Source organism: Trachypithecus francoisi, unplaced genomic scaffold (assembly GCF_009764315.1).
Source record: "Trachypithecus francoisi isolate TF-2019V2 unplaced genomic scaffold, Tfra_2.0 Lachesis_group15, whole genome shotgun sequence".
Classification (NCBI taxonomy): Eukaryota; Metazoa; Chordata; class Mammalia; order Primates; family Cercopithecidae; genus Trachypithecus; species Trachypithecus francoisi.
In genome coordinates this window covers 4,664,953-4,737,041 of record NW_022681460.1, presented here as the reverse complement: position 1 = coordinate 4,737,041, position 72,089 = coordinate 4,664,953, and positions in this window count along the sequence as shown.

Sequence of the window (72,089 nt, the reverse complement as noted above, 5' to 3'; positions counted from 1 at the left end):
GGGTGACAGGAGGTCCCAGTACAACAAGTGTGTGACAGGTGTGCAACAGTGTAGCCCGGGCGGATGGTAGGAGAGATGCTCCAGGTGAAAGGTTGTGGAGCTGATAGCACGCTTTAAAACATGTTTGGAATACAGTTGGAAACTCTACTGTCAGTTCTGGGACAGATGTGTGAGAGCATTTGGAAAAAATTAGGTATAACTAAAAAACTAAGCACATGAAGAAACAAGACGAATATTAATTGCAGGGAAATAAACAAGTTGTACAAGAGAAAAAAATGGAATCCAAGTACGCTGTTTGGTTCAGACTTGAGAGATATGTACAGAGACCAAACAATGAATGCCACAGCTTTAGCCAATAATCATGACCACATCACACAGAGTCCACAAGGGCGTGCAAAACGTGAGGATCGGGGAGGAACTGCTGCGAGAACTGGATTCACTGGTCCGTAACAGGCGCTTAATAGCCAACGTCTAAAGAAACAAAGTAATGATCCCAAAATAGTGATGTACGATCTAGGAAAAAGAAAATGAATTTCTGAAACGGCAGAAATAAGAGGCTTGGAAGTGGTTGTTTTGTGTGGAAATCAGAGGGATGCGGAGAGGGGGAGAGAGGGTGTTCCTGTATTTTGTTTTATGCATTTCGGTACCGTTTATTTTTTTAATGGTCATATCTTCCTTTGAGGTATTTTTGAGGTTTATCAATACTTTTCTGAATTACAGCATGCCCTGCTATCAGGGTCACTGATAGTTTATAAAAGCCCCGATGTACACATCAGGGAAAGGCAGAAGCAACCCCAGGCCAGCAGAGGGTTTGCTGAGAGCGGAATGGGCTGCACTTCAATCCTGCTTGACTCTTACACAGAGTACAACTGGCAACTGTGCACAGCTGCCCTGCTCGAAAACCTAAAGAATAAAAAATCCAGAAAGAAAAAAATCGGACAGAAAAACCTGTCTGAAATTCTCCTAAGATCAAGTCTTATATCATCAAATGTCCCTTGATGCAGGTATTTTTGAACTTCTGGTTTGGATGTGAACACCTGTTGGCTGAAATTAGCACCCATCAATCTACCACCCTGAGAAGCATCCTTGAATGATACCCGGATAAGTGCATATCCTTATGAGAGAAGGCTGGCCACGCGTTTTAGGTGTTTCAGTCTGGTGTGAACTAGTGTAATGTGATTGCTAGGAGGAGGGTTCTCTCAAACAAGTTTAGGATGAATAGACAAAGACCAGTCTCCAGGAATGGAAGGTGGTCTCCACTCTACGTGGCTCTGGCCAGGCCATATATGGGGTATTGTTCTCAACTCAGAGGTCCTGAGGGTCTAAGGAGGTCCACTGACCGTGTCCAAGAGGGACTCTGCAATGTTCATGGATTTGGAAGTCACTTCAAATAAGAAGGAATGTTGAGGACGTATGGAAAGTTATGTGTAAATAGTGTTAGACATTAAGAACGTCACACGGAACAGTAACATACTGGACCTTTTTCAGGGTTAAGGAGTTAGGTGGAGAAAAAGATCAACTCAGGATGAAGAAGGATTTATGAATTCCAGTTGTGGTATTTGAAGATAAAATGTGTTGTCTTGCAGTGTGGGGAGTAAAACCAGGCCATGGGGTGTGGCACAGGGTTTTCTTGACCTGGCTGAGAGCAACTTTCAGTGTGAAGTGTTTACAATTTAATGCATTTATCCCTGCCCCTGAACCTTGAGCTGTGAAATTACATTTCAAAAAATACTGGATTTTGGTGTTTGATAAGGAATGATCGTCAATCCAATTCATTACTTCTTAACTTGCAAAGTCTGTATTGTTTCTTATTTGCTTCAAGGTAAATGGGTATTTTGAGGTATGAATAAAGACCCAAGAGAATTTCCTGAGAACTGTGCAGGAGACACTTTTTGTCATTCTTATTTCCTGTCCATGCTCTAAGTGCCACTTACAGACCATGAGGCCGTAAGTGGTTCCAGATTCCATCAGTGGTCTACAATGAATGAAAAGGCAATCGAATCCAGATGCTTTTTCTGGTAAACAGTTCCTGTGTAGGAAAAACCAACAGAACAAGAAGGATATTCATTGATTTCCCCTTAGACACTCATTCCCATTTGAGACAGATCTTCATGCCTCTGCACCCAGTAAGTGCTCAGTCTCCGTTTGTAGATTCACTATCTGTGCGAATATCACCTGTCTCATATCATCTTTTAATTACTTAATTGATTATAATGTTTTAAATGACATAAAAATATATAGTCTAATAAAAAGTATACTGATATATAAATTAAGAGAAGCTAAGACAGACGAGGTTCCTAAAGTTGCTAATTTTCCTCTGAGAACTACTTATTATAGTCTTGCCACATCTAGCTACAAATCATTGGTGCAGAAATGAAACATTTCATGGAATTACACTACTTTCAAAAGCTAAGGATTCCAAGGTGATTTCTTAAATACACAGCCACAAATTTGTATATTTACTCAAAAATGTATTTTTGCAAAACTTTTCAAGTGGTACAGAATTATTTAGGTGATGATGTCAGGTACTTCTGCCTAATCTCATCTTAATGTTAGATTAATTTCATGGAAATCTATGTGCAAAGCATGTCCAGTGCTGTGATATAAGTCAAATACGATGCAGTTTCTTGGCTGCCTTCACCATTATCCATGGAGCACAGAAGGCAGCCTCCTTCCTAACACTGCTCCATGTGTTTATAATGCCAGCCCAAGTTTAGAAGGTTAATTTCTACTCATATTCATGCTAGAACAATACCAGGTAAGAAAAGATACAGTAGTTCCCACTTATCCACATAGGATATGTGCCAAGACACCCAACGGATGCCTGACACCAAGGATAGCAACAAATCCTGTGTATGCTTGCCTATGATCAAGTTTAATTTATAAATTAGGCACAATAGGAGATTAACAACAATAACTCATAATAAAATAGAACAATTATAACAACACACTGTCATAAAAGTTATGTGAGTGTGCTATCTCTCTCAAAATACCTTAATATTTTCAGACCATAGGTGCCCAGGGGTCACTGAAACCATGGAAAGTGAAACCTTGGATAAGGTGGGAGATGGGGGCTACTGTACTTGTGAAGTCTAGTAAAGACATGTACATAAGTTATGTGAAGTAGTTACTTCTACTGAACTGCTAAAACATCAGAGTGAACATTTTACCTTTTCAGATAAAGCAACAAGAGATCCTACTGATCTTATGAATCCTGAAATAAAATGTGTTTATATATATATATATATATATATATATATATATATATATATATATATATATATATCACCCAGAATCTTAATTTGAACTATGTTTTTGTTTGGATTGAATATAATAGAAGTCCCACTCCATTCAGTGTAACCAAAATATGAACACACCATGCCAGCATCCTGAGCCTCACAGAACACAGGGAATGCCTAGGCCTTGCCTGCTGATCTCCAGTGACTCACAATCTGGTTGTGACATGAGACAAACACACCGCTGATCATTTTACTGAGAACCATGGTCATAGCCACACAGCCGCATGCATTGGAGGCACGAGGTGGGGAGTCTCCCAGACAGGCAAAGCCGTGGAAGTCTCAACTGGAGCAAAATCCAATTTCTGAGCTTTGCTCTTGACAGTCCCTGGTGATTTGCTATCTCTCCTTTGACCAGTTCCCTCTTTGCTTCCTCAGCCCTTTATTTTCTCAGTTGACTGGAAAGAGTGCTTGCCATAAATATAGAAAGATCTCCGAGTCCTTTATGTTTACAACGTGACTGCACTGCAAAAAATAGTGCGGTTTCCTTGTCCTCGTTCACATGAAACCCTGCATGTTACACCCAGTAGTGGAATTTGCTCCTGACGGCACAGGCAGGTTGAGCTGGAATTCCAACTCGTGTCTGCCATGCTCCCCGGCTTCTGCTGGGCTGTGTGAATTCTGCATTCACCATGCTCAAAATAGAGCATGTTTTGCCATAGCTGCTACCAATTCTATGCTTCAGTTCTGTACTTTAGAAATAGTAGGGAAATGAATAACCCCCAGCCTTTTCCAGAGAAGTAAGGTAGGACATGAATTTTAACTATCTCATTTTTAGCTCTGTTTATGACACGAATTCTGTTTCTGACCAGTTGCCTCCAACTGGATACCTAAACATTTTAAAGCCATTTGGGAGGTGTGGGAACAAACAAGAAATAAGATAAAGTTTTTTTTTCCCCTTGGGGGTCAGTCTACAAATTTTATTCAGATAATAAAAATTCCTCTGAGAGATGCTGAAAAAATAAAAAGCTGATTTCACTGAGAAGTGTGTGTCACAGGTTATGTAAGCGATTCCAGAATCAGGGCTACTCCAGATTTCCAGTGTGCACTACAGGCTTCTAGTTAGTAGCATGCAATCCATCAAAATTAAGACAAGAGGACTGAATATTAGTCAGCGAATCACCGCATATAAATTACCCCATTTGTGTGCACAGACAGGGCACATACTGGACATGTTTTATGCTTGACGTCTTTGCCCTTTACTTACTAGATAAAATTGGAAAGTTTATTTAAACTCATAGAATCACAGATGATAGATTTGGAAAAGACAGTAGAAGTTAACCAGTATAATCCCCTGGAGGCTGAGATTTCTTACCTATAGCATGAGGTCATCACATGCTTCCTGCTCTTTAGGGCCTTTTTGAGACTAAGAAGAGGACCACAGATGTGAAAGCGTGTGGAGAAAATTCAGAGAGCAATGCAAGTGCAAAATTCAATGATCACTTCTCTTTTCACCATTATGATAGGCCTCCATACAGGTGGATAACTGGCTAGCTGGGCTCTCTGGAAAAGGCGAGCTGAAATCAGGCTCGCCCCCATGGCTTCACCACCTCCAAATTATTAGAGCTCCCTTTTGATATCCTTGTGGGCTTTGTCCCGTCACTGAGACTTCGAATATGTCAAGTGCAATTTTGAAGTTTCTTTTATCAGGTCTACCAGGTCCTTATAATTCTTCTAAGATAGGCTTACAAAAATAACTAATGGAAATTTACCCAAAGTTTCTCATTTTCCTAGAAATGGCTGTAATCCAATGAGGTTTACTTACATGATCAGTCATAAGGTAGAAGGAAATACATCCTGAACATCGCATGGAAGCAGTGAAGAGGTGAAACGTTTAGGAGTCAGGAGACTCCTGACCATTTACGGCAACAGCAGTGGCTTCCAATGTGTCTTTCTCACTACAGCAGAGGCAGGCTCCCCGGTCAGGGATGAGGACAGAGACATAGCGGTGATATGGATGGGACGGGGGCTCGGAAGTGCTGGGTAGAGAAAGGCGGGGTCCCTGGCAAAGGCTCCACCCTCCCGCCTGTGCCCATGGATCTAGATGAGAACAGGCGTTTCTGTTTTCAGAAGACGTGGAGGCCGAGGGAAATTCGGCCGAGGGTGGTCAAAGGACAGCCCGGCTGCTGAGCAGCCTGACTCCAGGGGAAGACCACCTTTCCACTCCAGCCCCCTTCTGGCTCCCATCCATCTGCTGAGAGCCACCTCCACCACTCAATAAAACCTTGCGCTCCTTCTCCAAGCCCATGTGTGATCCGATTTTTCTGGTACGCTAAGGCAGGAACCCGAAGTACAGAAAGGCCTCTGTCCCTGCAATAAGGCAGAGGTTCTAACTGAGCTGACTATCACAAGCCACTGCAGATGGCAAAACAAAAAAGAGCGTCCTGTAACTCACGCCCACTGGGGCTTGGGAAGCTGTAAACACTCAACCCTAGAGGGTGCCATGGGGCTGGAAGGCAAACACCCTCCCCACAAGCTGCCTGTCTGCATGCTCCCTCTAGGGGTATGAGCAGCGGGGCACCGTAGGAGCCAGCCACAACACCATCACACACCTTGCAAAGGGGATAAAGGAACTTTTCCTGTTTCAGTGGGTCATGCTTTAGCCGTAGGTTCCTGGCAGTGAGCACTTCTCAGAATAGGGGAGTCCTGAGGAGTCGGAGGTGAGAAACTGGATGTACTGAACCTAGAAGTTTCTGGCTATCTCCTGATGCTCATTCGTCATAAAGTTGCCTTGCCTTATGTTCTTACCAGAAAAATCAACCATTTCTACTTATTCCTCCCTGGCAGTCTTGACCTGGAAGTCACCTTTGCTTCCCTTTCCATTCTCCCCCCTGCTTCTGTTTCTATCTGTAAAGACACATTCTTTCTGTTCCTAGCAAGCGCAAGACGTATCCAGCTCGTCCCCCCAGCTCCATGCCATCCTCTGCAGACTTTCAATGTGGCAGTTTCTTTTTGTACCAGGTGGAGGAGCCCGCTGTGAGTTCCGCGGTTTTGAAGGATTCTGTCCATTTGGTGCAGTGCGGGACAGAAACGGAGTTCAATTGGCACTGCCTATGTTCTTCAGAGGCCTACGCTCATTACTAAGAGAGTATGGTCTTAGAAATAAAAGCTCTTCTTCCACCTGATTTAATACAGACAAGAACGTAATATGTTGTATTCCTGCGCACAGGCAAGGCAGGGAAAGGCAGAGCCGCGGAGCTGTGTAGTGATGTTGGAGAGAGTTAAGGAGTTTCAGGAAGCAAGAGCTGATCCCACCAGAACGTTGTTTCGTGCAACGTCCTAGCTCTTGGAGGAACCAAGGGAAGATCCAGCAGTTCTCCATTCTCTAAAGCAAGCAAATAAACGCATTGACAAACATTTTACAGAAATTGGAAAGTATCAATGATGGGCAAAAATATACCCAGGAGACATTTAAAAATATTTTCCTGAGGAAAAGAATTATCCTCAACAGTTATATAAATAACTTTAAAATTTTACGTTAATCAGCATATCTGGTTTTACAAGTAAGCAAAATAAATGATTGCCTGGATGGAATTCAAGCTCTGCCAGTAAAACCCAATGAGGTGAGCACAGGTGCCTAGCACAGTGGAGAGAGGAGAGCCGCGATGCCCGCTCCCTCCCGTGGTCCACACCTCCTGACAGACACCGCCTTTCAATGGGCCTGGGCCCGCATCTTCCTCTGTTCCTTTGTCGAGCAGGGAGGGTGACCCATGGTTAGACCCCACCCAGTACTGAGAACTGACTTCCTTGGGCAGACCCGGCCCTCCCTGGCCATCTGCGGGCACCAGTAAGACAGGCCAGGAAGACAGGGAGAACCTCTGCGGTTCTCCCTCACAGGATCGAACCCTCAGTACAGCGTTTTAGCAGCGCAGTTGCCGACCACAGGAAAACAAGCACAGATCTCCCTTTGCGAAGTCTCCACTTCACTTGTGACCAAACTAAAGACGACAGAGAAGCTCAAATGTGTCCCAAACCAGCACAGAAAACAGCATAAAGGAAGATGGATGGGCCAAGCCAGGCCACCACAGAAACACCCGTGTGTCCACCCTCCTCAGGTGGGGTGTTCCCCTGGGACTGAGCACACGGGGGTTCTCCTGCCCTGCACCCAGGCGGCTTCCTCCGCCCAGAATCTGTGCGTGGGCTGGTTCCCCACGGTTCGTTTACTCAGCTGTGATGACCACACGGGAGACACCGCCATGGGCCCGCTGAGGGCTGGCTTCAGACAGTAGCACCGACCACATGGGCTCAGTGACTCAGGACCGAGGCGACTCCTTGAGAATGCACACCATTTTCCTCCTTAGAATCACGTGTATAAAGACAGGCTCCAGATCTCCCTCCACTTGGGGTCACGCTTCTGGCTCAGGAGCTTATGTGAGAGAGCCCAGTGTGCAGAGTTTGTGAGACAAATCCAGCCACCATTCCCTGCACGGTGTGGAAGCTGTTGGCAGAGGGAGAGAGAGGAGGCTTTCCAGGAGCCCGGGGCCTTTTCAGAAGACAAGGCTGGATGCCTATTCCTCCCCCTTCCTCTCTCGGAACCGTGTTCTGAGGCCAGGAGGGAATCACTAAAAGAAAATCTACCCGGAATGACACAGAGCCCAGGAGAGGCCTCAGGGAGTGCACCAGCTCACAAGTTCCTTCCCTAAGGCTGAAGCCCCCAGTGCTCTCTAGAATTCAAGATGCCTATGGAAATTTGGAGGGAGTAGACAGGAGGAAGACGGCCAGGAGATCAAAAGTGATTTAAAAATGAATAAGTCATTGGCCTTCTTGTCCAATCACTTGATTCATTGCAAGAAAAAAATCCTGGTATATGTTTACTTAAAGAAACATAACTTGGATAATCGTGTTTCCAAAGAACAATGAAGATATTTTACTTTGTCTAGCTACTTTTCATCTTATGCTGCTGAAATAGATAAAAATCTAAGGTTGCTTTGTAAGTTTGCAAAAGTGAGCATCAGGAGGAAAGGAAAAAGAGAAAGGAGTTTAAATTGTTGGTTGTGTTTTTGTTTTTTTTGGTTTTTTTTTTCCTTAAGAAAGACAAGTGGGTCTTGGTCTTTAGTAGAAAACTAGGAAAAAATCCAATAGTCCAAGCCAGTAGCCACCCACTCCCAACACACACACCCTTTTCAGACTATGTTAGAGTGATGATATTGGGCAGCAGGCAGAATTCTACTTGAGCACAGTATTTTCTGATGTCCTTCTCCCAGAAGCGAAATGTGTCTCTGACAGCCCTGACAGAGCAGGTAGGGCTCCTAGTCATGCTGCCCTTGGGTAAACATTGGGACTCTAACTTATACAGCTGCTTTTCTATGCACCTTCAGAGCAGCTTCTGATGCAAAACCAGAAACGTGCAAGTCTTCACCATCGTGCTGGAGTGAGGGCACACATTTCAATGGATTCATAACACTCAATTCTCTCCCTTCAGTAGGGACATGCTGGTTCATGGCACTGATTCAATTCAAAGACTGGCTTTCCTGCTTCCATTTGGAGCTTGCCAGAAATAATACACATTTTGAAAAATGTGATGGTTTGAGAAAAAGAATCTGTTTGCAATTCCAACTTCCCAATTATCACCATGCAAAAAACTACCACGCAAGATGATAATATGAGAATGACTGCAAAATCATCAGAAGAATTGACGGAGTGAAAAAGAAGCATGTCAGAATAGTGACACGTTTTAGGCAAAAATGCATTTTTAAACCATTCAAAACGTAGATAAGATACACAAAAGTGTAGAATATTCTGGTATAAAGTACCAAGAAAGGTGGCCTCAGCCTCAGGGAGATTATGACCATACCCAAAGGCACAGGTATCTTCAAATACAACTTAAACCACTTTCTGAGCCATACAAGACTTGTCTATGGGGCTTGAGATGACCTCTGATTCTCAGTTTTTGAGACTTTGCTTTACTGCCTAATTTATGTCAGAGTTATATACACTTAATTAAAAAGAGGAAAAGTTGTCACTTAGAATGAAATTAAGAAGTAGGAAGCCATGGTGGGAGGATTGCTTGAGCCCAGGAGCTCAAGACTAGCCCGGGCAACATGGTGAGACCCTATCTCTACAAAATGCAACAAAAAATACTAGCCTGGAGTGCTGACATATTCCTGTGGTCCCAGCTACTTGGGAGGCTGAGGCAGGAGGATCTCTTGAGCTCAGGATGTTGAGGCTGCAATGAGCCATGATCATACTACTGCACTCCAGCCTGGGTGACAGAGGGAGGCTCCGTCCCAAAAAAAATATATAGTAGAGGTTTAATTTTTTTCTGCCCAATTATATCCTGTAACCTAAATATGTAAAGAGATTAAACATTTTCTGAATAAAAATATTTGGATAAATTACTTGAAGCAATCTTCTTAGACATGGAGAGCTAGAAATCTATTTTTTAAAAGATTATGTTGGAAGATACTAAGGACAGTAGTGAAATAATAAATAAGCACTACCTGCTCCTACCACTGGGGGGCAGCAACCCAAAACTCACCCAATTTGGGCACTTGGATGGGTGACCCTGGGCCCCAACCGTAGGGATCCACAGTTCTGGTGGATTATTGCATTAATGGAAATCATTGTCTTCCTAAATCTTCTTTATAGATACTATAAAGCCATATGCTTGGGGAGGCCCACAATACTAATTAATTTGCAGGTGAGCCTTTTAAACAATTATAAAAGAGCAAGCTTTGAAAGTCCTTGTATCTATTTGTGATCAAATATTTCCTACAGTGGCTATCGATTACTAGGCAGAAAAAAAATCCAACCCAGATTATTTTAAAGGGCAGAACCAGACTAGCTTCAGACTTTCAGATAACATTGCAATTTGGAAGAGAATGGAGAAATTTCTGTTGTTTTTGATAGAAAAATGATCTATGCAGCCAGCCAAGCTATCTTTTGACTACAACGTAAAGACTTTCATATATTTATATAAATATATACCGCCAAGAAATATGTCACCTGTATATCGATCTTGAAAAAGATATACAGGAGATATCTTGGAGATATATATGCATATTAATACATATGTTTATCTATCTTGTATATCTATCTTTAAAAAGATATTCAAGTGATACATTTCTTGGAGATATATATGTATGTGAATATATGAAAAGATGATTCCCCCTTCAAAAAAAAGCCACCAAAAACAGAGGACTGGGTATAAAAACATGGTAGAGAGTTCTGAGACTAAGTGAAAACAGAGCTAAGTGAAAATAGTTCCTTCACAGTATTTCCTCTGTCGTTTCTACTGAGAGTTCAACTTATTCTAACAGGTTGAATGTAAAAGTCATGTTTTCTCTGAAATCATTCCTTATCCTCAGTTTCCCACGTCAAAGAAATCACTTCCCCCACCCCAGAGCATTTTCTGTTATCCTGAACCATAGCATGCATACACAAATGCAAGCGTATGTCCAATTTTAAAAGATGACAAGGCCGGGAGAGGTGACTCACTCCTGTAATCCCAGCACTTTGGGAGGTAGAGGTGGTTGGATGACTTGAGGTCAGGAGTTGGAGACCAGCCTGGCCAACATGGTGAAACGCAGTCTCCACTAAAAATACGAAAAATTAACTGGGCGTGCTAGAGAACGCCTCTAATCCCAGCTGCTCAGGAGGCTGAGGTAGGGGAATCACTTGAACCTGGGAGGTGGAGGTTCCAGTGAGCCGAGATCATGCCACTGCACTCCAGCCTGGGCAATAGAGTGAGATTTCATCAAAAAAAAAAAAAAAAAAAAGTCCGGACCCAGTGGCTCACGCCTGTAATCCCAACACTTTGGGAGGCCAAGGCGGGTGGATCACAAAGTCAGGAGTTCAAGACCAACCTGGCCAAAATAGTGAAACCCCATCTCTACTAAAAATACAAAAAAAAAATTAGCCGGCGTGGTGGCAGGGGCCTGTAGTCCCAGCTACTTGGGAGGCTGAGGCAGGAGAATCGCTTGAACCGGGGAGGCGGAGGGTGCAGTGAGCCGAGATCTTGCCACTACACTCCAGCCTGGGCGACAGAGTGAGACTCCATCTCAAAAACAAAAAACAACAACAAAAAACGGACAATTGTTCAGAACCCACGCCCCACGCCAGATCGCAGAACCCTGCCGCATCCCAGAGCTGTCCGAGCTCCCTGTCCCTGGGGCCTTGTGGTCCCTGGAGAGAAGCACCACCTTGTGGCTACTGCAGACTCGATAGAGAACACGAGGGGTAAAAGTGAGAGACAAGGAATCAGGAAACTCATAAGTCAAACACACTGTGCCCTGTACGGGGCAAGTGCCTGTATCAGGAAAGTGCTATAGACAAACGCGTGTAGGGGAGGGAGGTCGGAGCTCCAGGGGCAGGTTCAGGGCGGCCTGGGTGGAGAAGACAACCATTGAACCTGAAGGAAACGAGGAGGAGGTCCTGTGAAAGTTTGCAGAGGGAGTTCCAGGCAGAAGCGCCCAGGAGAAAGGCCCGAGCTGCCTGCACCTTGGAAGAACAAGAGGTGCACCTGTGGCTGGAGCCGAATAGCAAGAGAAGAAGAATGAGGAAGAGGCAGCTTTCCAAGCTTGATTGATCCAGAAAATACTGCAGAGCCATTACACACTCAACTTCTGAGTGGCCACGGGCTAGATAGATTGTTTTCGCTTTCTGTGCTTCTGGGTTCTTATTTGCAGAAGGGAGACATTCCATAGGGTTGCCATGAGGCCTATGAGTTGAGGTATTAAAACACTTAGACTGATACCTAGGACTTAGTGAGTGCTCCAGAAGAGTTAGTGACTGTCCTGATATTAGGTCAGCAGAAAGCTCAGCATTTCATATTACATTTTCGATTGCCAACAAGAATCAAGGTAAGAAGTAGGCAAATAAAAAGGCCTCTACATTTTTGGTAAAACTGCTAATAAAGACATGCCCATGTAGTTCAGTTCCCTTTTAGTGAAACTCACAAAATTAAGTTTTCTAAATTTACTTTTGGCAGAGAATATTAGTGTTCTTTTATGAGAAAATTACGAATGTACCCAGCCCTGTCACTGGATGCACCACTAAGTAAGCGCCCTTTCATTCGGAATGAATTAACATGTACTGTTTTCTTTTTGGCCATGACCATCAGGAAGCTGAAGAGAGAATCCTTTATTCAGCTGAAGCGAATGGATCTAAACTGGTTTTCTCTCAAGAACTACCTGCCTCTCCCTTTTATTATTTCATGCTTTGTTTCAATGCTTCACCACACAGGATTTTTATGATTTAGCTAACTCAAAATGATAACCTGGCTGTCTTGCACCTATTTTGCCACCTCTCTTTCAGGATTCTGATGGTGTAGGAAGAAGTCAAGGCTGGAAGCTGACCTGCCCTAGAGGTGGGGCAGACCCTGGGGACAGGTGGCCCAGCCACACAGATGTGCTGACTTCTAGAACCATCAGTGAGCACTGCGTGGACACAAACCTTTTCCTTCACCCAAGCCGTCTAAGAGTTGTGGCGGCACACACTCGCAGCTGGGTGACCCCACAGGAGAGACACAGGCTAGACTGGAGCTTGACCAGTCACCACACAAAATCCAGCTCATCACGTCCATCCTATTGACTGAGCAGGCCAGTCCATCTCTAACCATGTCATTAACACGAGTGAGCCCATTGCTGAAGTCACACTCTTTGCACTTTGCAAATTTCCAGATGAGGCAACTTGGATGGAACTGAGAAAACAGACAATGTTATTCCCTATTTGGTCCCAGCTTCAGATCTCAACTCTCCCAACAGTAGCTCTGGAGTCTCTACCTGGCAGATGAGCGCTGTCTCAGTTCTGACTCCAGTTCTTCCCCGTTAGGATCTCCCCAGGGCTCCTCAGCCCCATCCTAGTGAGTGGCATCTGTCCGCTGGCCATCAAGCACAGCTGGCCTCCGCAGAGCCAGGGCTCTCCTTCACGTGCTGGTTTCTTTCCCAGGATGTGGACTGTAGCCTGGTTCCTAGTGACAGTTCTCTGGGATGCCAGTTGCCTGTCTGGATGAATAACTACCACCTGTCCCAAATTCCAAAGGTTCTCATTGCCAACAGAGCCTGCGTTGTTCCAGAAACGGCGTGTGTTTACATGCCAAATGCATTTCCAGTCAGCACTGTGGCTCCATTCGCTTCCCAGCAGCTTTCTGGCTACGATGATCCTAGTAACCCTGTCCTCAACCTGCGGAGAATCTCCCTAGCCATGTTCCACCCAGACCTGTCCTCAGCCTGCGGAGAACCTCCCTAGCTATATGCCACCCAGACCTGAGATACAACAAATATTCCAGCATGGACCTATTGTATTAAAGGTATTCCCTGAAGAATATCTGCAGCAGGATTTACTTTTCTTGTATATCATTTTCGATTAGAAACAACCTACTTGTGCTGGGAGAAGCGGGGAAGCCCCTTCCTATTTTCTGCTGCCCTTGTGTAAACCAGTGATTTGTGGTGTGATCTGATACTGTTTTCAGTGCTGCCACGCTTGAGCTGCCTGGTCTTCATTTTCCATGAAACAGACTTTTCTACTAAGAAAGTAGCTAGCTACCACAGTATGCAAAGGTGTTGTAAGGATAAATGGCAATGTCTATAAAGTGCTTGGAGTTCTCTGAATAAAAAGCACAGTAGAAGAATAGAGCATTAGCACGTTATTATTCTCATAAAGAGTGGGTGGAATTGCAAAGAGAAATCACGTCAAAGATGTAAGGGAACTTAAAAGTCTGAGACTTTAAAAGGCTGGGATTATTAAAACACCCAGTTGTTTGACAGGAGAAAATTAAACTGTTCTCTTGTCTCAAAAGACATAATGCCACTTTCTCATTACTTAATGCACCCTACAATCTCTTCTTTCTGCATCAAGCTTCCACTGAAGTCAGGAAAGCTCTATCTATAAAGTTATTGTATAGAGACACTGTAAAGTGACAATCTGGTCTAGGAAGAAAAAAACTGGGCCTTTTGGTCAATATCAGCACCTCTAGTTATGGTTACACCTGAGATCCAAAATGCGACATCCCTATGCTCAGGCAGTTTAAAATTTCTGCTTATAGAAATGGCATTAGGCTTCGTGTGTGTGCGCGACAGGGACAGGGAGCTGAGCAGCTGCCTGGAACCAGGACTCCAGAAGGGCTCCATTCCCCAGGAAAAATGAAAATAGAAGGACCCATCTGCTGGAAGAGAGAGACTGCAAAGGACCGTCTCTCCTCCTGGTCTCCTGGTTAAATAAAAAGTGTTGATAAAAACACAATCCTCACACCTAACACGGATCTGAATCCCAAACTCATACAGTATCTTCACAGTGTGAGAACCCACACCGGGTGGGCTTCAGGGAGGCAACATGCCTGGGCCACCTCCAGGAACAGAGAAGAACATTGCCGCCACCTGAGTCATACACATGCTTGCCACAGAAAAAGACGTCAGAGTAAAAATGATGACCCTGAAGGGGAAGATACACAGGAGAGACCCTGAACCTACAACAAAAGAAAGGTTAGCACTCCCAGAATTTCAGAAGCTAGAACAAGCAAAACATCTACAGGCATTTTTGAAATTCTTAGAAAAGGATCCAAAACAATAATTTAAAAAAACTTTTGAAGAAAATAGGCAGATGTGAAAAAGAACCAAATCACAGTTTCTAGAAATAAAAATACAGTTACTAAAAATAAAAAATGAAATAAACAACATATTGGATAAAATTAATGAGAGAGAATTAGTGAATGGGAAGGTGGGACTGAGGCATCCCCAGATTGTGGCCTTAGGGTAAGGAGCTAGAAAATACCAAAGTTAAGAGACAAGGGCACAGAAGGAGAACCTCTAGCATATTCTTAATGGGAACACCAGAAGGAGAAAATAAGGAGAATGACAGAGATGATGTTTTCACTGAGCCAGCAACAGAGAATTTTAAAGATTGTTGAAAGATAAGAACCCCTTAAATTGGTAAAACATAAAAGTTGTAAACATTATAAATGTGTTCATTTGGATTCTGTATTAGGATTATCCACAGAAACAGAACCAATAAGAAAGTAGATAGATAGATGGATAGATATACAGGTAGGGGTAGGTAAGTTGGTAGGTAGGTAGATAGGTAGGTTGGTAGGTAGATAGGTAGATAGGTGGGTGGGTAGGTAAGTAGGAAGACAGGTAGATGAAGGTATTTATTATGAGGAATTGGCTCATCTGGTTACAGGGGGTGGCAAGTTCAAGAGCTATAGAAATGATGTCCCTGTTTGAGTCTGAGGACTGGGAGCTGCTGTAGAACCAGGAAAAGCCAATGTCCAAGTTCAAAGGCCATCAGGTGGGGGAACTCTCTCTCCCTTGGGGGATGGTCAGTTTTTTGTTCTGTTCAGGCCTTCATCGGATTGGAGGAGGCCCACGCACATGGAGGGCAATCTGCTGTACTCATTCTATTTAAATCTCTTCCAAAATCACTCTCACAGACACATGCAGACTCAACTGGGCTCAAATACCTGGGCATCTCCTGCCCTGGCTCAGTCAATTTGACACATAAAATTAACTGTCACAGATTCCTTATTAGTGAAATTATGACTCAATAAAGACAAAGAGAAAATTTAAAAATCACCAGAGAAGAAAGATATTTGACCTATAAGGAATGGAATGTGGGCCTACAAGGAGTCTTCACCGATCATAATAATATCTTCAAAGTTGTGAGGAAAATTAAGCATTAACATAGACTTTTTTATGCTATTATTCAAGAGTAACGGCAAAATAATGACTGTTACAGTAAGGACAAGGGCTAAGAGAGTTTACAGTTCCTAAATCATAGTTGCGGGATATTCTTTAGTTACATGGGAGACACTCTCAGAAAGAAGTAGGTGGCAAAAATAACGGCTGCTAACGTATGAGCAAATGTAAAGAAACTGGCATAAAGCGACATTATGACATCAGTATGATGGCAGAAGAGGAGTCTCCAGTCCCCTCATAGATACATCCATTTGAACAACCATCCACATGCAAAAATGGCTTCATAATTGCTAAGGAATCCAGGTTAGAAATATAGCGCTTCTGTAGAGTGCAGAAGTAAGTGGAGATGCATTAAAGAGGGTGGGAAGGACAGTTTCACATGATGCCTCCCAAGCTCAGTGTCAAGAAAGATACTCCTCCTGGGGGAAGGCGAGTGAAGTGAGCACCAACTTCACTGTGGAACCCAGCGCCAGGCTTACACCACTGAACCCTGGTGTAAGGCTGGCCTCCCCAAGCTCCAGCCCCAGGCTCTTTGACCAATGGATCAAAGAAGAAATCAAAAGGAAAATTTTAAAAATCTTAAGACAAAAATGGAAACACCACACACCTAACTTATGGGATGCAGCAAGAGCATCCCTACGAGGGACGTTATCATGATAAATGCCTATGTTAAGAAAAAAGAAATACTTCAAATAAACAACCTCACTTCACATTTCAAGGAACTAAAAAAGAACAAACTAAACCCAAAGTGAGCAGATGGAAGGAAATAATAAAGATCAGAGCAGAAATAAATGACATGGAGACTAGAAAAGCAATAGAAAACATCCTTGGATGTAAGAGTTAGCTCTTGAAAGGTTAAGCAAAATTGACAAACCTTCAGCTAGACTAAAAAAAAGAGCATACTCAAATAAGCAAAATTATAAATGAAAGAGACACTACATCTGATAGTACAGAACTACAAAGGACCGTAAAAAACTACTATGAACAATGACGTGTCAATAAACGGCATAATCTGAAACAATAGATAAGTTTCTAGAAACTTACCATCTATCAAGCCTGAATCATGAAGAAATAGAAAGTCTGAAAAGATCAGTGAGTAAGGAGATACAATCAGTAATCAAAAGTCTCCCAACCAAGAAAAGCCCAGGACCTCATGGCTTCATGGTAGAATTCTATTAAATATTTAAAGCATTAATACCAAGCCTTCTCAAACTCTTCTGAGGAAGCAAAGATGAAGGAATACTTCCAAACTCATTTTATGAGGCCAACGTTACTTTGATACCAAAGTCAGACAAGGGCACTACAAGAAAAGAAAATTTCAGGCCAATGTCCCTGATGAACATATGTGCAAAAATCCTTGACAAGATGATAGGAAAACAAATTTAGTAGCACATTAAGAAGATCATTCACCGTGATCAAGTGGGATTCACTCCAGGAATGCAATGAATTTCCAAGGAATTCAACATGTGCAAATCCATAAAGGCGATATACTACTTTAACAGAATGAAAGACAAAAAACATATGGTCATCTCAATAGATGCAGAAAAAGCATTTGACAAAATCCAACATCAGCAAATTCAACATGAAAACAGTCTTCATGATAAAAGCTCTCAACAAGTTGGTATAGAAGAAATGTACATAACAAAACAAACCCACAGCTAACAACACACTTAATGGTGAAAAGCAGAAAGATTTTCCTTTAAGATCACGAACAAGACAAGGATGCCCACTTTTGCCACTTCTATTCAATACAGTACTAGAAGTCCTAGCCAGAGTAATTAGGCAAGAAAAAGGAATAAAAAGTATCCAAATTGAACAAGAAGAAGTAAAATTGTCTGTTTCTACAATTGACTTGAATTTTTATGGAGAAAACCCTAAAGACTACACAAATAACATATTTAGAGCAAAAAAACACCTTCAGTAAAGTTGCAGACACAAAATCACCTAAAAAATCAGTCCCACTTCTACACACTAGCAACAAACTATACAAAAAAGAAATTTAAGAAACAATTTCATTTACAATTGCATAAAAATCCTTAGATATATGTTTAACCAGGGAGGTGAAAGATCTGTTCAACGACAACTACAGAACGCTGATAAAAGACATGGAAGAGGATACAAATAAATGGAAAGTTATCCTGTGTTCATAGACTGGAAGAATTAATGTTGTTAAACTATTCATATTACTGAAAGCTATCTACAGATTCAATGAAATCTTATGAAAATTCCGATGGCATATTCCACAGAAATAGAACAAAAAATCCTAAAATTCATATGGAACCACAGGACCCTGAATAGCCAAAGCAACCTTGATCAAGAAGAACAAAGCTGGAGGCCTCATGCCACCTAATTTCAAAGTATTCTACAAAACTATAGTAATCAAAAAAAGTATGGTACTGGCATAAAAACAGGCATATAAACCAATGGAACAGAGTAAAGAGCCCAGAAATAAATCCACCCATTTAAAATTAGCTGATCTTCCACAAAGGTGCTAAGAACGTACAATGAGGGAAAGGACAGTGTCTTTAATAAATGATGTCAGGAAATCTGGATATCCACAGCCAGAAGAATGAAACTGGACCCTTTTCTCACACTACATACAAAAATCAACTCAAACTAGAGGAAAGACTTAAATGTAAGATCTGAAGCTGTGAAACTGCTAAAAGAAAACAGAGAAAAAGCTTTTGAAATTGATCTGGGCTGTGGTTTTTTTTTTTTTTTTCATATGATCCCCAAATCACAGACAACAAAACAAAAAAATAAACAAATGGAATTACATCAAACGAAAAAAACCTCTGTGTAGCAAAGGAAGCAACCTATAGAATGGGAGAAAACAATTGCAAACCATACACCCTATAAGGGGTTAATATCCATACTATGTAAGGAACTCAGCTAACTGGCAAGAAAACACATAACCTGCTGAAAAATGGGCAAAGAACCTGAATAGACATTTCTCAAAAGAAGACAAACAATGGCCAACAGTGTATGAAATAATGCCCAACATCTCTAATCATCAGGGAAATGCAAAGCAAAACCACAATGAGATATCATCTCACCCATGAATAGTTATTTCTGAAAGACAAAAGTTAGTATTGGCAAGGATGTGGGAAAAGGGAACCCCTGACTACTGCTGGGGGGAGTGCATATTGGTACAGCCATTATAGAAAACAATGTGGAAGTTCCTCAAAGGACTAAAAATGGAATTTACCATACGACCCAGCAATTCTACTGTTGGGTATGCATATCTGAAGGACCTAAAATCAGCACCTTGAAGAGATATCTGCACTCCCATTGCCCACTGTAGCAGGAGTCACAGTAGCTGTCATATGAAATCAATCTAAGTGTCAACTGACAGATGAATGGGTAAAGGAAATGTGACATATATTCATATATATGTATGTACATACACATATACAATGGAATATATATATATATTTAGAGAGAGAGAGAGAGAGAGTTGGAGTTTCACTCTATCACCCAGGCTGGAGTGCAGTGATGTGATCTCAGCTCACTGCAACTTCCATCCCCCAGGTTCAAGCTATTCTCCTGCCTCAGCCTCCCAAGTAGCTGGGACTACAGGTGCGTGCCACCACACACCCAGCTAATTTTTTATACTTTTAGTACAGGTGGGTTTTCACCGTGTTAGCCAGGATGATCTAAATCTCCTGACCTTGTGATCTGCCTGCCTCACCCTCCCAAAGTGCTGGTATAACAGGCATGAGCCACCACTCCCGGCCTATACAGTGGAATATTATTCAGCCTTAAAAAAGAAGAAAATGCTGTCATTTGTGACAACATGGTGAACCTGGAGGATATTGTGAAAGTGAAATAAGCTGGGCACAGAAAGACAAATACTGCGTGATCTCACTTACATGTGGAATCTTAAAAACTCAATCTCATAGAAGCAGAGATTGTAGAATCTGAAAAAGTCAGTCCCATAGAAGTAGAGAGTAGAATGGGGATTGCTAGGGGCTGGAGGAGGAGAAGATGGGGAGATGTTGGTCAAAGCATGCAAAGTTTCAGTCATGCTGGCTGAATTTTTGTTTTAACTAACCAATAAAAATTGTAGTAATAATTACAAAAATTATAATAATAACAATACCAATAACTATTGGTATTATTATTAATAGAAATTTCTGGAGATCTAACTTACAGTGTGGTGACTATAGTTAATAATACTGTCTTGTATACTTGAAATTTGCTGGGCCAGGCGTGGTGGCTCACTCCTGTAATGCCAGGACTTTGGGAGGCTGAGGCAGGTGGATCACGAGGTCAGGAGATCGAGACCATCCTTGCTAACATGGTGAAGCCCCGTCTCTACTAAAATACAAAAAATTAGCCAGGCACCGTGGTGGGCACCTGTAGTCCCAGCTAGTCGGGAGGCTGAGGCAGGAGAATGGTGTGAACCGGGAGGCGGAGTTTGCAGTGAGCCGAGTTCGCGCCACCGCACTCCAGCCTGGGCGACAGAGCGAGACTCCGTCTCAAAAAAAAAAAAGAAATTTGCTAAGAGATTAAGTCGATCTTAAATGTTCTCACCACATACCTACAAAAAGGTAACCATATGAGGCACAGGATATGTTTGTTAATAAGCTTGACTGTGGTAATAATTTCACAGTACATACGTATACCAAAACATCATTTTGTACATCTTAAATATATACAAACTTTATTAATTATGCCCCTTAATTCACAGAAAATAAAGAAACTGGCAAACATGTATGTATGTTTGAAAAATAATTGCCTGTAAAAAGAATTTATTAATCCAGTTTTATTGGTCTTATTATTATTACAATTATGCTTGGTTGGTTAAAATAAAAATATGGCAGCATTCCACATTTATTAGATGGATTAAAATTTTAAAGTCCAACAAGTCAAATATTGACAAAGATATGGATCATCCAAAACTGTTGGCAGAAATTTAATTATACAATTAATCTCAAGAGTGCTTTGACTATTAGTAGTAAAGTTGAATATGGGCATAACCGTCTTCCCAACATTCTACTCCATGAATGATGTGTTTTAAAAAGCATGTCTTTTTACAGCATTTAAAAATATGCACAGCATACTATATATTATATAGGGATATATACATATATAGTAAAATTTTAAAATACACACACCAATGAAAGCTACTAAATTCAGACTAGTGGCTCTTATTGAGAGGGAAGGAAAGAAATGAGATTGACTGTGGGAAAATAGCAAAATTTATTCATGTCTTTAATGATTTACTTTATGAAAAAAATCTGGAAAGCATGACCTAAATTTACAAGATCACAAACAATAGGCAAAGGAATTTTCCCTAAAAACTGTATTTCAATTTTTCTGAAATTTCATTTGCAAAGATGACATATTGAGACAGTAAAATGCATAATTCTATTAGATGTTGGCAGCTAGGTGTGAAAGAACAGCAGGATTTAAATTAAGCCACATGTGTTTGGGTACAGGTCATGACAATCATCACAGTCACTGCTGTTTATCGAATGTGTAAGTACTCTATATGCATCCTCTCATTTAATTATCACACCTACCTTATGGGTGTCATTTATTTCAGTTTTAGAGAAGGTAAAGCTGAGGCTCAGAGAATGATATAACAAAGCTTAAATTAAACCAGTCTGTGAGCATTCAAAATCTGTACTGACTTCTAAGTGTCACTGTGCCTCCTCCTGAGTCAGAATTGAAACCGGCCCCTTTGCAGTCCTAGTGCAATAGTTAACATCTATCAAGTGCTCTCTCTGTTCCCCGTCCTTTGCATATGTAATGTTTCTTAGTCATTACGCCAGCAATCATACAAATGGGGCACTGCTATATACCCCATTTCATGACTGAAGAATGAAGCCCAAAGCTGAGCAAAGTGTCCGTGAGTGGAGTCACCCCAAGTCCCACCCAGGACCTCTGATGCCAAAACCCCACTCCATTAGTGAAGGCTCTAACTCCGCAAGAGGGCACCTCACGCAGAGACAAGAGCATGGCAGGCGGGCTCTGGTCACTGACTATATTCTTAAACAACTCTCATGAGAAATGGAATTGAGTGTGTATCTAGTGAGGATGACTCCAGCAGATGCAACTTAAATCTCTGATCAGAGGCATGCGATCGGGTGAGCATGACGGTTCTCACTGAAGGTCCTGTCCTATAGATAAGTGGTCCCAGGTACCCTGCATCCATCACTGCCTGAGCTTCTCACCTGTGCTCTTCCGCCCTCTGCGTCCCACCGCTGAGGGAGGGGTTTGTTTTCCCAGATCCACACAGGAAACAGAGACTGCATGCAAGACTACCTGCTTGCATTGCCCACGGGTGAACTAGGTGATCTGCTCTGAGCATCCAGCACTTGCAGCACTTGTTCAACTGATGCTCCTCCTGATGACCCTGGTCTCTTCATGGGGAAAAAGAAAAAGATTGGCGCCTGCAGATTGTCTCAGAGCCTGGTGGCTGGCTCTTCCCAGGCAAGAGTGGCCTGTAGCACCCCTACCCTGCCCTGTGTCTTAGCTGGCATTCATTGCTAGTGGAATCACTCATTCATTCCATAAGCATTGATTGTGTACCTACTACATGCTAATTCCTATCCTAGGCCTTAGGGAGGAAGTCCCTCATATTCCAGTGGAATTATTACATAAATGTCCCCAGATATGTCACTTTTAAAAACCTTTCTATTTGGGAATAATTTCAGATGTACAGAAGAGTTGCAAAAATAGTGCCTAGTGTTCCCATATGCCCATCACCTTCTTTCCTCTACTGTTAACATCTTAGATAACATGGTACATTTATCAAAATTCAGAAATCAACATTTGTACAATACTAATGAATGAACTGGTCTTTATTTAGACGTCACTGTTTTTTAATGTCCCGCTTTGTTGAAAGTAGGTCTTAAGCATGCCTTTGTCATACAAAGGCTGCCTTCATTTTCATCTCAGTCTGTAGAATCACTGAATGATAGCACTTAGAAGAAATCTGAGTCATCATCTTACTTGGTGTTTGAGCCTCAGTTTCTCAATCCATAAAATGGATCAGTGTAGTTATGTATGTAGCCCAAAGATGTACACACAGCAGACCCAAGACAGATAACACAATGAGCAATTCACATCCTGACATAGATTCGTGTACTGCGTTAGCATCAACCACAAAGCTAACGAAGTGAAGTCAGGAGGCAAAGCAACCTGTTCCGACTCCCTATCTATTCTACAACGAGAATATTAGCAAGTGGTACTACCCTCATTTGATAGATTAAAAGACAGAGGCTCCATGTGATCACACCACTATTATTTTTACTTAAGTGAATATCCCATATAGGACATGGACAGATGGAACAAACTAGACTGCCTGTGTTTATCCGCACACAGGCAAATGGATGTGTGAGGGGTAGGTACTTACCAGAGAGTGACTGTGACTTCAGAGAGTGACTGATCACTTCCCCATTATGTCTATTTTGTAAAATTGGGAGTTACAGGTAATCTGTTTAAAAGGAATAGTTTTTTACAACAATTTAAAAGTGTTTCTGGGAAAATGGCAGGAATAACTTAAGATGCTAGATTAATTACATATTTCTGAAACACCTTATTCATTTTTTTAAGTACAATTGTCTACAGAAAAAAGAAATTCTAAATTTGTCTCCTTTTATGTAGAAAGCACCTTAAACAGATAAGGCATAAAAACTTGCATTTTCGGCCAGGCACGGTGGCTCAACCCTGTAATCCCAGCACTTTGGGAGGCCGAGGCGGGTGGATCACGAGGTCAGGAGATGGAGACCATCCTGGCTAACATGGTGAAACCCCGTCTCTACTAAAAATACAAAAAATTAGCCAGGCGTGGTGGTGGGCGCTTGTGGTCCCAGCTACTCGGGAGGCTGAGGCAGGAGAATGGCATGAACCTGGGAGGTGGAGCTTGCATTGAGCCGAGATCATGCCACTGCACTCCAGCCTGGGCAACAGAGCAAGACTCTGTCTCAAAAAAAAAAAAAAAAAAAAAAAACTTGCATTTTCAACGCTGTAAAAAATAAGAACATGTAGTAAAGACTGTGCCAGTTTACACATTTTTGTATATGTGTGGATAATTTTCTTATTTTAATTTTAGTCTTGCTAATATTTCACTGAATTGACTGATCATTATTTGCATAAGACTTTTCATATTTAATTCTAAATTGTTTTGTAGTTTGTTTGTATTATTGGTGATATAAATAATACAGATATTAATATTTCTTTGATATAAGTGGCTTATACACTTTTATAAAAAGCCCAGAGAACTAATATTTTTTCATACATTTGAAGGAAAATTTAATTTTTCTTCTTAAGTTTGAACTGAAAATTCACTGGGGAGTCATTATCTTGTTTGTGGTGAACACTCACGTATTCCACAGAAGTACTGTTTTGATGTGTTTGATTGCAAAGTGCTGACTCAGTCCCCTGGGGTGTTATGTGACATGGAGTAGACATACCATATCTCCTTTGAAACATTTTATTTTTTAACCATGAACTCTGAAATATATCCAGCCCAGGGTTTTGAATATGGGATTGTGAACCAGCACTGCTTTAAAAAACAAAAATTGAGTTACTTATGTTTGATAAGTTTCTAGTAGTGAGATTCCTGGTCTAAAGGGCACACATGTTTTTATTTAAAAGTATTCTTTTGATTTACAATACCATTAGTAATTTTTCAGGATGTGCATTTCCTTGCAACCTCTCCAGCACTCAAGTTCATTTTCAAAATAATGTTTGTTAGTCTTAACAGGATTAAAATAATAGCAGGTGGTATTTTAATTTGCTTTTACTTAGATACTAGCAAATTTAAGCATTTTTACAAATTATGGCTTCAAGAAAATAATTTCCTGCCATCTGGGGCAGAGTTGTGGAAACCTCACATCACAGCTGCTTTATGTGATGTGTCTGGAGTTTCCTCACACAGGTACCCACATCTTTAGTTATTGTTAGCTACCTGTATTATCTGCCATATATATTGCCCGTTGCCCCTCACACTTATCACAAATATTTATCCAGGATGTTTTCTAACCTTTAGTTGTATTTTAGTTGTATTGGTTTTCATGGTACAAAAGTCAGGTCTTTTAACTTTTACTTAATAAACCCTTAAAACAGCTCTGATTATTAGAAAACTATCAGTTCTGATAGTTAACTAATATCCTTTCAGAATGAATTAAAAATAATATCTTTGCCATCGACTTGACTGAAAAAAACTAAATAAATTCATGACCCAGTTTGATTAGAAAACTCATTTCATTTTCAATAAACCACTGGTTTATCGTTAAATGTTTAATTTATAATACAAAATTTAGTCAGATAATGTCAAAGTTCAAACTTGGCTTATTAACTATGACTGATCTTGATTGCACCTTTCTCTGTTCCTTTTGTAAGGATTTTCACAACTCTGAGGCTTTATCTTATGACATGCAATCCTCATAAGGACATGTACCTCTAAATTTGCAAAATATTACCAAGTATTGTTTAGATACATGTTCGTATGTTGTAAAAATATTAAAACATGCAAGAGAATGATAAACACCAAAAGAGGGACGGGGTTACTCCTGGTGCAGAAGGAGAGTGGTGAGATGAGGCAGGAATACATGATTGGGGTTTGTGTCATTCTTAAATGTCTTGATCCTTTTTTGTATCTTAAGCTGGATGGGAGCTACATGGACTTTTTTTTTTTTTTTTGAGGCGGAGTCTTGCTCTGTCGCCCAGGCTGGAGTGCAGTGGCCGGATCTCGGCTCACTGCAAGCTCCGCCTCCCGGGTTCCCGCCATTCTCCTGCCTCAGCCTCCCAAGTAGCTGGGACTACAGGCACCCGCCACCTCGCCCGGCTAGTTTTTTGTATTTTTAGTAGAGACGGGGTTTCACTGTGTTCGCCAGGATGGTCTCGATCTCCTGACCTTGTGATCCGCCCGTCTCGGCCACATGGACATTTGTTATACTAATGTTTGTATATTTCTGTGTGTCTGAAATAATTAGCCCTACATTTATGATGCTGACATAGGTGAATGGATACCCGTATGCACACATTTTGCTGGGCCCCGCCACAAGCATCCCAGGAGCCAAGAAAGGAATGACCTAAAAGGTACAAACAAAGCTGAGTCCCTGAAGCTTTTCTGGCTCAGTAAATGAGAAAACATTCATGATGACCAAAGAGATATAAGTAGCATCGAAAAAATACCAAAACTAATTCGTTCATTTTTATAAGTACTATCACACCGACCCACTGGATGTGGGTCAAGGTTGGAGCCAGTGTTGACACTTATGTGGGGTACATTTATTGATTATTTCGAGATTCTATTGAAGATGATTTTGTGCCAGGTATTGCACAGAATCCTGGGAATAGCATTGAACAAGGTGGTCAAAGTCTCTGCCACCGTGGTTCACATTCTTACATCAACAACGACTCCCATGAAGCAGCCTTCTCCCGCAAACAACGCAGCAGGAGTGCTTTTCCCAGAGTAACAAATACCCATTCAGTAGTGAGGGTGTGTCTCGAGTGCCAGACCCCGAGACACAGCGGTGAACAGAGGTGTCCCGTTCATGGTCCCTGGGTGCTTCTGTGCATGCGCAGGGCAGAGCAGACCAGACGTGAAGCAGCAGAGGGCCTCAAAGTAGCCATGGATGCCAAGGGCGGGCAAGTCACCAGGCTGACTCCTGGGTCAGTGGAACACTTCCATTTTGCCTCCGGCTGATGTAAGAAGATTTAAGAGCTTAACAAATTATCCATATATTTGATTGCCATCTTTCAAAATAAGGATATATTTATAGAACTAATGAGTTATAGAGAATTGCAAATTTTTGACATACCTGTAACACTATGAACTCTTGGAAAACCCACATGATTTTGGGATATTAATATATCACTGGCGATAATTTTCCTTTCAAAAGTGCTTCTTAAAAATATAGTGGTTTTAAATAAAAGTTAAATGGAAAAAGTTTTTTTATTACCTGATTATACATCTTACTTTAGATATTTTATATTCTTTTTTTCTGATGAGGCTATGCTATATCTTAACTCAATAAAACTTGGAAGATTGATAACAAAAGTTTAAAGAAGAAAAAGAAAAGTTCAAAACTACAACCAGAGAAAGTGGTTGATACTTTTATATATTTCCTTATCATCCCTTGTTTTAAAATAAATGTTTTTTAAAATTTGAATTATTTTTATATAATTAAATCAATCTCAAAAATTAAAACTTTTTAAATGAATATGATTTTTAAGTTATAATGGAAACATAAGCTTCCAAGTGAAGATGTCAGGCTACACACAGAGATTCACCTCCACAGGCTCACAAGGTTTGTAAACACTGGTATGGGGCACATTCCATGTTGAGTAGTGTTCAAAACGCCTTGTTCACATTGACTCAATCTTCACAATGACACTGTGAATTAGACCCTGTTATTATCCCCATTTTACAGATGAAGAAAAGGAGAAAACATCACATTGCTAGTTAGTTAGTGGAGGAGCTGATAGTTGAACTCAGGACTCAGGCAATTTGGCTGAAGTCTGTGCTGAAAATGATCAAGTTTTTGTTTTTGTTTTTTCTATTTTTGATGGAATGTGTGAATACATCCACAGCGTCAAAGAGAAAGAAAAGGGAGCCATCCACACCTGAAGGCAGAAAGAAAATGAGTCTGTAGGTGGGTAGAACCCCAGAGGATGTGGCCGCCTGGCGTGGGAGGGTGTTCTGCAGCGTGCTGGGCAGCACGGCAGGACCTGGTGAAGCTCCAGGCAGAAGCGCACAGGCAGATGGAGGGAAGGAGGAGGGGATTTGATTCAAAGTTTAGCAACTGCTGCCTAGGTTGGCTCCTTTCCTGTTTCTCTTATGATCTCTCCATCCCAATAAGAACAGAGCTCATGGGGCTCAGCATTTTCCATGGCAGAAAGGTGGAGGACATTTCTCTGAAGAAGTTAAACTGTGGCAGGTACCTTCCAAACTATTGTTCCCACAGCCAATAGCTCCACTTGTTGTTCACTGACCCTCGAGGTAAGAGCGTAGTGGGGAAATCCTACATGATCCACCACCTTCTAGGGAACATTCCTGCTCAGAGGAGAGACCTGGCAGAGAAACAGACTTACAAAACAGGGTAGAGAACCCATGTCAGACAGCCCAGAAAAAAAATCCTGAGTCTTCTTTCTTAAATATGAATGTTTTGGTCCCCAAAATCCATTAGCATTTCATTGTCAATTCCTTTTTGATTATTTATGTTGGTTAGGTACTTGGAGTGCAGAAGAAGTGTTAAGAGATGACTCTTTCCCTGAATAGAAATACAAACAACCTGTTGAAAGTATCGAGTGCTAATTTACCTAAGGCTTTGGGAAGGAGGAAGGGTTTCAGTCTGGGTGCAGTGCTTTTACTTCGTTGTGTGGTTTCCAGCAACATCACATAAAAGGACAAGCACACTCTCCTTAGCTTGGAAATGTAAAGGTTGCATTTTCCCCTTTCAAATATTTTCCTGCCAACGTACTTCAGAATCCCTGGTTCTGCTAACACCACTGTTATTTTAATGTCAAGGACATGATAGAAATATTTATGTTTTATTCTCTGTGCCAAAGGAAGTAGTTAAATATGTGGGTGGCAGAAGCAAACTGTTCACAGTAACACAGCTCCTAGCAGTTTCACAAAGTCTAAGATGGAGGGCGGTCATCAGGAAAGGTGAGCACAAGCCTCACAGCAGAAAATCAGGCGAACAGAAATGCACACAGTGCATGAAGTTTCAAGGCGCTTGGCATTCAAATCAGTGCCAAATTTTAGAATGAAGGTTGTGTGTGTGTGTGTGTGTGTGTGTGTGTGTGTGTGTGATTTCACCCTCCAGTGAAGAGGCACCATAAACAGCAACTAGAATTACATGAACCTATGGTACCATCTGGACACCACAGGGTTGAATTTCTAATGTATGCCACTGCCGCTCTGCAATTTGGGCAAGTTAATCTGTTTCAGGTTCCTTCTATGTAAAATGAGGATAATAATGATATCAACTTTGTCAAATTGCTACTAATTTAATCTTCTAATCTCTCATCTCTTTTAGAGTGGAGGATTAAATGGAATTAATGCATGTTAGAGTTAATCAGTTAATCACATGAGGAGAGATTTTGGCACATACAAAGTACTTAAATATGGACATAGCTATCACCATCATCACCACCATTAACACTATCACAATCACCACCATCACCATCATCACCACCATTAACACTATCACAATCACCACCATCACCATCATCACCATCACCACCATCATCACCATCACCACCATCACATCACCATCATCAACAACACCATCATCAACACCATCAATGCCATCATCACCATCACCACCATCACATCACCATCAACAACACCACCAACACCATCATCACCATCACCACCATCATCACCATTATCACCATCATTACCATCACCATCACCACCATCACCACCACCACATCACCATCAATAACACCATCCTCAACACCATCAAGACCATCACCACCATCACATCACCATCAACAATGCCATCATCACCATCACCACCATCACATCACCATCAACACCATCCTCAACACCATCAAGACCATCATCACCATCACATCACCATCAACAATGCCATCATCACCATCACCATCATCACGATCACCACTGTCACCACCATCACATCACCATCAACACCACCATCATCAACACCATCAAGACCATCACCACCATCACATCACCATCATCATCACCATTACCACCATCACCACCATCATCACCATTACCATCATCACCGCCATCACATCACCATCAGCACCATCACCACCATCACCATTACCACCATCATCACCACCACCATTATTACCATCACCATCATCACTATCAACACCATCACCATCATCACCATCACCACCATCATCACCATCACCCCATCACCACCATCACATCACCATCAACACCACCATCATCAACACCATCAAGACCATCACCACCATCATCACCATCACCACCATCATCACCATCACCACCATCATCTATGAGCTATTTCTATGATAAAGTTAGTAATGAACAATAAATCCAAAGTAGGTAACTGTAAATGCTCCTAAAATATTGGTGAGGCCTCAGATATTTTTCTGTTAGATGCACCTTTTAATGCACCTCCATATTGACACACTTACAGATTAATTCTGGCCACCTCCAAATCTAATGTTTTAAACTTTTATTGGTATATGAAAAACTATTTCATCTTCTAAAATTCCTGCTTTTTAATATTTATCATTTCTGATATTAAATAGGCAAACCAAAATACCACTATTGATTCTGAAATGCCTCACATTTCCAAATCAAATTCTGTCTTATTCTTTCCTTAGCATTTATTAGCCACTCACAGTTCTTGAGGTTACATGGAGTAACTTTTCTCTCACATAACTTTTGTGACAAGGAAGTAGACAACGTACCTCACGGATTGTGTTAGGTGAAGAATCTCAGATGTGGAGTTACTCTTTTGATACTTCCTGGTTCTCACTCGCCTATTTAAGTTTCTCCAGGGGTGGTTGAATAGGCGGCACATGAGGCCTGCAGATATGAGGTGGGTGTTGAAGACCCAGGAAGGTGTAGAGGGTGGTGGGGAGATGGGGACAGGGCAGAAGTGGAGAAGTGAGCAAGGCTTTGTTTGACTGGAGTGCAAAATGCAGAGTCCTAGTTCACCCAGAGACCAGTGAATGGACTTGAACTATTTAGGAAGAATTAGCTGAGTTTAATATGAAAAATCAAAGGTATTCCAAACAAAGGGTTCAGACATTAGCAAGTGAAAAGTGAAAAAGGATCCAGTCCTGGGAATCTCGGAATCTCCACAGGCTCTCTCAAAAGTGCCAGAGAAGGGAGCAGGAGGCTGGGCTTCAGTTCCTGGGTGCCTGGCTCTCCTGGCTGCTGGTGAGTCCAGGCCAGCTGGGCTGCCGAGCACCCCCACACCTGAGACTGCCTGAACGTCAGGCTTGTCAAGTTTCGTTTCCCCACCCAGAGAGTAAGGTGATCTCAATCACCTCCTGAGTTCCACGGAGGCCGCAGGAGTTTTTCGTAGGACTCACAGCAAGTACAAAGCACAGCCTGCACATTTTCTTCGACTTCTGAGCAGAGCTCTTTGACTGTCATGAGGAGTTTTCCTTCTCTGATGCAGGTACTTTTTGTCTGTGTGTCTGTTGGCCAGTTCCATCTCAGACTCAATCTTTTGACTCACCTCTGAGATTCAAATTTCCCACAATTCCCCTAAGTCTGACCTGCACAGAATGTGGTGTGAGGAGTGTGGAGACATAGAGGCACTGGCACACAGGACCCCCGTTCCCACATGCAGGGCTTCCTGCAGTGCCTGTGCTCAGGACACACCGCATGTCTGTTACTGTCCTCAGTTGTTGTTGGCAGGAGCGGGATGCTGAGATGACCCACCTTCAGGTGCTACAGCAGGAAAATATGACCCTTGGTGTGCCTCCACCAAGCCTTTCAGGGGCTCAAAGAGAACACAGCAGGAGCTCAGGGGCAGGCATGAGCTGCACTCTCTCCCAGGGGAGAGAAGAAAAGAGCCATGGCCTCCGTGGGTGCTGTCTTCGCCTGTGGGTGCATTAGACACTCACTGACGTCACATTTCACAGGTGACCCAGAGTCACCACACACCAAGCACCTTTCCTACTGGCCTTCGATGTTTTCTGCAGGCCCAGTTACACTTTTGCCCTTGGATTTTATGAGGCACCCCTAAATCTTCATAAAACCTTCATCTTTTCTGCTTTTGCACCTCTGGAGTCAATGTGGCAGGGAGTGTCTACAGTGGCTTCCCTGAGCCCTGCCTCCAGGAGTGCATACCTGTGTGATCTTTCTCTGTAGGCGTGAGCTGGAACTGAGAGCAGCAAAAGTGAAGGAGCACCCCTTTCAGATGAGGCCATGAAGGCTCTGTGCTGCTCACATGCCTCCCCTCCCCTTGGGGTGCCCTTGATGAAGCAGGCACCTGAATGGGAGCTGCCCTATAGAGAGGCCAAGGCAACCAGGTGGAGGTAGGAGACTGGCAGAACTTCTTTTCTAGTCACAGGACTTCTTTTCTAGTCCAACCCTCATGACCAAAACAGGATCTGATCCAGACAGGATGAAGTGAAGAAACCGGCCAAAACCAGCAGATGATGATAAAAGTGATCCCTCGCCGCCCTGATTGATCATCAGTATAAGACAGTCCCAGCAGCACTATGACAATTTACAAATGCCGTGGTAATGACTCGGAAGTTACCATCCCTTTCCTAGAAAGTTATAAATAACCCACCCCTCAATTTGCATGCACCTGCCCCTTAATTTACATGTAATTGAAAGTGAGTAAAAGGGCCAGGCACAGTGGCTCATGCCTGTAATCCCAGCACTTTGAGGGGCCAAGATGGGCAGATCACGAGGTCAGGAGATTGAGACTATCCTGGCTAACATGGTGAAACCCCATGTCTACTAAAAAAAAATTAAAAACACTAGCCGGGCATGGTGGCAGGCACCTCTAGTCCCAACTACTCAGGAGGCTGAGGCAGGAGAATGGCGAGAAGCTGGGAGGCGGAGCTTGCAGTGAGCCAAGATCGCGCCACTGCACTCCAACCTGGGCAATAGAGCAAGGCTCCATCTCAAAAAAAAAAAAAAGTGGGTAAAAGTACGTATAAAGACAGTTGCCTACAGCCTATACATTGCTGAATGTGGGTGCACTGCCTATCAGTTAGCCCTGCTCTGCAAGGAACAGTATCATCCAATAAAAGATTGCTGTCTAACACCATCGGCTTGAGTTCTTTCTTTGGTGAAGCCAAAGACCCTCTCAGGCTAAGCCCCAATTTTGGGGCTTGCCCATTCTGCATCAAAGTGAGCAAGTTGGCCTCCTGAGGATCCCAGGACCATGTGTCCAGCTGCACTGAACTTGGGCTCCTGGCCCAGACACTGCAATATATGAATTGGACCTTACTTTAAAGCACAAGATTTTGAGATAATTTGTTATGTTTGTGATAATTTGTTATATGTCATAACATATGTTATGTTATGAATTATACAGTAATTCTTCTACAATCATTTACTTCATTTTCTTAAATTAGTAAAACCCAAACATGTCAAACTGGGAAGAGACATAGTTTTAATTGGCAGTCCCTTTGCCAAACATTCCACATGAGGTATTCATCGTTAGGCCTCTCTCTTTTCATGAAACATCATGAAAAACCCAGAATAATATCATACTGCAGAAGTTTACGAAATGCTCATGTATTGATTTCTTAGATTAGAACCCCTAAGGGAGCCTGTGAAGAAGGAAACGCTACGCAGAGGCTGACACATTAGTGTTATTCAATGTCAACATGGAGGTAAGGAAGTCATCTGCTAACAGATGCTGTTCGATGTATGAACTACATTACCTGCAGACACTTGGCCTTCGATGCTTTTCTTTTATTCTGGTGGGAAACTCATTACCAAAATTCTGTCACATTAGAGAATTCCATGCCCACTTATGCTGTATCTATACATACACATTTTACAACATATGCATGTATCTATGCATAGCTGTCAACTGTCTTTAAGATGAAATTCATACTTTACTGAGAGTCCTGTGGTTAGCATTTGAAAGAAATGTTGGTAGCGTTTTAATTTATTATCAATCAAATATTGTTTAATGATACCTGAAACTACCCAGATGGTAGGTAAGCAAAACAGGTTAGCCATAAGAAACGCAACTTATAAGTCGACGTCAGCTAGTGTTGAATTTTTAGCAAATTAAATAAGGTGCTCTCAAGAGCAGTGCCCAGAGAGTCCATGGCAGGCCGAGCACTCTTCACAATGGTCCCTGTATGTACGTGGGCGGGGTCCACTTTCAGACTCCATTCAGCCAGCGGAGCCACTGCAGAACCCAGGACCAGGCTCCAAGGAGAGGGCCAGACAAGGGGCCACTAGGGAAGAATTTCATTTCATGTTACAGAAGCTTTATGTGACTAGCCTTCCCTTTTTTCCCTAAGTCAGAATTTTGATTTTATTTTAAATAGAAATGTAAGAATGTTCAGGTTTTACTTTAAAAATAGACATCATTTTAATTTTAGTTTTTAGGGTTTTTTTTTTCCCACCACAGATGCTAACTTGCTTAAATTTAAACTAAATGACTTTCAATAATTTATTATAGGCTGGAAATTTTGGATAACATCCTTTAAGTGACACAACCTCATTTAATTCACAGAAGTAAAGAATTCCTGGGAGTCTACAATGTTGTTATACTTAGAAATGCTAATGGTTACACACATTTTTTTCCATATTGGAATGAGCATAGTAACAACTAGCTAGGAATAAGAAAACAGACAATAATTCTTCTACAATCATTTACTTCATTTTCTTAAATTAGTAAAACTCAAACATGTCAAACTAGTAAGAGACATAGTTTTAATTGGCAGTCCCTTTGCCAAACATTTAGACGAGGTATTCATCATTAGGCCTCTCTCTGCTCATGAAACACCATGAAAAGCCCAGGAGTTTTCACAGGGCATGTGATTTACGAGCCAATGCAGTACTGCTCAAAGAGAAAACAAGCCACAAATAGCATTTGCTGCGTGGTTACCTGATGTGCATATGATCACCAGCAGCAGGTTTTTTCATTCAACACCTGAAAAATTGCCCTTTTTTGAGTATTTACTAACCTGTCTTTCCTTCTGCTGCATACTCAGCTCCTGAAGGCACTGGGGCTTGCTCCCAATTTGTACCCTGGAGCACACAGTAGGGGCTTACTAAGTGACTGTGGAACAGACCCTCTAATATTTTTGAAACACAGATTTGGAAACATCTTCCCAGAAAACAAACTACAACAAATCATTTCCCTGGTATGAAGGAATGAAGGTCAGTATTGCTAAACTGATACTGTTAATACTAACTACAATTACTAATACTAACACTATAGATACTCATTATAGCATTTCAGCAAAGTGCTATCGGAGACAAATATTGCTTCAGAAGTAGTTTTTGAAAAAAATAGATTTACATTTTAGTATAATAGTTCTAGAGGTATAGGCAACCAAAAGTTTCTCTCTCTATATATATATGTGTGTATATACACACACACACATATATATATATATTTATAAATATAAAAGTTTTATTACTTAGTTGGTTAAGAACATGGATTTTGGATTCAGAGAGCTACAACTCTACTCCATTTACCATGTGAATTTGGGAAAGTCACTTAGCCTTCTAAAGCCTCAGTTCTCTCATCTGTAAAATGATAATAGTAATAGTCCCTTACGGATGATGTTATTTTAATAATTGATTAGATAAGGCATCTAACACACTTAGCGAATGACCCTTTTGGGGTTAAAAATAGAGATATTTCACTTCTATCTGAACATTGATCTTATATCAAATCATTTAATCCATCCAGAATTAGGACTTTTGGGACTCAGTAAATAACCTTCTCTCGGTAGCCTGTATCTGTAATTTTATTATGAGATATTATAAAATAAGGTTTTTGTTTCAATAACAAATGTTTGCATTTGAAACTGAAAAAAAAAGTCTCAAGTATTAAAATAGTTTTATGGAGAGAGACACACTCTTAAGCTTCTCTGACACACCTTCTCTGAAGATGGACTTGTGCCATCTACTCAGAAAACAGGGTGGAATTGGCACCTAGCAGACCCAGAATGGCCTGTGACTGGAGGAACATCACAGTCCTGACCCTGTGCTTTGCTGAAAGTGGCCTGAATTGTCATGAGAAAACAGAACTTTTAATGAAATCACCTAGTGACAATTATTATTTCATGCTCAGAGGTTCCCAACTCTCACCATATTGTAAAATAACACTTGCACGTTATCAGTGTTAAAGAGCTAAATTACAGTTGTTTCTAAGATTTGTAAAATAAACAGTTGCCCTGGAGAAATAAGGTCTTTGAAATGATCCTGCAGTGGGGCACCTATTGGGCGAGTTTCTCCCTGTCCCTGTCATTCTGTCTTCACTCAAACATATTACTATTAGAATCACTCTTTTCCTTAAAATACAGCACAAAATTCTAGTCTTTATTATCAAATAAGCTTCATAGCTGTTCTGTACCTAGTATCTTGGAGGAATGGCTAATCAACAGTGATTTAAACCAAGGAACAGTAGGGTTGGAATTGTTGCAAGACTGCAAAAGGAGAGAATTACACTGAGGGATGTTTGTAGAAAATGCCACAGGGAAAGAGGGGGCAGTTGACTTGGAAAAGAGGTGGGAGGCAGAGGCTGTTGTGTGGCCAGATGCAGCCCCTGCAGGTCACAGCAGAGAATCTAGTCCCCACTCCCACAGTTGCACAGCTCCTGATAGGGCTTGGGGGATAGTTCTGAAGAAAGCACAGGAAAAGTAGCAGGAAAATGTGTATTGAGGTGTCCGGTGCATATTTCCCTGCAGTTCTCCCTCTGCCTCTTCCTCCCTCCTAGAAGGCCGATTTTCCAATGCATGAGCTCCTGTCTGGTGGCAGGTTCCCCAGAAGACACATGGACTCCTTCAGGACTCTTAGAGCCTGGCTCAGCGTCCTAAAGAAATCCCACACTGAATGCAGCCCAAACAACTCAGACAATACCAGCAAACGAGGCTCTGGGAAACACCAAGATTAATTCACAAAATTAGTTGACAAAAATCATTTGATAAAAATTATATGACAAAAAGGTAATGCTAGAAGTATTAGACAAATTATTTTTAAATCATATTAAGAAAAAGATCGGCAAAGGCCTTTTGAGAAGATGAAGGTTTCCAGAAAGACTGTTCTCCTATTAATTTCCTATTTTAAAAAATACTTAGTTTTTGAGAAGGCTATGCATTCACATCATTCACAAATTTTTAAAAAATTATAAAAACTCATATATGAACAGTCTCTCCATCTATGTTTCCCATTCAACATTATTACCCACCACCCCTAAAATAGCTAACCACTGTTACTATTTTCTCCAGATTTTTATGAATGTACAAACACATATGAATATACACCTCGCACTATTATATTGCTATTTTGAATCTTTCTATTTTTTTTAAATATTGTATCTTTGAGACGTTTTCTATTCCATTTATAGACTTCATTCTTTTTGTAACTGCACGGATGGCCCATTTCACGTAACTAGTTCCATGCTGATGGACAATCAGTCTTTGCTATTATAGACAGTATCACACTGAATGTGCACATGTGACAGGTTGTTCAAAGATATTCAAGTCTTTCCAGTTTTCACGGGTATTGACAAACTGTTCTCCATCAACAATGTATAAAATAGGCCTGGTTTCTTAATGTCCCACAAGCAGAATGTGTCATCAAATATTTGAATTTTTTCCAGTCTTCCGTGAAAAATGGCATCTCAGTGAGGGAGAACGAGTATATTCCATACGTTTCAGGATCACTATTAGTTCTTTTCTTGTGAACTGAATGTCCATGTCCTTTGTTATCCCTGACCTTGCTTTTTCCATTAGGATGCTAATTTTTTTTTTTTTTTTTTTTAATGAGGTGGAATCTTGCTCTGTCGCCCAGGCTGCAGTGCAGTGGCAAGATCTCAGCTCACTGCAGCCTCTGCCTCCTGGGTTCAAGCGATTCTCCTGCCTCACCCTCCCAAGTAGCTGGGATTACAGGCACCCGCCACTGCACCTAGCTAATTTTTGTATTTTTAGTAGAGACGAGGTTTCACCGTATTGAACAGGCTGACCTCAAACTCCTGACCTCATGATCTCCCCGCCTCGGCCTCTCAAAGTGCTGGGATTACAGGTGAGCAATGTGCCCAGTCTAGGATGTTAGTCTTCTTCTTGTTGGTTTCTGGGAGTTTCAGTACAAGCTGCAATTTTTTTTTCCATTTTAGTCATTGCCTTTTACTTTTGTTTACCATGTGCTGGCTATGAACACTTTGGTTTATTTTTAGTCAAATATGTATTAATCATACATTTTATGTCTTCTGAGTATTGAAATATACTTAGAAAGACCATTTATATGCCAACTTTATAAAAGAATTCTCGCTTTTTTTCTAGTATCTTTATGGCTTTGTTTTTTCCATTTAAATGTTTTATTCATTTAAAATGTGTCCTGGGGTACAGCATAAGGCGTTGATCCACTTTTCTAGATGACGCTAATATGCATTTATTCACTAGTCCATTCAAATATACAAATTTCTTTTGCGTATTTGTACTATTTCTGGACTTTTTATCTGTTGTATTGATTTATGTGTCTATAGTATGTCTTTGTGATTCTATTTTAATTACTGAGGTTTTATAAGATGTTTTAATGTCTAGTAGGGCAGTTTTCAATTTATTTATTTTGCCATATGACCTTTGGAGTCACTCTGTCCAATTAAAAATAATTTTTATGTTTATTAGAATGATGACATAATTTAGAATTGACAACTTTAAAAAGTTGATTTTTTTCCTGAAAATGTGATATTGTGTTTTATTTCTAATTTTTTTACGTATACACTAACAAAATTTCAAGCTTATTTGAGCTCTCTAGAGACAAAAATCTATATAAATGACAGGAAATTGAAGTATCCATATGTATTATTTCTTTGATAAACATATATTCTTCACCAGAACTGTCACTAGTAACAATAAGTGGAAGGTTATGATTGATGCTAAATTATCTTGACTTCCTCTTGAAATTAAAAACTTAAAACTAAGCTTTAGGTTTTCCTGACTTGATTTTTCAATTAAAAAAAATAACAGGCTGGGTGTGTTGGCTCACACCTGTAATCCCAGCACTTTGGGAGGCTAGGACGGATCATGAGGTCAGGAGTTACAGACCAGCCTGGCCAACATGGTGAAGCCCAGTCTCTATTAAAACTACAAAAATTAGCTGGGCATGGTGGTGTGTGCCTGTAATCCCATCTACTTGGGAGGCTAAGGCAGGAGAATTGCTGGAGCCCAGGAGACAGAAGTTGCAGTGAGCCGAGATTGCGCCACTGCACTCCAGCCTGAGTGACAAAGCAAGACTGTCTTGAAAAAGAAGAAGAAGGGCCGGGTGCAGTGGCTCACGCCTGTAATCCCAGCACTTTGGGAGGCTGAGGGGGGTGGATCACGAGGTCAGGAGATTGAGACCATCTTGGCTGTCACAGTGAAACCCTGTCTCTACTAAAAATACAAAAAAAAAAAAAAAATTAGCCAAGTGTGGTGGCGGCCGCCTGTAGTCCCAGCTACTCAGGAGGCTGAGGCAGGAGAATAGAATGAACCCGTGAGGTGAAGCTTGCAGTGAGCTGAGATTGCACCACTGCACTCCAACCTAGGTGACAGAGCGAGACTCCATCTCACACACACAAAAAAAGGGGAGAGGGAGAGGGAGGGGGAGAGGGAGAGGGAGAACCCCAGGAGGCTAACTGAAAAGTTTCTTCCACATTGTTGCAAAATCTGATGAGCACAGTCTCCACTTAAATGGCTTACAAAGATATATGTTCATTTTTGTTTTGAATGTGCAATTCTTTTCCCTACCATGTTGCGAAATGTTGAAAAGCATGCATTTGATTACAGAAAAATGAAAACATATCAGATACGCTTAATTATTTGTAAATGCAGGCATCTAAGGAGACAAGGCAATTTGAGGCCACACTGTCAAGTCGAATGCTAGTGATGTCCGTGGGTCCAGTATCCACATCCCACAGCCAGGAAGCAGTCCTGCTCCCTGCCAATAGCAGGGGTCCCAGGAGCTATGAGATCCGCTACTTTGAACAGTTCTTTTGAGATAATATGGGGGACTGTTTTCTGGGAGAGATCCAAAAATACATTTTAAAAAGATGGTACATGGTATGAAGTGTTTTATGTACTCTTGGAAAGGTATTTTTAATAACCTCAGATGGGTTTTTAAGTTTCCTGAGCCACATCCTAACAGAGAGATGAGCTTAGTGACACATGGCAAGTACAAGGCCAGGGGCAGCGTCGGGAGAACATTCTGAATCTCTTAGTGGAGCTCTCATCGCCTTGAGGTGGAACCAGTCCAGGCCAGGACCTGCCCACTTTCATGGGGCCAGGTCATCAGTCTGGCATCCATCAGGGCAGGCCGCCTGATTTGCTCTGCTTTTCTCTGATGGAGAGAAGGAACAGGCTCTCTGAGACCCCACAGAGTCCACAGTTTGTCTCTTTCTACTCTGAACCATGGCTCCAAGGCGCAAGTCCACTCTCCATGTGAAGAAAGGAATATTAAGGCTTAACACACTGCAGTGAATAAACTCATTGGTAGATTTCTGAGGACAACTTCCAACTAATAGTATTTTTTCACCCATGGGATAGATTATGGCATAACAGCATCTGAAAGGACTTTCCCTAAAGGTGAGCTAATCCAACCTCCTCGGTGAAAACGTGGAAACCCCCACCCAAAGTCGTTTACAGGGTGGCCCAGGCATTTGGGCTCCAGGCCTGCATGGTGGATTGTTTCTCCTACTGTCATACTTTTCTCATTACTTTTAATAAATCATGTTTGAAGCGGGCTGAAGAGTAAGCTCTAAAACTTGTCTAGTAAGTGGTATTATTTTATGTTTCTTTTCCTCTCCATTCCACATACAATTATTTTGAACTCAGTTGCATGTACTGAAATCATGTACTGAACCAGCGTCAGTATCACCTTTAAAACTTTGCACATAAAGTCAAATCTGGTTCTACAATAAAATGGATAGATTTTAATGCCAGGACTCTTCTCCAGAAATAATTGTTGTCTTTGCAAAAGAGAGCAAAGACATCTCTGGAATTATTTCATGTTCTCCTCTTACCTTGTAGAGTTGATACAGCAAAAGTACACTACCACAAAAGTTTTCCTCTTAATTACAGTGAAGTTGAGATTTAATTGATTATTCCTACACTATCTGGCAGCCTAGAATTGAAAGTGATTTGAAGGCTGGCCAATGTCTCCCACCAGCTCCCTGGGTCATTTACTACAGCCACTGAAAAACCAAACACGTGACTCCTCACACAGTGGAGGCCACTTAAAACTCCTCTCCAAGCTAATTTTTTCCCAAAGATGGAATTGGCAGCTCAACCAATGCCAACACTGACGAATAAACGTATGGTTGTTACATTTCTGCCCTCTCAGATGTTTATCAGCATCGTTCAGCTTCTGATTCCTCTGCTAGATCTGCTACTGGCCATACACGATTTTAATCTATTTCTTTGCTTTCTCAGTTGTTTAATTTTAATTTATTTTTATTTTTAGAGACAGAGTCTCAGTCTATTGGCCAGGCTGGAGGTCGGTGGTGCAATCATAGCCCATTCTAACCTCAAACTCCTGAACTGAAGCAATCCTCCCACCTCAGCCTCCTGAGGAGCTGGGACTATGCACCACCACCTGGGGTGCACCACCATGCCTGGCTAATTTTTAAATTTTTCTTTTGTACAGACAGAGTCTCGCTATGTTGCCCAGGCTGGTCTACAATTCCTGGCTTCAAGCAATCTTCCCGCCTTGGCCTCCCACAGCGCTGGGATTGCAGGAGTGAGCAGCCACGCCGTCTTCCTTGCTTTTTTGGTAGTCATTTTTCATTCACGTGTCATTGTTAAGTTCCAAGCTTCTTAGGAATACTTTTTTTTCTAAATCAAGCTTTATTTCTGGAAAGAGGTTTCTTACATACTAACGGGCCTCTTACAATGCAGTGTCTTTTCCATATGTTTTTGTATATTAAACAGCAAAATAATAGCATGTGCATCCCAGCCAGTGCAGTGATGCTAATGACACCAAAGTAACTCCTGACGAGGACGATGATGACTGTAGTTGACATTCTGTGGGTATTGCCACGTGCCAGGTGCCTCCCTTAGTGCAGGCCCAACGTAAGCAGGTTCCATGGCAGGCGTCACTTGTTCTTATCCTGGATCCTGCCCTGAATTTCCAAAGGGAATTTATTAATATTCTGTTAGATATTCTCTTCAGGAAAATGAATTTTAATTTTTTTCCTTAATTTCGAACTGTGAAATTTAACTTGAAAATGTGGTTTTGTCCAAATTAACTTTTTTTTTTAACCCTTTGGTCACATCCTAGATTAGAAGCGGTTGTGTCTTTTCAGCATTCATGCTAACAGAAGGTTTCCCCTCCGACCTTGGCATAAACCATCTGCTCTGACCTTGACCTTGGCAACAAGTATCTGCTCTGACCTTGGGATTGTTTGCTTCCCTCCTCCCTCTACCTCTATCCCCTCTTTCTTCTCTTCCTGCCTCCCTCCCTTCTTTCTACAGGCAGTTATTACTCAGTTCAGCTGCCGTACTGTAAGAAGAGAAAATCAAGGTCTGACAGAACTAATGCACTTAGTTTACATAGATGTTTAGCGGATTGGACCAGATTTTCTTACTTCTCTCTGCATGCTTTTATCGTAACACCAGGTAAGAGGTTTTCAGCAAATATGTGTTGAATTGGTGAATGAATAATAGCTTGTGTGTGCTCAGCATTTTGCTGGATGATTGCAAAAGAATAAAATACAGAGTTCCTGCTTGCTACAGCAGAGGAAAGTTAAGGGCTAGCACTGGCTGAAGTCCTACATTGTACCTGGTGTTCTACTGAGGTCATCTCATTTGGTCCTTTGATGTAGGCACTATTGTTTTCATTTTAAAGATGAGAAAATCAGGTTCATAGAAATGAAGTGACTTGTCCCAGGCCCTACAGCTGCTGGTGTCAGGGAAGGGATCTGAGTTGTGGGCTTGAAATTTATAGTAGCTCCAATGTCTTCAAAGCCTCTTCCTGGTCTTCCCTTAAAAAGACCTACATTCAAGCTAGAAGAGAGGACTGAAATTGCAAGAAGGTAATATGAAACTGAGACAGCTAAGTTTAAAGAGGCCCCTGAGAACCTCTGACCAGCTTACACACTGGGAGAACAGGGCGGAGACTTGCGAAGTTAGCACCATTTGCAGCCGGGAGGAGCCTGGCCTCTCCCGTTCCTGGGTGATAACCTGGGGTTCAATCTGAGGTGGGAAACCTGCTAGCAGGACTCGCGTTTTGTTGAGTCACCGTTTCCCTTTTCTTTCCTTTTTGCCCAATAAATTCTATTTTTCTAACCCTTCAAAGTGTCTGCGACACTAATCTTTCCTGACCGTGTGACAAGAACCCTAAGGAGAAAGTTCTACAACAAAATGAGGCGAAATATCCTACTATCCTACTGTTGATAGAGAATTAAAATGCTAAAGAAGTTCAGACACACAAAATAAATTGGCGTGCGCCTTGGGAATATTGAAAGTGACTAAGCCCGTGCTCAGTTGACACAGATTTTTCTTTCCTTCCTGAACATCAGCAGCCCTTCCATGCGGGTCACCCACAAGATGTCTGCTGGCCCATCAAATTTTTGCAAGGACATTTTTCAATTTTCCTTCATTTTTTCTTGATATAGAAGCCTGGCTTTTTCTTCAAATTTAGAATGATCAACGTGAAATTAAGACATCATATCACAAATCAATATCTTAAAAATAAATTGAAAAAGGAGGCCCAATTATTATAATTACAGTTCTAGTTAAACTCATAAAATACAAAAAGCTTAGTGTTTTGGTGCAAATATTAATATAAATTATAAATTATCTTTTAAATGAATATTTATTATATATGCTTTAATTAATATTGTGTTAAAAGAAACATCACTTTCCAAAGAACAATGATATGTAAAATAATAATATTAATATTTAGAAAATACATCCCTATGTACAGCTGGAACTATCTTCTATAAGAACTATGTAGCTAGTAAGTGATATTCTCTGTAATTATTCTTAATGGAAATGCCTGTGAAACTGGCCCTATTGTCCCATAGAACTGATGTTTATGGTTTCTTTTGAATAAACATCAGATACTTACTCTCCCAGTCTTAAAACTCAACAAAGTTACCTTTGTCTTATATGAGTTCCTTTCTCAGAAAACCATCCATCAGTCCTCCCAGAGAGTATCAATAAGCTGAAACTCATCAGACTGCCATATATGAACAATGAGATGCCAGACCACTTATCAGTCATGATTACCTATCCAGCTCCCTGCTTCCTACTGACAAACTTCTCTTCCCTACTTCTCCCTAATTCTGGATTTCCTGCATTTCTTCCCTGCTATATAAACCCCTGATTTTAGTTGGTCAGGGAGATGGATTTGAGACTCATCTCCCATCTCTTTGCCTTCAGCACCTTATTAAAGCCTTCTTCTCTGGCAATACATGTTGTCTGAGTGATTGGCTTTCTGTGCAGCAAGCAGCAGGACCTAGACCAAACACTTATTGTTTCAGTAGCACCCAGAATGGTCTTTCTAAGTAACGCTTTTTAAAAGGCTCATTACAACTTACTGTACTTCAGTGGTCTTTAGATTTCAGGAATATTTATAAAAAAAAAAAAAAAGCCAGATGGTAGTGGGCAAGGGAGGAGACAAGGTTGCCAATATTTAATGTGGTAGACCTATTCTGTAATTATATTTTACAATCACATTATACAATTATAGATAAAATAGAGCACTACAAATGAAGTGAATCATAACACAGATATGTCATGAGGCCAATCAAATAAATATACCTCTATAAAAATTTAGCCTACTTTTCTTTTTTTACATTACCAAGACTGGTAAAACCTTTATAGCTAACAAACAATTGTTCACTTTTCTCTGTGACATATATTTGGCTTTCTCCAGCCCATCTCCGGGATGGTGTTCCATGCGATTCTACCCAAACACCAGGTGCCTGTCCCTTCTGCTTCACACATTCAAGGACTTAAATTCTCCAAACACACGTGCACACACACACGTAGAGATAGAGAACAGGAGGAAGGAAAAAAAGAAAAAAAAAAGACAAAAAACCCTCTCACTCAACAACAACTTTCAAAAGCCCTGGAACAAGGAAAAAGGAAATTATTTATGCTGGAAATTGGCCACAGACTAATACATGTCTTGGGGCAGAATTGTGTGATTCACTGACCCATGCGAGTAGGACTTGTAAGACTGTAGCTGGAGTGTTTCCACCATTTCTGATGGAGGGAGATGGAACTCATATCCCGTGTCTGGTGTCTGTGTCTGCATGTGTATGGCTGCCCTCATTTGTATCACATAATTTTTTCATCAACCCTCTGTGGTACCCCTGCTTGCCTAGTTTTCTCCTTTCCTTAAGGACATCGTCATGGTGTTTTGACTGACATCCCCTCCATGATGTTCCTTTTATGTTTGAGATTCTGTTTTTGTTTGTTTGTTTGTTTGTTTTTGAGATGGAGTCTTGCTCTGTCACCTGGGCTAGAGTGCAGTGGTGCGATCTCGGCTCACTGTAACCTCCGCCTCCCGAGTTCAAGCGATTCTCGTGCCTCAGCCTCCCCAGTAGCTGGGATTACAGGCGCTCACCACCATGCTCAGCCAATTTTTGTATTTTTAATAGAGACACAGTTTCACCATGTTGGCCAGGCTAGTCTCAAACTCCTGACCTCAGGTGATCCGCCTGCCTTGGCCTCCCAAAGTGCTAGGATTACAGGTGTGAGCCACTGTGCCTGGCCTTGAGATTCTGTTTAAATATTTTATATCACTTGTCCTTTCGTATGTTTCCATCACGTCTGTCCAATCTGATCATGAGGTTTTAGACAGCAGCATCTGGTCTTGTTGATGCAGCTTTGAATTAGATACAACATATTGAACAGCACAAGTATTTAAATGTTTGTGCATTCTTGTTTAGCCTGTGTGCAACCAGCATAGGAAGCTTTTTGTACATAGTAATTGCCACCTCACATTGAATGCTTACTGGGTTCCAGGTGTGTTCTCAGTAATGCACTTGAAGTAGTTCATTTAATCTTGACAACAATCATAAGGCATACGTTATTATTATCCCCATTTTATTATGTTTCACTTTACACATGAAGAAACAGGTTTAAGATCCCTGAGCTGGGAAGTGGTGGAATGAGTAGCAGATTTGACACAAAACACTGCCTTTACATCACAAAATTCAATTCAGTAGAGACGGCAGGGAGAGCACCAGGAGAATCCCAAGCTCCACTCCTGGTAACAGCAATGCAGTAGAGGGATGAGGCTCTTGGCTCTGCCTGGGCAGACCCGGGGCCTGAGTCCACACTCTGACACTCGGCTATTGCTCTTGAGTGTGTTACTCATTATCTTGAATCTCAGTTTTACCATCTGGACAATAAGGATAATATTAGTGCTTTCCTCATATGCACTCCAGAAAGGAGAGCTATAATTATAAACCTATTTAGAAAATCACACTGGTTTTTAATATAACCTAGTGTTAAAAATCTGTTTGCAAAAAACCTAACAGCATAGATAGGGCAATACTCAGTGATTATTCTCCCTTTCGGGAAGATCTACAAAAGTTTAGATACAGACTTTGTCATATTCCATTGCAATTCCTTTAAACAGTGGAGCAATTGGTTGAAAACTTTCCATTTCTAGCTTCTAAAAAATCTAGTGCTTTTTTTTCCCCTAAAACATGTCCTCTAAAACCCTGAGAAAATATTTTTAAGGACAGAGTTGGTAAAATACAAACAGGTAGAGAACAGCACAGCAAAGGCCTCTTAGTTCCTAACTCTTCTTAGCTTGTTAGTCCCGCCGTCCCCTCAGCCCCTGCTCCATGAGAACCTCTGGGCAAGTGTCAAGTGACTGTTGGTGTGAGAAAGAGGTCACCCACAGGGTGTGATGATCAGAGCCATGAGAATAGGGTTATTTCTAGCTGCTTTTGCACATCCTGTGTACTGTAGGGCATTCGCTCACATTTACTTGAAAGAAAGCGATTAGGCTAGAAAGAGCAAGCTTTTGATCACAAAAGATTCAGCCTTTTATATGATTAACTCATATAGTCACATATTGCTTATAAGGCCCTAGCAGTAATTCTATTCATTTTAAAGTTTGATATCTTATCCTCACTAGTTAATCTGGCACAGAAGCCAAGGTTTAGTGCCTAACTGAAAACCTCCATACGAAGTTTAGACAATGAACTGGAAACCCTATCACATAACCTGAAGCCTTTTGCAAATTAAGGTCAATCTTCCATGGGATGGTTTTGTTTGCAAACCGATCAAGTGCCTTTGTTTTTAATGCCCTTGCTTTTATTGTGTATTAGTTATGTGGAAAACACGCGTTCAGGCAGTGACTGCAGGCTTGAATTTTTTAGAAGCCAGGAAAGGAAGTCAGCAGACCTGCAGGTTCAGCAGTGGTTCAACCTCTCCTTCCTGAGGGAAGCAGGAACTTCAGAGGTATTTAAATAAATATGCAAAGACAATGACAAAGAAATTGTCATAAATGAGTTTAGTCGTTTGCCATGTACTTAGAACCATTACATTTATGTAAAACTTCGGAGGCATGAATATCCTATGTGGTACAGAGCTTTTTTATATCAATAGCCATTTGAAGATTATATAACAAGATTTTGACTGAAAGAGATGCTAACTACTTGAGTCTTTCAAACTTTCCATTGTTTTATAATTGAATTTTCTGACCCGCAAATAACATGCTCCACTTCTCATGTATACCTTTATCTAAAATGAACAGAGATGCTTTCTTGTGCTTCTATATTAAAAAATGGGCTTTAGGATTTTGCTACTATCCTTTCACTTGGACCCTTGTTCTCATCAGATTTTTGTTTTTTGCTTTGCCTTAAGTTCCCTAAAAGCCTGGGACAGGTGGCACTGAAAAAAATTACTTATCATTAGACTGGGGAATTAAAGAGACCAACTAAAAGTTATGTTTATGTAAATGTATACTTGTTTTAAAACTATTTCATTGAGATTTAATACATATACTATAAAATTCATCCTTTAAAAGTACACAATTGAGGGGTTTTTAGTATCTTCACAAGGTTGCACAATCATCACCACTCTGTAATTCAAGAACATTTTCATAACCTCCAAGGGAAACTCCAGATTCATTAGCAGCCACTCTCCATCCCTCTTGCACCCTGTCCCTGGCAACCACTAGCCTCCTTTCTGGCTCTATGATGTGCCTTCATATTCTATGCACTTTGTATAAGTAGAATCAAGCAATATGTGGACCTCTTTGACTGTCTTCTCTCTCTGAGCATAATGCTCTCAAGAGTCATCCATGCTGTGGCATGTGTCAGAATTTCATTCCTTTTTATGTTGGAATAGTATTCCATTGTATGGATATATTTTGTTTATCTACTCATTGTTTGATAGACATTTGGATTGTTTTCCACTTTGGGCTATTATTAGTAACACTGCTGTGAATATTCAAATCCTCATGTCTGTGTGAATGTATCTTGTGGATATATCTAGTATCTAGTAGTGGAATTGCTGGGTCATTCACTGTCTCCATGCTTAATTTTTGGGGAATTGCAAAACTGTCTTCCAAAGTGGCTGCATCATGTTGACATTCTCACTGCAATGCATGAGGGTTCTAATTTCTCCACATCTTTGTCAGCACATGTTGTTGTCTGCATTTTTTTTTTAACCATCCTAGTGGTGGTAGAGTGGGATCTAATTGTGGTTTTGATTTGTATTTCCCTAAAGACTGATGATATTGAGCATTTTTCATGTGCCTATTGGCCATTTGTACATCTTCTTTAGAGAAATGTCTATTCAGATCCTTTGCACATTTTTTGTAAATTGGGTTATTTGCCTTTTTATTGTTGAGTTGTAAAAGCTCTTTATATATTTTGTACACTAGACCCATATCAGATGCAAGTATTTTCTCCCATTCTGTGGGTTGCTTTTTCACTTTCTTGATAGCATCCTTGGTTTTTAATTTTGATGAAGTCCAGTGTGTCTATTTTTTTTTCCCTTGTTGCTTGTGCTTTCAGCGTCATATCTAAGAAACCACTAGGCAATCTGAGGTCCTGAAGATAGACACATAGGTTTTGTTCTAAGAGTTTTCATTTTAGATTTTACATTTAGGCCTTTGATCTATTTTGAGTACCTTTTGCGTAAGATGCAAGGTAGTAATTTATTTTAAGTGTCCTTCACTTAAAATAAATGGCCCTTAGAATTTTTTGAATTTATAGGGAAATCAAAGATTACCCAATATTTTTAATAACGTTTGAACACCTACAGGAAGAATCCTATTATATAGTATTTCTAAGCACTATTGAAGTTTAATGTATCATGTATTTGATAATCTAGAGTGGGAAATTCAAAGAATACTAGGAAGAAAGGCAGGAAATCAAGACTGGCCTCTTAAATCACTTTTCCCTGAATGTCAGTTAAGGGCAATTAACTTTGGAACTCCACCCAAAGCAGCACTGCCCCTAAATTTGAGTCAAATCTTGCAGTATTAAATCAGAGGAACTTGGTGATCGTAATCATCTTTGTTATTCTCTAACTTTCCTCTCTTTGTCTAAAAGAAAGCCAAGCAAAATGGACCAGAGCATCGAGCTCCGCAAAGCCAATTATTTACACTTTAAAGTGAAAATGGTAAAACGTGTGCCTACTTCCAAACTGTGAAGTTTTTATGACTATTCTATATTCTATTCTACAGAGAACATACATGAAACTGCATCTTTTCTCTTATTACACTTTACAAAGTGTATCAGAAGCTTTTTCATTTCAACTCTGCTTATGAAATATGCACATTCTAGACCAACACTCTCCACTTTAGAACTTCCTGTGGGGATGGAATGTTCTAGTATAGAGCTGTCCAGAATGGTGTTCATTAGCCACACAGAGCCCTTGAGTACTTGCTGTGTGGCTGGAACAGCTGAGGAACTAAATTTTTCATGTCATCTAATTTTAATTAAGTTAAACTTAACCACATGTAGCTGGTGGCTGCTGGGTTGGACAGCACAGCTTTATAGTGACTCTGTGTTATCTGGTAGCCAGTAATTTGCTTAAAACAATGACAATAACAACACGAACTATAGAGTAGATAGTCTATTGAAATTATAATCTATTTCAAAAATTAGTGAAAAGTTGGGGTATAGCACTTGGGGCAATTTGTCTTGGTTAATTTAAACAGTGATGCATATTGCTAGAATCACTTCCTCTTTGTCTGCCAAAGAAAAGAATATATGCAGACTTCTGGCTGCACACATCCTACACTCTGCCAAGCATGGAACTAAAATTTAACAAAAGTTTAATTGCTAATAGTTTTTTTCCAGCCTGTGAAAATCTTGGAAAGCACAAAATCATGGAAATGACATGCAGATAGAAGTGGAAAACATTAGCAAAATTGCCCGCAAACAAAGGCACAGCGTCTGGCATCTAAACCAAGATTATTAGGCATTTTACAACATGGAATAGAGCAGAGAGAGGGCATTGTGCTCCATTTTGAGAACTAAGCTGCCCACTTACTTGGCAAGCTAGCCTTAGGGAGTTCGTGTACAATACAAATGCAATAAATTATACAATATAATATCTGAAGACTTGGAAGATACTCTTAGATGTAAGTTCCTTATAGCTATAAATACCACCCTTAATCTATTAGGTAATTTTCGTTTTCTCTTATAATGTAATTCCTGAAAAGGAAAGTATTAACATCTCAAGACAGATGTACTAACATCTCAAGAAAACAGATACTCTGCTCTAAGAAGAGTCCTGGCAAGACCTAGCTTCTGTCTCTAGTCCTAAATACAGAAGTGCAAATATCACCAAATGAAAACAAACAAATGAAAGTAAATCTAATGCAAAAGGGCAAAAAAAAAAAAAAAAAGGAGTTAGGTCTTCTCTTCTCAGGACTACATATGGGTTCCATGAAGTTTCTCTTACAGTGAATCAAAAAATGTAAAATCAGATGACGTCACATTTCCCGGTACTCTGCAACTTAGGAATTGTAGAATAACATCTTTAAAAAAAAAAAAAGAAAGAAAGAAAGAAAAAAAGAAAAAGAAAGAAAGAGAGAGAGAGAGAAAATCGGACAAGCAGAAAGGTATTAAATGGAAACTACAAATCTCCCTCCTGACTTCCAACCTCCATATCCACTTCATAAATAAAACATTTTTCTTTAGATCCTTCCAGGATGTTCTCTGTATATAGAGTCTTTTATGTATAGCAGGTAATCTTTTATTTCAAGAAGTGATGTAAATTGTAAGAGCTTAGAGACATGCCCTGAAATTCCACCCTGGAAACACTGGAGCTAGCCTGGGCTGCTACTTGCCTTCCTTCGCATCACCCCGCAGCCCTCCATTCTGCCTGGGGAGCGACTCAAGAACACCTCCCTCCTCCCAGGAGAGTCGTCTGCCAGGCTCAGGCCTCATCATCTCTGCTCTAAAAATGGGCATTAACCTTCAAGCTGTCCTCTAAACCCAATGAGGTCTCTAAAACACTGCTGTGCCATTTTACTCTTGAACCATTTGAGGTCAAGGCTTCATCTACAGGAGAAAAGAGCACTTGGAGTCTTCGCTGGCCTGTCCCCAGGTGTTCCCGGGGCCACCTTGCACGTGAGCACAGCGTGCCTCCAGCCGGCCATCAGCCCCCCATTCATCTTGTAAACAGTGTCTTTTCTGGGACTCCTCCTGTCCGTCTGGCTCCCAGCCACCATTCCTTGGTTGGACGGAGCTCCATCCCTCTTCCACAGTGACAGTTCCTGCTATTGCAGTACTGGATTTAGAGAATGAGGCTTTGAGGGCATAGCCCATGTTTTGTTCATATTTTTATGTGTTGTGCTTTGAGCAACCAATGGCTGAAAGGGCACCAAATAGTCTCTGCCTCTGTTTATTAAATGAGGAAGAGATGCAGAGAGCCTACTGTGGTCACTATGGAATTATAGAGCTTCTTAAAAAGTGAAATCTGGACCGACTTCATTTTGTTGCCTGATGTAGAACCCTGGGGGCCCGGAAACAAGCTCTGGTTGGACTTGACCTAATGACACAGGGTATCAACCTCTCAACCACACAGAGACATTGCCCTGCAAAACGTCCTTCCAGCTCAGGTCTCCTGTTCACATGAGTCCTACGGACATTTGCATTGTTCCAGTACAACCAGACTCACCCAGAGCTCACATGGCCAAGAACCAGGTTCTGCAAGACCCAAAGAGAAGACAACCGGGAAGGATACAGAAAATCAAACTTCTTTCCTCAAAGTGCACATTCCTCAACAATTCTCTAAGTAAAACAAATAACACATTTGCAAAAAATGGCCAGAAAAATCCACTCCAAAATCCTTATTTCACCTCTGTCAAATCTCCAGTTTAAAAAGAAAAAAAAAAAAAAAGCAAGCAAAACAAAAAGAAAGAAAAGCTCTGCTATGTCAAGTCATTGAGGCTTTAGGTTGGAAGCTGGATGGCAGGACTGGGAAGTTAGGAGACTATCTCACCTCTGCCTACATGAGAACTAACCACAGCGACATTTTGGATGAAAGCTAGGTTGCCTGTGGGGTGGATGAGCCACCCTGGCCTATGTGGTGTGTGAAGGTCAGTCTTTTTACTGCCCTGTGTCTTTTACTGTGTCTGAAATGCTTCTTTAAAAGATTCACCTTAGAAATTCATATTTCTGTGAAACTAAAATAGTGTTTAACTCTGATAATACCTTATTTAAACAATACAAACTGTTTTTAGGCCCACTGGCAAGCACAAAGAATAAAGCATTGTGTTTTTGAAGAAAGCCTGACAAGGAAACTACAGTATTGACAAGTCCTCCACATTTTGGGGATTATTTTCAGTGTTGAAATGGGATGCATGTCAGTTATTAAATGCAACAGGCTAAATGCTAGATTTTTACTATATGAGAGAGTAAAGCCCTAAATTCTTAGGGCTTATATAGTAAAGTCCTAAAACATTGAAGGAGAAATCCTGACACTTTCCCTCCTCCTTCCAAGCCCCACTGTTTCCTAGTGCCTGTTTTAGACATCGCCTCCAATGTTCTCCATGTGGTGTCCTAGGGCCTCTGCGCTGTGGCCTTCTCTCCTCTCCTAGGTCCAGGGCCCACGTTGCCATGGGGACAGCATCAGCTCCCAGAGCCAGTTGCCCAACCTGGGCTACCTCCTCATCTGTAAAAATGAGGCCTGTGTGACCTCCGGGGCCCTTCCTAACTCTGTGGTCCCACGGTGATGAATATTGTCATTGTATATTTTAATTAGTACTTTATTTTCCAAATGAATCTAGCTGAGACAACAAATCTGGGGCAGAAGTGAGGAAAGTTTATGCTTGTTGATTGGGGGCAGGGTTGGGGAGCAAGGAAGAGAGAGAGTGACAAATCTGAAAGACAGAATAGTGTAGAAGCAGCAACAATGTAGCATTTGGAAGCACACGTTAGGAAATGGACTCACGGCCTCCACTCCCTGCAAAATGAAGACACTCCTGGCTGGGCACCCTTATCGTGGAGATCAGTTACCAGTGAGTGTTTAAAATATAATCCACAGATAACTGATTCTTTCAACAAAATCGTTTTTACCATTTCCTTATGTTAAATTAGTAAAAAAAAAAAAAAAAAAAAAAAAAAAAAGATTGCCAAAATGATCTATGAAGCAAGGATCCCTTTGAATTTTCATTTTCTATTCAGATTCAAATTAAAGAGCTTTTACTTATTCCTACTCCAACAGTACAAACGATTATCTTAAAATACGCACATCCATATCTGGTCGCTTCCGACTTTGGCAGAAGAAATAATCATTTCTTGTTCTTGTCAGTGTCATTTCTCTTGTTTATTTATGGGGGAAATGCATGTTGACATTATGAGTCCTCTTAGATGTTTCCACATCTGAAATAACGTTCAACAGAAAATTTTCCTGAAAATATGGCCAATAACTATTTTACTTCTAGAAAGGGCTTGTTTTGTATTCTTAAGGAACTCGCTGGAACAATGGATTTGCTCTGCAGGCTAGATTTAAAATGCTGCTCTATATCTCATGTTAACAACTTGTTGCTTCATTGTTTTTCCATATTCTCCAATAAAAGTATAAGCTTCAATATATATAATTTATAAATACTTAATTTTTCTTTCCACAAAACGAATTTCAGAAAAGTCCAGACCTTCGAGTTCAGTTATTTTGACCAAGATAGAGCCAAGAACAAAAAATAAAGACAAACAAGGCCCCTGACTCAAGCGTATGCACTAAACGAATTCACTATTGATAAAAGATTAGTTTGGGCTAATTAGTTTGTTGTCAAAATTTCCAGATAACAGTTTATTAAGAAGTAGGAAAGAGAGAGTTTCCTGAGTCTCTACCACTGATGAAAGGGGGGAAAAAAGGCTGTCAGTGTGATAAAATGTAAACGGACAGAAAAACTAAAATCTAGACATAAGAACTCAAAACCTTAGGGTGTCATTTACAATAGTGAAAAATAGCCCTGAACCCTGGAAAATCATAAAAGTAACATTGTATTACAACTATCATGTGATTCAAACAAGTATTTCAACTTTTTTTTCCTAAAGCTGAGATACTTTTAAGGCATTATTTCAGAAAGACTTCCATCAAAACTTTTCAATTTAAAAAAGATCTGGCATTTCAATTGTCTGGAAAATTCACTTATGTGTGACACCAGCCTCTTTAAGAAGCCCCAGTAATTAGAAGACTTTCACATTAAAGCACTAGCTCCCTCTGAAAGCCAAATAGGAAAAAAAAAGTAAAATAAAAAGTCAATGTAAAGTGAAAGAACTTTTAAAAATGGGAAGACAAAATGAACATGATTTGAAAGTGATTATCTTAACATTTGTGCCTTCTTTTCATTTTAATTCCATTCTGAAAATGACTATTAAATAACAAGACTGCTAAGAATAGATGTGCAATAATAGAAATTACTTTTCAAGATAATTTTGACAGGAGAAAACAAATTGCAGGGACATGTAGAAATAAATATGCATTTTATGTGTATTTTTAAAACACATAAAAGGACTAAATATTGCTCTTGAATATATGTATATATAATAAAAATGTATAATAAATATGTATATATGTAAAAATATTTATATATATTTATTACCTATATATTTATATATTATATATAATTTATATACAATATATAAAACATAACATATGCATATTATTTTATATACTATATGTATATAGTATGTAAAAGTATATAATATATATAAAATAAATGACCTGGAAAAGAACTACCAAATTTGCTAGCTGATAGTTACTGCTTCTGGAGAGGGAGGAAGGGCTAGGATGCTGAATCAGATCTCTGATGTTATCAAGATTATTTTCATTACTTGAACAGAGTGGCAGCTAATGTGACAAAATCATAGTTCCTCATTCTGGGTGGCTGGAATGTAGCTCTAATTTTTATTACTTTTTTTTGTTTTGTTTTGTTTCTTTCATAGTCCTAAAAAAAATTCCCCAAGAGCTCACCAGCATGAAAGCACTAACTCTTGACCATGATATGGAGGAACAGTGATTTTAAGACCTCTGAAAGGCAAGTAACTTGACATGGGGTGTCTTTCTAGATCATCGTTTGGAAGAGAACCATCAGGACGAGCCCAGAAGTCCTGTAAAACGCTGTTGGCCTGGGTGAGGAGGGAACTGATGCTCATCACTGGCCCTCTTCAGAAACAATCCGCTCTGTCCAAGCGCAATGTGAGTATTTCCAGCTGACCATGTGGAAACTTGTTTTCTAGTTTATCCCAGCAACATTATCAAAAAAATAATCAATGGAGTCAACAAATGCAAACCTCTGGAAAACATTTCAGAGGCCTGGCTTGTTGCTACAACAAGAACGGTGATATCATAATCACCACTGTAGAGCGGATGCCAGGTAGCGTCGCCAACCTCTTCAGAATAATTGACATTTTCTAACATGCAGAGTGGCCATAACAACCACTTCAGCTACACAATAGCCTCTGCCGTAACGCTTCCTTAGCAACCCACTGAACACCATGACTTTGAAATCATCTGCTATTTTGGCAGCAGGATGAATATTTGCTGGTCGTGACCTTTTCAAAGGTCATAGCTGGAAACAAGCCTGCCCACTTTCTTTGCCCACCCTGCCACCACCTGTCGTACACATCCATCAAAGGACATAATGCTTAAGCACTTGAGAAAAAGATAATGCACCGCTTCTATTTCCCTCATGGAACAATACATTTTATTTTGGGGATGTTGGGAGAAAAAAGTCCTGGTGTTACTGACCCATGTTTTATTCACCTGTCCCCAATTAACAGAAAGGATGACACTAATTGAAAACGAACCATTTTGCTTAAGCAATGAATCTTTTTTGGTTTATCTTTTAAAGTCAGTTATTAAAGTATACCTTTAAAGCTCATAGGTGGCAAAAATACACAATTAATTGATATTTGACTTGGAACTTGTATTAGAGCTCAAAACTTTATACTTAATTTTCAGTGAGAAAAAATGGCCAGCAACTGAATTACTTCCAGAAAGGGAACGTTTCGTATTCTTATGGAACTCAACTTGAATAATAAATTCAATCAGCTTCAACACTGCCAAAGTCTTCAAGTGATTTTATTCGACTGGTATGTTCAAGAAGAAATAGGAGAAAGTAACCAATAGAATTGAGTTGCTTTTATTTATTAACTATTTTCAAGCATCCCATTTGATGAGGAAAAAAACCACCCAAACAGATTCTTCACAAATACTTTTAGCTATGAAATTCACACTAATTTAAATAAACTTATTTTTAGATTGACCATGGTTAATTATATAAATCAAGTAGCTTTTCCTTATTAATTATGCATATGTATAACACACATTTAAACTTTTCTAAAGTAAAAAAAGGGCTACAAGTGTAAGAAAATTTAAAAACATTAATACGTAGTATTTCTGCTTCCCTTTTCTCCTAGGGGGTTACAGTAACATCCAAGTAGATTCAACAAGTTCAGAAGTTGAAACAATCATTGGTCAGTTTTGCTTATTTCTGTTAAATCAAAGCACTGCAGTGAAAGACAGAAGGCAAATGAATGTTTCATTAAAAATTGCTTGCTTTCACTCTAATGGCTTACAGAGCTGGGAGCTGTTTTTGATATACATATGCCAATCATTAACAGTAACTGACCTTAGTAACGGCATTCATCAGTTTAGATGTGCATAACACTCTCCAGAGTTCACAAAAGTTTCTCGTGTATTATGCTCTTCCACACAGTGCTGTGACTGAACTGCCTCCCAACCCCTCCTCTCTCCTTCTCTTCCTCTCTCCTTTCTCTTTCCATCCCTCCTGGGTACTGCCTTCAGCCCTGACAGAAATCAAGGAGGTCTGGTCCTTGACCCTTGAGAAGCTCAGTGAGGGCCACAAAGCAGAGAGGAGGGTGGCAAGGCAAATGCCATTCTGCTTTAGAGATGGTGCAGCTGAGGCCCAGGGAGGGTGAAACCGTTGCCTAAGTGAGACCACATCAGCCTCAGGACAGAAATCACCTGCCTGCTTTCCAGGAAGCTTTTCTCTTTCTGGAAATTGCACAGACACGGGCAACAAAATTACACAGGCATGTTTGTTGTGTCATGTTCCTCTTTTTCTTCACTTTAAAACTAAGGAGGAGGGAATTGTGACGGGAGGGCGAGCATAATCTGGCCCTGCTCCCCTGTGATCTTCAAAGCCAGTATTAATAGCTGGCACTCCATGCTTGTCTACTGAGAACAGCATCCCAGATGAATCTCAACTTTGCTCTGCGGGGCTGGCATTGGTAGGGGCGGGGCAGAGTAGCTGGGCAGAGGAGATGGGGCAGTCACCTGGATGGAAAGCAGATTTGAAGTTGCATTTGGGTGGCAAGAACGCTTCTTTTCTAGAATGTTTATTTGAGGTGGCTTTGAGGGAGAACAGACAAAGATAATGGGAGTGTCGGGGTGCAGTGGGCTGATTGCTCTGAGGGGCGAGGTGAATGATTCTTCTCTGCTTTGGTTGTGGTTAGCTTTTCCTACAGGACCTTTTCCAAGGAACTGGTCCTAACAAGGGCACTCAACAAAAACCCTGATGATTCCACACATGTGAAAACAGAGGGAAGCTCATCTTTGCAGTCAGTAGTGGCCCTTCTCTAGGAAGGACAGACTGACTCTGAGTTATCCTAGGCAAGATGGTCAAACAGTGAACTCTGTTAAATATATGAACGTCTCTCCTGTGGTCATCAAACCGTCTTGGGGGGGAAAGTGCCGGCTGAGCAAAACCACTCTGAAGCCAAATGGACAGACAAGATCGGTGGCTGACCTCCCCCAGGATATTTACATTTAATTGTTAATTATGGAATATTTAAAACACACAAAACAATCTACGTCTAACACACAGAGGTACATCATGAAGCATCATAACGCACCACTCGTGAGCCAGCCATCAAGTCCGGAATTGGAAGGTTACTGACACCATGGTGTCTGCTGGCCTGCTCCTCCCAACACTGCCTCCTGCCTCAGCCCCCTAGAGGGCCTCCATCACTGAAATTTTGGGTTAATCATTACCTCCTTTAAAAAAATAGTTTTAGCACATATATATGTGTCTATCGCAAGAGTGATACATTGCTTAGCTTTGCTTGGTTTGGGGTTTAAATCAAAAAGGCTACATGTGTGGTTTTTTTTTTTCACTTTTGCTACATGTTTATTTTCAATTTTTAATTTTTATTATTATATTATTATTTGAGACAGAGTCTCGCTCTGTTGCCCAGGCTGGAGTGCAGTGGCACGACCTCGGTTCACTGCAAGCTCCGCTTTCCAGGTTCATGCCATTCTCCTGCCTCAGCCTCCGAGTAGCTGGGACTACAGGCGCCCACCATCACGCCCGGCTCATTTTTTGTATTTTTAGTAGAGACAGGGTTTCACTGTGTAGCCAGGATGGTCTTGATCTCCTGACCTCGTGATCTACCTGCCTCGGCCTCCCAAAGTGCTGGTATTACAGGTATGAGCCACCGCGCCCAGCCTACATGTTTATTTTCATTTAGTATTTTGTTTCTAAGATTCATCCATGCATCTTCACTTCTGTATAATATTCCATTTTTCTCTACAATGACTTCTGGGCTGTCTCCAAAGCTGCTCTGGACTTCACCGAGCACAGTTCCTGGTGCCAGATGCATGCGAGTTTCTCTAATGAACACACCTGAGAGTGGTGTTGCTGCCCCGGGCTACACACGTGTTTTGCTTTACTGAATACACAGTGCCTGATTGTTCTCCAAAGCTGTTGAGGCAATTTACTTTGCCGTCAATAACGGGTAAGGATTTCTATTTTCTATGTCCTCGCCAACTTTTAAATCGTATCACTGTAGTTTAAATTTACGTTTGTAAGGAGGTTGAGCATCTTTTCATATTTCCACTGACCACTGGAGTTTTTTTCTCTATGAAATTCGTGCTTGTGTTTGTTGCTCATTTCTTAAAATTAGATTGTCATTTTTAGAAACTGATTTTAAGAGTCCTTTACGTATTCTAGGTCCAAATCCTCTGTTGGTTATTTTGGTGTTGCAAGTGTCTCTTCCCAATATGTGTCTTGCAATTTCACCTTTTTAATGTTATTATTTAATGAGCAGAAGTTCTTAATTGTAATATGGTCAACTTTAACGATAATTTCTTTTGTGGGTAATGCTTTTAGTTCTTAAGATATTATTTCATTCCCAGAATCCTAAAGGTATTCACTTATCGCTTTGAAGTTTTAAAATATTGCCTTCCACATAGTCTATTAGGAATTGATGGTGTGAGGCAGTGATACAAATTTTTGGTTTTTTCCCTGTGCGTAACCAAGTTCCCCAAACCATTCCTTGAATGCCTTCCTTCTTTCCCAGGTGACGTGCAAGGGGCCTTTTCACTTGAACAAAAAAAGAAGTCATTGTTTAGTTTAAAATAATGGAAAATCATTATGTAGTGAATGTGAGTGTTCACACTTGCACATGTGTGTATAAATAAAGGTCTTTTTTCTGAGTAAAGGGGATTTCCCCGCATCCCCAAAGTCACATCACTTCAGCAGCTTCCTATTAAATCTACTCTGCATCAAGCCCTACATGGGGTTTTCATTTGTCATTGCAAAGCGGCTGTACTCTGCTGCAATTAATCCCCTTTCCAACAAATGTATTTTAATGCTTTTTAAAAGTTATAAAATGTTACTTGCTTTTAAAATACAAGCAAGTATTTGTGGCCACAAAGTTGATTCTGTTTAATTTTTTGCTTGCATTTTCTGGAATTTTCTGCACACATTCTTGATCTCAGGCAAACTAGCAGACAGGGTTCTGGGCCCCTGGCAGAGCTGAATTTGTGTTTGACCACTGTGATGCAGCTCCTGTCTCCCAGGGGCTCCCTGCACTTCCCGCTGCCTGTCCCTGACTCTTCTTCCCACGTGGCCACGGCAGCTGCTTCTCCCCTTCCTCCTCCTCAGGTTTGCCAGGAAAGGAGCCTTTGCTGCTCTCCCGCCCACCGTTGCCAACTCACTCTTCAGTTCACTCTGCTGGGCCACGAATGTTTGGAAGCATCTGTTGAGTGCCTAGCCCTGCTGGTGTCTTCAGACAAAAACACCTGTTCTTGCCTCAAGTCTAAATGTGTTATTGCCTTTTCTCTACTCTCCCCCTCTATACTTAGTTTTTCCCTTATCAGATTATTTACACTTGTATCTTTAAGTGGTACAAGTTTGAATTCAATTGGCTAATACCTTGAGTTCTTCTAAGGGGACTGAAATTCAATAAATAAAAATGCTAATGTCTAGTAAAAACTTTTTGCCTAAACATTTAGCGTAAAAATGCAGTAAAACAGAATACTCTTTAATATTCAAAAAGGCCAGTCATTTTCTTTCAAAAAATTGAACATTTTCATGTTTAATGAATGCCAGTATGTAAAGTAATTAATAGAGATTATAACAATTATCTTCACATCATATCAAAAGAGGTGTGTCATAAGACAACAGATAATAAGTCTAAAATATTGCCTTCCACATAGTCTATTAGGAATTGATGGTGTGAGGCAGTGATACAAATTTTTGGTTTTGGTAATTGTAAATGCTCTGTATTCCAAATTATACATAAAAGCCTGTTTTATGGAGAGTCAAAATATTTATAAAAGTGGTGGGTGGAAGTGGTAAAGTAAAATATCACTGCCATGCAGACGACCAGCAAATGCTCCATCAGACCCTGTGTTCTCAGGACCATTCAGAGCAAACTTGACAAACCTAGAAGGCAGATTCCTCTCTCCTCCATCCCCCAGTGCTTGCCAAAGTTCACCCTGCAAGAAAACATCATCCAGGAGGTTTGGACCATCTTTGCACTTTTTCTAATTACGAAGTCCTTACACGCTAAATAACAGTTAGGCTTATGGCTTCAAAAGCCCAATGGGCAAGGCTTCATCTTCCTGCATTGGTGCCAGCTTCCGGCCTTGAATTTGCCTGAGGTCTGACCCTCTCAACGCTTCTGTTGTATTCAGTATAGTGTGTGTCCTTCAACTCAGCATTTTCTTCGTGATTGTTTAACTTTTTGGATCTCTTTGGTATCTGACTGCTGGATGGTTCAGCTCTAGGCTTTCTCATTCCCTTTTTTGGTGCATTCGGCTCCCAGGCTGGTGCTATGGTGTGAGTATGGTTGGCTTTTCCCTGCCAAGCCCATGACGAAATTTGGTCCCCAGTGTGGTAATGTCGGGAGGTGGGGCCTAGTGGGAGGTGTTGGAATCATTGATGGAGATCCCTCATGAGCGGCCTGGTGCTGTTCTCATGGTAGTGAGGTCTCGCTCTGGCAAGATTGAATTAGTTCTCTAGGGAATTGAATAGTCCCATGAGAGTGGTTTGTTACAAAGCCAGGAGGCCCACTGGGTCTTCTCTTTGCTCATGTTCACTTACCCTTTGACCTTCTCTGCCATGTTATGACGCAGCACCACAAAACCCTTGCTTTGCCAGAACCAAGGGCCATGCCCTTGAGCTTCCCAGCCTGCAGAACTGTGACCTAAATAAACCTACTTTTTAAAAAAATAAATAAATAAATACCCAGTCTCAGGTTTCTGTTATGGCCACACTATACAGACTGAGACACTGGGGATCAGGGTAAGTGAACCAGATGAAACACAAAGAGATGTAGAGAGAAAACAATCATGTTCTCCATCCAGGGGTTTCCAGGTAGAGAAATAAAGTACACACCAACTAACTGCCACACATGGTGAGTGCCGGGTACATGCTTGTGGTTGGGAAGACTGAGGCCCCAACAAAAATGTTCACATCCAAATCTCTGGAACCTATGACTATGTTACCTCACATGGCAAAAGAGACTTTGCAGATGTGATGACTTAGGGATCTAGAGATGGGAGGCTACCCTGGATGATCTTGGTGGACCCCAGGTAATCACAAAGGTGGAGACAGAAGAGGGAGGAAGAGGAAGGCTTGTCTACAGGAGTGGAGGTCAGAGTGATGCTAAGTGAGAGGAACTCAACCAGCTGTTGCTGGCTTGGAAGATGGAGCAGGACCACAAGCCCAGGAATGTGGACGGTTCAAGAAGCTGGAGAAGTGGGGAGATGGACGCTTCCCTGAAGCCTCCATAAGAAGCCAGCCCTGCTGATACCTCACGTTTAGCCCAGTGAGACCTGTGTTGATCTTCTAACTTAGAGAACTGTAAAATACTTAATTTACATTGTTTTAGGTTACAACATTTTTGGTTGTGACATCAGCCACAGCAAAGTAAGACAATGACTCAGATAGTAAGGGTCAAAAAGTCCAAAGAAGGCAAAAGCACCCAAGAATATGAGAATGAGCGTAGTTGATTTACTGCCTAAGTGTAATCTGGAAGTTCTAATTAAAGTATGTTCACCTTGAATTCCTTAAATCAAAAGTTTCTTAATAGTTCAAAATCTAATCCCAAAGTTAGCGTGTAGCTTAGTAAAAGGACGAAGTCATGTGAACTGCTGACAAGTTAATTGTCCTTTGGGATTTTACTGTCATCCCCCTCAGAAATTTGATTTATTGCTTCAGAAAAATAGAATTGCTGATTTAAGTCTGCTCACAGGCATTGCTGTAGACGAGCCTCCTCCCTTACTTCAGTTTACAGGCGTTTATTGGGCCATCTTTGCCGTAAATCACTCTCAAACCTCGTCAGAGTCCACAGCAGGGTCAAGGCGTGGGAAACCTGATTACCTGTGTCACCAAATGTCTCAAAACTAGGCTGGGTCCATGGCAGTTCTGATGTGTATGAGGGTTACATCCAGAATTAGAGATGAGTGCGGTTTCACTATTTTCATTTGACCTTTAGAAATGAACATTGGACTCAATTATCCAACCCTCCCCTGACATTTCCTCTGGAACTTGGAACTCTGCTAACTCAATCCATCATATTTCCCCTGGGTCCATGTATAACATAGTATTCATCACAAACTAATTCTAAAACTAAAACGCCTATTCCAAAGAACATCAAGAACTACATCTTACTGTGTGCCCAGGGACGTACTTACCCATCCAGCAGACAAGCCCTTGCAGATGCATCGTGACTTAATGGGTACGGGATGTGGGGAGCAGGAAATTGTACAATCAGATTTCAAAACTCCGGTTCCATTTCTGTATGGGAACCGTGTGTGATTTTTTTTAATGCTGCTGCCTATGAAGGAAAGAAGAAAAGCCACCTATGCGCAAATACAGATGTTTGTGTGGTGTTTTCACATGACCACGGCTTCCTAAAACTTACTTTGTGGGCCTCTCTGATGCTCTACATACACTTCCTCACTTATAAATTCATAAGTATGTGACTCACATACTCTATAGAATTATGTGGTCTGTGAAGGCAGTAACATTTTTTGGCTACTTAGCCATCTAAAATAGTGTTGAAAACATTTTACTCAGTTAGCAAGTGTTTACTGAGTAGATGCCTGTCTCCTCTTACTAGGGCTGCTAAAGTAATAACGGAGGGCACCTCATCACACTTGTCAAGTTGCACAGCCAGGGAGCTGTTACAGAATACAATATGAATGACTATTACAGTCATCATTTTAGTCATATTTTTGGCATATGTGTCTTATCAGTTCTACTAAGATACAGTCTCTTAAAGGTTAGCACCAGGTCTTTTAGATTTTTATCCTCCACCATAGCATGTAAGGTGGCATGTTTTTACCCATTCATACCATTTCTATAGAAGGAATGAATAAAATTAAGAAACAGAAATGAGCCGGGCGCGGTGGCTCAAGCCTGTAATCCCAGCACTTTGGGAGGCCGAGATGGGTGGATCACGAGGTCAGGAGATCGAGACCATCCTGGCTAACACGGTGAAACCCTGTCTCTACTAAAAATACAAAAACTAGCCGGGTGAAGTGGCGGGCGCCTGTAGTCCCAGCTACTCGGGAGGCTGAGGCAGGAGAATGGCGTGAACCCGGGAGGCGGAGCTTGCAGTGAGCTGAGATCCGGCCACTGCACTCCAGTCCGGGCGACAGAGCGAGACTCCGCCTCAAAAAAAAAAAAAAAAAGAAACAGAAATGAGTACACTTCAAAAGACGCCACTTCTTGAGATTGGGAACATTTATCTGTTTCATGATTATGTTTTTATTAAAGTCGTGGTGGACATTGTTCACAGAAGAGAGGATGTTTTCTTCTGAAAGGAAACGAGTCAGAAACATAGAATGAAAACATCGACATCTGTAATGTCATCAGTTTAGAGAAATTTCACATTCAGAGCTAAGGTGTCACAGAAGAGTGCTTTACAAACCCTTCCCAGCCGTTACCAGTCCTGTGTAAGAACTGTGACTAACACTGAGCTCTAGGAGCAAGTGATAGAGCCCGTCTACGTCAACACCATTCATTCCAGAGAAGAGGAAACTAGAACAAGTGAGGTTACGTGACTTCCCACGTTCCTAGTACAAGGTAGCTTGAAAGCCAGGAGTAACCTAGGTTTGAGAAATAAATAGACTGGTGTCCAAGAAGAAAGTGAGAAGCGGCTGTGTAAAGTTGTCTGCCTTGGCCAGCTGCAGTGGCTCACGCCTGTAATCCCAGCACTTTGGGAGGCTGAGGCGGGTGGGTCACAAGATCAGGAGTTCGAGACCAGCCTGGCTGTCACGGTGAAACCCCGTCTCTACTAAAAATACAAAAATTAGCTGGACTTTGTGGCATGTGCCTGTAGTCCCAGCTACTTGGGAGGCTGAGGCAGGAGAATCGCTTGAACCCGGGAGGCAGGGAGGTTGCAGTGAGCCGAGATCACACCACCGCACACCAGCCCGGGCGACAATGCGAGACTCCATCTCAAAAAAAGAAAGAAAGAAAGAAAAGAAAGGAAAGAAAGAAAGAAAGAAAGAAAGGAAAGAAAGGAAAGAAAGAAAGAAAGAAAGAAAGAAAGAAAAGGTGTCTGCCTCTAACTCATTGGATGTGTAGCATCCACCCACTTCAGCCATCCTAACCTCAACCATCGCCTCCCATGAGCACCTCCTTGGTCTTTACCTGGTCCTTTCCACCTTTCTGCCTAACTTCCTGCTTGCTGGTTTGCTTAGCTTAGCACTTGACTTTCTGTTTAACTTGACTTCCTAAGTCTTTTCTTCTGTTTTTCTATTTGTAGCGCTTTCTACTAAGGGACCTTAGGACAACTGAAGAAATTTGAATGTTGAATTTCAAAACTTACAAAAACTAGCCGGCCGAGGTGGCGGGCGCCTGTAGTCCCAGCTACTGGGGAGGCTGAGGCAGGAGAATGGCGTAAACCCAGGAGGCGGAGCATGCAGTGAGCTGAGATCCGGCCACTGCACTCCAGTCCGGGCGACAGAGCGAGACTCCGCCTCAAAAAAAAAAAAAAAAGAAAAAAGAAAAAAAAAATTCAAAACTTGAATATGGTAGAAGGTAGAATAACAGACTACTCATATTGTTTCTATTTTAAGAGCAGTTAAATATAAGCAATAGCAAGTAACGCCTAATTGCTTATTTAAATGCACACTCGAAAATTATCCAAACAGTACCCTTGTGATGGACAGCCGGCATCTCTGATCACTTCCTCTTTTATTTTCTCACAGGTCACATTTGCTGGTCAGAGGCTGGGAAAACTATGGGTACTATGGGTCCTGGGACAGCCAGAGACACTGAGACAAGATAGATCGAATTCAGTGGCATCTGTAACAGGGTTTGCATGGGAAGCTACATATTCAAGCTGGGACGAAGACAGGTGGAGGCCACTGTGGCGATGGGATCACTTAGTTGGTCCAGTTCCATTAAGACAGGATCAGAACGGTAAGGGGGAATTGGGGCTGGGACTTTTCAGTACTGAGAGAGGTCCTGGGGAATTGGTTTTTTTTTTTCTTTTTTTTGTTTTTGTTTTTGTTTTTTTTTTTTTTTCGAGGCGGAGTCTTGCTCTGTCGCCCAGGCTGGAGTGCAGTGGCCGGATCTCAGCTCACTGCAAGCTCCGCCTCCCGGATTTACGCCATTCTCCTGCCTCAGCCTCCCGAGTAGCTGGGACTACAGGCGCCCGCCTCATCGCCCGGCTAGTTTTTTTTTTTGTATTTTTAAGTAGAGACAGGGTTTCACCGTGTTAGCCAGGATGGTCTCGATCTCCTGACCTCGTGATCCGCCCGTCTCGGCCTCCCAAAGTGCTGGGATTACAGGCTTGAGCCACCGCGCCCGGCCGGGAATTGGTTTTCACAGAGAAGACCAAAAACCAATGCTGTCCTTTATCCTGCAAAGCGTCAAATGTTCTATTGTAAGCTCCTAGCGCTAAAAGGAGGATAGATCATCATGGATTGGAGAATTAAAACTCCGTGGGAGAATTCAGCTTCCTTGGGAGTGTCAAAGAGATGAATTCTTTCATCACCGCTTTGCCTTTTACAAGTCACAGGGCAGTGGACAAGTGTGCACCTCGAAGAACCTCAGTCTCCTGATACGGAAAACGGACTTATGGTCTTTGCCTCCTGGTGTTGCTGTGAGAATTGGAGAGAGGTTATTTAAATGAAATGCCTAACCCAAAGCCTGACATGTCCTAGTTACTCAGTAGATACTAGTAGTTATTCTCATTTTTCCCCATCTACTCCTTTTCTAGACTAGGGACAGAATTTCTGAAAAAGCAGAGACTAATATCTGAATGCTCTTTGAGTCAATAGTTTTATCTGGCTGGTAAAAATAAAGCTTAGATTTTAACTCAAGAGAGTGTTTGATTAGCATCATAGATAACCTCAGAAAGACAATTAGATTAACTAAAAAAGCATCAGTGCTAAGAAAATACTATTGTTGTTGTTACTGTTATGCTTTTATGTGTTAAACCAAATTCTTATCATCTTGGCATTATCAAAATTTAACAGCCTCTAAATCCATTGTCCTGTGAAACCATAATAGCCTTTTCTCAAATTTCTGCACCTTGTAAAATAGTCCTGGTGCTAAATCAAAGTAATTCAGAGGTCTTCCAAAAACAGTTCTTTTTTTAGGGGGATGAAAGAGAATTAAGGAAGAAGCGAGACTTCTGGTCAGTGGTTCCCAGAGGGAGCAGCATGTTAGCATCGCCTGGGAACTTTCAGAAATGGATTCTTAATCATATTTTCACACACCCCAACCCAGATTCTCTATTTCAACAAGGTGATTCCAATGTGCAAACAGGTTTGAAGGCCTGTGATAGAGTTCAGAATATATATCTTTACAATAATGGGTTTCTCATTCAAATGTTTATAATACTTTCATAATTTGTTTTGAAACTGCTTTGGTAACTTAAATTAGTGGTCACCATATTCCTAATTAATATCATTCAACAATATTCACAATGAGTCGAGACTTCCTAAAATACAGACCTGAACGACGTACTCCAGAATAACGTTTTAGCTACGTAATCGATTTATTGAGTCTGCTGCATGGACGAAAGAGGTTATTTAAGACCTAATCTCAGCATTTAACAGAGTGCACATCTGATGGGAGTGACAATTTCACACATAGAGAAAAGCCCCTGATACAGTCTGAATCAGGCAGTGTACACTGTGAGTGTCAAAGGAGGGGCGAGCCCAGGTGGAGGGAGACCCGGCATAGCACAGCGTTGACCACGCTTTTAAACCCACTAAGCACTGTATGAAAAGAGTAATTTGCAAAGTGAAATTCAGTTTGTGGACACACCGACATTCTTTTCCAAAGCATCATTAACTTGTTTTGAAGATAAAGTAAACTTAACTTGGGTTAGTATCAAAATAATTTAAATTTACATGTGAGGAGGAAAGAAGCATTTTTCCTTCACAGAAGGAAGACTTACTTTCCACATGACTGTTTATGGGAAAACTGGGAGGGCATCTTCCTGCAGCTTTTATAAATCAAAGATGACACAGGGGCTGTTTTGCATTAATGAGGCTGATGAATCTCACCATAAGGTACTCCAGCTTTTTGTTCCCTGATTTCCATCATGTCCTATGGAATTGGTATCAGAGTGCTTATTATCAGAAAAAAAGAGATGGAGGAACTTCTCTATTCTTGAAGTGAGAATACTAGAGCAACTCTAAATGGATGAACTTGTGAGTCATAAAAACTTGATTATAAAACTGGACATTTACAGATATCTTTCCTTTTTGAATATTTTTGATAGGTACTAATAATTTTCTTATTTAAAACTAGGTTACTAATTTCAAATCTTCACATATAACAATAATGGCAACTATATTAGTAATTATTCTATAGTTTAAATTAATGTTTATTAACATTTCCTTGCTTCATTCTAGGAAGTATAAATGAGTAATTAAATATATTCTTTAGTGGCAAATGATTCTCAGCGGGTATTTTCAAATTCAGTTTAATGAATAAGACCTCACAGTTGATGGCATAAAAATTACAAACGTGAACAAAATGTAAACTCTCTCTTAAATAAGCGAGATAAACTTTAATAAATTCCCCAAGAAGTACTATAGGCTAAAATGATCATTAAGTTACTAATAAACAGCCATTAAAAATAATCCATATATTGATCAGGCACGGTGGCTTACGCCTGTAATCCCAGCACTTTGGGAGGCCAAGGCGGACAGATCACGAGATCAGGAGATCGAGACCATCCTGGCTAACACAGTGAAACCCCGTCTCTACTAAAAATACAAAAAAACTAGCTGGGCGTGGTGGTGAGCATCTGCAGTCCCAGTTACTTGGGAGGCTGAGGCAGAAGAATGGCATGAACCTGGGAGGCGGAGCTTGCAATGAGCCAAGATCATGCCACTGCACTCCAGCCTGGGTGACAGAGCGAGACTCCATCTCAAAAATAATAATGAATAAATAAATAAATAAATAAATAACCCATATAAAAACAAGAGAATTTTTGGAGACAAAAGACCCACAAGTTTCTGAGTGTTAATGAATAGTGAATGCTTTACAAGTAATGAAATGAGAATGTTCTCCAACATGAAGAACTGGGAATTGGATACTAGTAACGATGGTGTTCCATCCCAGGTGAGGGCCCGTCCTGCTGCTCTGGCCTGGAGAGCATTGTAGAAAATGCACCCAAATTACTGAAATGCATCCAAATTACTGAAAGCATGAATAAATGATGTAAGGGATGGATGAGCAATTGGATAGAGACAGAGCATCATTTTCACCATCTCTCTTTTATGCCAGAAGCCATAAAAATTCCCCCAGATAAGAGACGAGCATACCTGTCTGTAACAGTATTAGGAGACACACAGAATTAGAGTTTTACAGAATGCTACTTCATAGGAAATTACTCAGCAAAGTTAGTTATCTAACTACCTTTAACCATCACTTTTTTCTTATTCCGTAATTCATACATTCAATAAAACTCATTGAACTTACCCTGTGTGCCAGGCAACCTGTATGTATCCTATTTGGAAAGAAGGTTTATTAGTCAGAAGAGCGGCTAATAGTTTACCATCCACTCCACTGCAAAGTCAATCTGGAACATTAGAGATCAGGACTAAAATCATCTGAGAATCAGTTTTCTGATCTGAAACCATAGGAATAAATATTTTAAAAGTTATTTCAACGCTTCTTGACCCAGAAGTTCTATAACTTGTTTGCTATATTATAGCACAATCTAGTGTAAATCAGAGACCACCTTCCTGTTCCTCAATGAGAGTGTGATTTATAGACATTCATTTAAATCTGTATTTATTAATATTACACAATCTGTCTTTACTAAGATGGAAAGCCATCCCTGCCTTATTAATTGAAAATGTGGGTTATAACTGTATGGATTATTCCACATTTTGGTAGCCACATGCAACATGTATAGCATATATCTACATACATTATGTGTAGAATAAAATGTAACCTTTGTGTGGTGAGGTTACAGGCAAACGTTATTAAAAGTGTGACTTTAATATTTCTCTAAGTTCTTTTCTGACATTCTTTGAATGATTACATGTTACTTTTATAATCAGAAAATGAGATATTTGTTTTATTTTGAAGAGAAAAAAGAATTACACTACCTAATTTAATTATACTTTGACTATATAATTAGAATCATATTTCATTTGGATAACCAATTAAGTATTACATAACCCTTTTAAGAGTATACTTCTGGCCAGGTGCAGTGGCTCACGCCTGTAATCCCAACACTTTGGGAGCCCGAGGCAGGTGGATCACCTGAGGTCGGGAGTTCGAGGCCACCCTGACCAACATGGAGAAACCCCATCTCTACTAAAAATACAAAATTAGCTGGGCATGGTGGTGAGCACCTGTAATCCCAGCTACTTGGGAGGCTGAGGCAGGATAATCGCTTGAACCCAGGAGGCAGAGGTTTGCGATGAGCCAAGATCGCACCATTGCGCTCCAGCCTGAGCAACAAGAGCGAAACTCTGTCTCAAAAAAAAAAACAGTATACTTCTTTCCTAAGTAGGTATTCTATTTCCTCAGCTTCTGTTAGCTTTCAGGGGCTATTTAATCTAACGATCCTGAAACTCATCTCATTATCCTGTCCACATCATTAAAGAAAGAATTCAGAACTATTGTTAATTCTAGAAGAAATAGTCAGTTTTTCCAAATTAAAGCAGGATGGTGATTTAAACTTTTTTTTTTATTCCATAATCTATCATTTAGACTGTTATTTTGTATGCAGACATTTTTGCAGATTTGAACGAGGGAGAAAACCTAAGGTAGATGCCTTAGGTATTCAGTGGAGACGAGCAGGACAAATGGAAGCCGAGTGCCTGCACCATCCCCAGTGCCTGCACCATCCCCAGGAGAGGAGGCGGGAAGAGGGCGGGAGAGAGGTGGTGGAAAAGGCAATGATGGGATAGCTCCTGGTGGTAGCCACAAGGCTGCTTTTTCTGGCTGAGTAGGGAAGGAGGCTGAGGGAGGGGCAGAGCAGGCACAGTGCTGGTGGGGTAGAGGGTGGCTGTTCTCAGTTCCCTTCAGTCGCCTTAAGAATTAGATCTCCATTTCATTTAAGCATTTGAGATTCAAATGCTCAAAAGTAACACAATGTGTATGAAAAGACAGAAACGAAGCCTTCACACCACTTCATACAAGAGACTCTAAAGACTGTCTCAGGCCAAGCGTTGAAATTGGGCTTTATGTGGAAGTTAATCGCTGAAGGCACTGAGGTTCGGGCTAAGAATTATTACCAAATGCATGAACCAAACTACCACAAGCCTTCCCTCTAACTGCTCCTTTTTTTTCTTTTTCTTTTTCTTTTTCTTTTTTTTTTTTTTTTTTTTTGTATCTTAATTGTAAGAAGTCCTGGGCCTTATGAGAAAAGAAACAATTCAGTATGATAAAGATAAAATTCCATTTACAGATTCCGAAATCCTGTCATCAGAAAAAAAAACAAAAAAACAAAAAAAAAAAAACAAAAAAAAAACACAATGCAAGCTCTTATTAGCAGAAGTTATTTTGCTAAGCAGAGGGCATTCCGGACAGTGGGAGACCCTGCCAGTCCTCTCCCTGCTGCCTGAGACCCGGGGCCGGAGGATGTGGGGCGCAGCTGCACACCAGACCTGACAGTGGGCTCCCTGAAATCTCCCTGCAATCCCACCTGACACAACCCGTACTCTCCGCACCCCCCGTGCTCTCCACACACCCCACCCTGTGCTCTCCACACACCCCCCTCCCCCCGCCATGCTCTCCACACCGCCAGCTTTCCATGACAAGACTCTCACAGCAGAACAAGCGATTGGGACTCACACTGGCCTCTGCTGCACCGCCGGGGGTCTCCCTGCAAAGCCCTATTGCTGTGACCTTATGGAGTACCTCAGCCAAGTGGTGGCATTTAGATAAATACACAGGGTCTGGCATTGCCACTTTATCTTCCGCAAGTAGTTCTCTGATTTTTAAAACGAATACAGACCATTTTACAAAGATTTCTGCATCAAAATTCATCGGAGGAGAAGGAGATGTGCACACAATGATAGTAACTTGCATTTGTTAGACACTTACGATGGGCCAGGTCCTGGGATTGGCACTTCACTCAAATTATCTCGTTTAATCTTCACGACAATTCTGTAAAATAGGTATTATGTTTCTTTTACAGCCCTAAAACCAGCCTCACAAAAATTAATGTCAGTCCAGTCTCAACGCTAGTAGCAAGCAAAGACAGACAGGATTAAAAACTCGAGCCATTTGACTGCATGCTCCAGCCTCCTGTTTTATTATGCAACATGGTTCTACTCAGGCATATACACAATCACACACTCACACAAACTCACACACACTCATCACACACTGATACACTCCCTCCCG